Here is a 72,089-nt window from a genome sequence, read left to right on the forward strand (position 1 = left end):
CACTCCAAATCGTTTGGGAAAAAAAATTTCGCGAGCGGAGGATGGGTGTAACTTCCTTATATTACCCCCTGTGACTGATTTCGTTCACTAAATACTACGGCCTGGCACGTCACAAAGTAAATTTGACAAAATACTAGAATTAGCATAACTGTATTTGTTTTCATATCCTCCGTTTATCGTTAAGCCTAAATAAAGAGTAGACTAGATGTGATAACATGGCATCAACTGGTGCGCCCATTTTTTTCCGCGGTGAATGAATATATCTATGGATCATTCTGCCCTGCCACTTGACAGCTCCAGCAGCCGAGACAAAGTATTCTCTCAAAGTGTCATGAACTGACATGGCTTCTGCTGTAGGTCTAGTACAGATGTGGGCAAACTACGGTCCGCAGGCCGCTTGCGGCCCGACAAATATTAATAAATTTGAAATAGCAAGTTAATAAACAACGCCAAATAGTATTGTGAGCATTTAATTTTTTCCCTCAAGTGTGCACATGCGTGTGAGTGGCTTTTTCTTTAGAAGCCTTTAATTTTGTATTTTAAATATTAATGGTTTTGAGTTAATATAGTATGCGGCCCTTTAAGATTGTGATTTTTTTTAATGTGACGCTAGCACCGAAAAGTTAGCCCATCCCTGGCCTAGTACTTCTTCTTGGTGACAAGCAACATCTTAAATTATTCTATGGTTGTCCTAAAGAAATGCTAAAGCCTCTCCTGATTATTGAACAAATCTGGGAACAAATGTCCAAAAATATATGATCCTAGTGATCCTGTGCACCAAAATCATGTACATGTATTGTACTGAACCATAGAAGGAATTGCTGTAGCCAACGAATTATTAAACAACAGTATTCTGCATATTCTGGAAACAAATGGCAACAGAAGCATTATGGATATGCTTACATATTTTTTATGTGGCAACTGTAGAGTGTATCGTCTACTTTTGAAATGTGTGACATAACGTAACCATCAGTCATCCAGGCACCAGACAGAGTGGGTGAGGGGTGTAAACTTCCTGCTACTAACCCCTGTGCCTCTGATTTCGTTCACTAAATACTATGATATGCCACGTCACAAAGTAAAAGTTAATATGACAAAATGCTAAAATTAGTATAGCTATAATTGTTTTGATATCCTCTTAATATCTTCCGTACACCGTTAAGCCTAAATAAAGAGTAGATGTGATAATATGGTATCAACTATAGTAAAACTAAGTTGTACTGACCCGGAGGGCTAGGCCTATAATCCGTGCGACCTGCCATATCTCTCATTACTTCAAGGAAAACGGAATAACTGTTCTTTATTTATTTTAATGCATGACTTCGCTAAAAAAAAATATATAAGTGATGGACAAGACATGAAGATGCCATAGGTAAATTAAATATAGTTAAAGTGCTGGTTATAAAAGTGAAAATGAGGCTGATAATTTACCAAATATTTACTATTATGTCCTCTCGAGATACCCAGTGCAATATAATGAGTGTGGAAAATAAGCGCTGATAAGGTTGTGATGCTGTGTGGTGTATATCTTGTTTGCACTGGGACAAATCCTCTTCACTGTGCCTTCAGATATACCAGCTGCACCCGCTGTCCTCTTCCTCACTTGATTTATTGGTAAAAGTGGTCTTTGCAAGCTTTATTTATTAATTCTGTAGACAAACTTCTTGGTTTGGCTGTACAACACACAGACGAGGATGCGTTAGTGTATCCTTCCATAATGGCGACCAGATGAAAAGTGAATCGATTTGCACCTGCGTGGTGACCTGACTCCTCCCCCTTCCCCCAGGGGAAATCCCGCCTCAGGTCGAATGGCAACGACGCCAGTCCTGACATGCCACATCGTCATACATGTTCATGAAATACCTTCATTTGACTTGGTATATAACACTTATTTGAATCACCTGCTATTTAATGAAATAGTCAGAATATTCTTAGAACGCCGTTTGTTGATAATACTATGATTAAAGAACCATGAGTAGTATAGGTTGAATGTTTTGGTTGGAAATATGGCAGAATGGCAAACAACACCCTACGGGTCAGTACAATTTAGTTTTACTATAGCGCGCCGATTTCTTCCCTGGTGAATGGATGTACAGTGAATAATTATGTCCTGCCACTCGACTGCTCCACCTGGTGAGACAAAGTATTCTCTCAGAGTGTTACAAATTGACATGGCTTGTGTTGTAGGCTTAGCACTTCTTATTGGTGACAGGCTCCACTGACATCTTAAATTATCCTGTGGTTATCCTTAAAAAAAAATGAAAAAAAAAAAAAACTTCTCCCGATTATTGACCAAATCTGGCAACAACTGTACAAAGGTCCCAAATTGAGGCCTTCTAGAATTAATTGCATGCAACAATATTCGTTGCTGACACCTGTGCCTATGCTTCCTCAGCTACTGTAGCACTGCTATTTCTGCAAAAGCTAATGCGCTCATACTTTCCGAAGGCTACCTTACTACCTTGGTCCTGAATTACCTGAATGATGTGAACCAGATGTGTTGTGACTTAGTCGTTTAGAAATATGCAGATTCAAAATTATTCTATTAAAATTATTCTTCATGAATTGATTCGATTCAATTCGCTTGGTGTAAACACACCACAAGAGAATAACGTGCTATGCACGGTCCAGATTTACAAGGTCTTCCATCCGCGCATCCACGGTCACATGTCTATGACTCATGTGGGCCCCGGGTCGGTGTGATGCAAGGATTCTATATTCTATAAGGATATACGGGTTCAATGAGCGGGCTGGAGGAATTGATTAGGGAGCTTAGCTTCTAACAGATGGCGCGCGGGTCGCATGTAGTAAGAGGGTGAGGGATGGGAGGTTCCATCAGTGGGGGAGGATGAGCGCCGTTACAAGATTCAAACAGTCAGTCAGTCACGGGAAGGAGCGCAAGGCACATCAACCATCGCCCGTCCCCGCCTGGGCCACACAACGCTCAGTGCTCACTTGCACCGTCTACGTTTGTTTCGTGGCCCCTTCTGCCCTTGGTGTAGGACTACCCTTGAGGCCATGGAACATTTCCCGCTTCAATGCCCACGCCTCCACTCTCAACATACTGCATTACGCTCCCGGCTCTCCGCTCTGGCCATCACAACACTCGACCTGCCCACCCTCCTGGCAACCTGCTGTCCTTCACATTACTTGTGCCTTCTTGAGGAAGACCAGCCAGCTACCACGCCTGTGATACCCACACAGGACTACTTCAGGGGTCATAAGGATCCAAAAGAGGCCACGAAGATCTACTATGGATCCTTATGAGCCTCAGGGTAGTCCTGTGTGGGTATCACAGGCGTGGTAGTTGGCCGGTCTTCCTCAGGAAGGCACAAGTAAGGCGAAGGACAGCAGGATGCCAGGAGGGGTGGATGCCTGAGGCCGCCAGAAGGGTGGGTGGGCATGTCCAGTGTTATGATGGCCAGGGCGGAGAGCCAGGAGCGTAGTGCAGTATGTTGAGAGTGGAAGCGTGGGCATTGAAGCAGGAAATGTTCCATGGCATCAGGGGTAGTCCTATACCAAGGGCAAAATGGGTCACAAGACAGACATAGGAAGTACAAGTGAGGAGTATGGTGTGGTCCAGGCGGAGGCGGGCAGAAAACGCATTTATATATATATATATATATATATATATATATATATATATATATATATATATATATATATATATATTTATATATTTATTTATAAACATGTTTTATTTGCCTTATAAGTTCATAACCACGAAAGAATGCAAGGAAAAATAGGGGGTGGGGAGGAAGCATGGGAGAAATCTTCTTGTTACTCCTGAAAACGTTTTCTATGAGTACTCGCTTCTAACAGATGGCAGCACCGTCGCTATCCTCCAAACTTTAACCCACCACAACTTCCTCTCTGTATATTCCTTGGTGTGATCCAGCCAGTCAGACCCTGACCATGCCCGTGTTACACGCGCCCAAGGAATATACAGAGAGGAAGTTTTGGTGGGTTAAAGTTTGAGGACAGCGATGGTGCTACCATCTGTTGGAAGCGAGTACTTTCATAGAAAACGTTGTTAGAGTAACCTAAAATTTCTCCCATGCTTCCTCCCCACCCCTATTTTTCCTGCATTCTCGTGGTTATGAACTTATATGACATATATATATATATATATATATATATATATATATATATATATATATATATATATATATATATATATATATATATATATATATATATATATGTATGCGTTTTCTGTCCGCTTCCACCTGGGCCACACCATACTCCTTGCTTGCATCGCATACGTCGACTGTCTCGTGACCACTTCTGCCCTTGGTGTAGGACTACCCTGAGGCCATGGAACATTTCCTGCTTTAATGCCCATTTCTCCTCTCTCAACATAATGCATCACGCTCCCGGCTCTCCACCCTGGCCATCACAACACTCGACCTGCCTACCCTCTTGGCGGCCTCAGGCGTCCACCCCTGCTGGCAACCTGCTGTCCTTCGCCTTACTTGTGCCTTCTTGAGGAAGACCGGCCAGCTACCACGCCTGTGATACCCACACAGGACTACCCCAGGGCTCATAAGGATTCAAAAGAGGCCACGAAAATCTATGGATCCTTATGAGCCCTGGGGTAGTCCTGTGTGAGTATCACAGGCGTGGTAGCTGGCCGGTCTTCCTCAAGAAGGCACAAGTAAGGCGAAGGACAGCAGGTTGCCAAGAGGGGTGGACGCCTGAGGCCGCCAAGAGGGTGGGCAGGTCGAGTGTTGTGATGACCAGGGCGGAGAGCCGGGAACTTAATGCAGTATGTTGATAGAGGAGGCGTGGGCATTGAAGCAGGAAATGTTCCATGGCCGCAGGGGTAGTCTTACACCAGGGCAGAAGTGGTCACGAGACAGTCGACGTATGCGATGCAGAAGAGTATGGTGTGGCCCAGGCGGAGGCGGGCAGAAAACGCATATATATATATATATATATATATATATATATATATATATATATATATATATATATATATATATATATATATATATATATATATATATATATATATATATATATATATATATATATATATATATATATATATATATATGCGTATTCTGCCTGCCTCCGCCTGGGCCACACCATACTCCTTACTTGCATCGCATACGTCGACTGTCCGTGACCACTTCTGCCCTTGGTGTAGGACTACCCTGCGGCCATGGAATATTTCCTGCTTCAATGCCCACGGTTCTCTCTCAACATACTGCATTACGCTCCAGTCTCCGCCCTGGCACACTCGACCTGCTCACCCTTCTGGCGGCCTCAGGCGTCCACCCCCCCTTGGCAACCTGTTGTCCTTCGCCTTACTTGCGCCTTCTTGAGGAAGACCGGCCAGCTACCACGCCTGTAACACCCACACAGGACTATCCAGGGTTCATAAGGATTCAAAAGAGGCCACGAAAATCTATGGACCCTTATTAGCCCTGGGGTAGTCCTGTGTGGGTATGACAGGCGTGGTAGCTGGCCGGTCTTCCTCAAGAAAGCACAAGTAAGGCGAAGGACAGCAGGTTGCCAGGAGCGGTGGACGCCTGAGGCTGCCAGAAGGGTGGGCAGGTCGAGTGTTGTGATGACCAGGGCAGAGAGCCGGGAACGTAATGCAGTATGTTGAGAGAGGAGGCGTGGGCATTGAAGCAGGAAATGTTCCATGGCCTCAGGGGTAGTCCTACACCAAGGGCAGAAGGGGTCACAAGACAGACATAGGCGATGCAAGTGAGCACTGAGCGTGGTGTGGCCCCGGCGGAGGCGGGTGATGGCTGACGTGTCTTGTGCTCCTTCACGTGGCTGACTGACTGTTTGAATCTTGTAACGGCGCTCATCCTCCCCCGCTGATGGACGCCCCCATCCCTCACACCCTTAGTACCTGCGATCCGCGCGCCATCTGTTAGAAACGAGATTCCCTAATCAATTCCTCCAGCCCATCCATTGAACCCGTATATCCTTCCTAGAATCCCTGCCCCCTAACGGTCATACAGGCCAGTGTTTTCTGCGATTGTATACGACTGTTGTAACGATTGGGAGCATTTGAGTGCAAGAAGGACATGCAAAACGAAGGACGTATGACATCGGATCCTAGACGTACGATGATGTCAGACGATGTCAAACGATGTCGAAATAGACACATTTGACAAAACTGCGATGACGCTCTGTATTCACTTGACAACGCAAGAATGAGCTCCTGAAGGTATATACAGGGGTCCAAAGCGTTTTCCCATGTCACATCATCCCAGAGCATCGACATCTACATATCTCAGCATGAATTTCCTTAAGGCGGCGTCACACTAGCACTTTTCCGTCTTCTTTTTCTGTCAATTTTCTGACGACTGTCAACTTTTGCAGACGGTGGCCGTCACACACAAGCTTGCTTCCGCCTTTGCCGCGCTTGTCGATTGTAAACAAACATGGCTCCTCATTCACCCCAGCAAGCCGCGGCTTTTTTGCACCTTATAATGTAATCAGCTGTTCTGTGATCCCAAAGGCAACGGTGACCTCTAATGCTCTCTATGAGAAATTCGTCAGAGTGTTTTGTCCACTGACAGAAAACATAACTGCTCATCTTGGCCAGCTACTTGGAAGTTGCTTTGGAAATATACAAAAGCGTCGCACATTCGCACTCCCCAGGAAATGTACACAAACAACTGAGGAACTTTTCATTGCTAGGCTAGAAGAAAAAAAATATGTATACAAATATATATTCAACTTATTTGAATTTCTTCTGTCATGATAATAGCATTCTTCCGTTTAACAAAAAAATATTTTTTTTAATAAAAGTGTTGATTAGAAACCATAGTTCTTATTTTGACTAAAAATTGGCGCTAGACGAAAACGATGCATTCCATCTGACTCAAGACGACGGAAAGAGTTGACAGAAGAGTAAAAAGACGACAGAAATCGCCTGAGACGACGGAAAAAGTGCTAGTGTGACGGCGCCTTTAAGTACATCCCTGTTTTCGCTGACACACGGAGCCGCATCTCGCCAGGGATATCTTGAGGATGAAGTCTACATACATCAGAAGACTTTGTAAATACTGGATGATCATGATAATACCACCGATAAAGCTTGTTTCGCTCTTCTCTCTCTCTCTCTCTCTCTCTCTCTCTCTCTCTCTCTCTCTCTCTCTCTCAAAGGATGGTGTATTATCTTCATCACCTGCGAATTTATTTATTTCGAGTGCGTTAACGAAAGCCTTTCGCTACTACCACCAACGCCGCCACTACCACCGCGCACACTCCTTACAGAAATACGCCGCTTGGCAACTTGAAGAAAACAGCTGTCCTCTCGTCCTGGTGTTGCTGCTGGTGCTGATGGAGGCTGGAGCTGATGCTGCTCCTCCAGTTGCTCCTGCTGACCTTGTGGCACAGGGTATACGTCCACTTTCGTGGGAGTCTGAAGGTGGATGCTCACTACTGGAGGCGGCCGCTCCATACTCATGTCTAATGCACCTGCGATGTCCAGGGATGTCCTAAAGAGATGTTGCGACGACGATGGGACATCATACCCATACATGCCCTTCCTCTGTCCCATCGTCCTCGGTGGGTAAACCATCTTGAGAGCACGGTGTGAACTGGGGTTAGTTTTTTTAAACTGGCGAAAACGCACGAGCAGTCACACTGGTCAATATGATTCTATCGACAACGTTTTCGTGCGTTGCTGCCAAACGTTTGTTCAAAGACCAGTCGTAACTCAGTATTTTAATGATATTTGACTCGTTTGATGTCGAACGATGCCGTTAGACCCACGTACGACATCGTATCTCTATATAACGTCATCGTTCGCTCGATGAAAAGGCTTTGCTTGTCGTAACTCTCTTCCTGACAGTCGAATGCAGCGCTCGATTGTCGTAATGCTTCTACGTTTGACAACAAGGACATCTTACGACATCGTACGATATCGTCACGTTAATGTACGACTTGATTTAAGACACCTTACGACAGGCCAAAAACCGTTAAAATGACGCCATTGCTGCCGGTGAAGCGTGCAAAATTTTCCCTCCATGCAGAAATATCCCCTGGGTTCCACACCCCTCTGTTATCTTTGCTCAAACTCGTAAATAGAAGGATCTATGGGACTGATATCCTAGCCAGCGTAAGCACAATCATCAATTGTCATTATGAGCGTATACAACACATCATCATTAGTCTCATAATGCATTATTTATCGAATGTCTGAAACCTCCAAATAGCTCCAACAGGCACAGTTCCGCACGACACCGACATTCCATCACGCACTTTTACTTTTTTAAATAAATACAGCGAGTTTGACATTTCTTTTGGTAGGGTAGAAAAAAGGATGAATCATGCTGCTCCAGGCAAATTTTCAGTGAGAAATGTTCACTGTTTACTAGTTTATTGGTCAAAATCGGTCAGCCCTTCACCTCCGAGGGGACGATGCTCATGTCCGCTCCGAAAGTCTCACTTAAATGTCGTGTTTCTTAATTATTCCATGACACATAGTGATCATGGTAGCACACATCAGTAGAATTAGGTATCCTACAACTTTGGCTGGAAGGAAAACATAGACTTACCCCAAATAAACATGCAATAATGCAGAATATGAGGCGCAGTCGATCCGAGCAAAGCGGTTTAAACATCCTCGAGTTATAAGGCCCCTCGCACTTCCATATTTTATAAAACCTAGGCTACAAAACACATTTCTTGGGGAATATTTCGACAGAAGAATGAATGTATCATATTGACACAAAATTTCTACTTTCTTGGTGCAGTAGTATTAACATGTGAAGGGAAAATTGATGCCTTTCTTCGTTGCAATCTTGAGAACCGTCCCTCTTATGAGATTGGCCAATTTTAGGTCTGTCATTGTCAGATGATAACTAGTTTTACTTTTGAGTCTGTAACCAACTGATACTGCAGGATTAGTTATGAAACATGATATATCTGGATGTTCATGTTACTTTTCTTGCTGTCTTCAAGGTTTATGCTGTGGTTGTCTACAGATCTTCATAGCTAATAATGCTAGTCTTATTCACTTCATCATTTATTTTGGAAATGATAGGGAAGTAATATTCCTTGGTGATTTTAACCTTCATACTATTAACTGGGGACCTGATGATATATAATTAGTGATACACCTCTGCTCTATTGCTTCACTTTTCTTACACTATCCCAATGTATTAAGGAACCTACATTCATACCAACACATAATGTACACATTGCTTTAGTAAATGTTTTCTTACTTTTTCCTCAGTGTCATATATATTATCGCCTGCCTGGCAGAGAGAGAGAGAGAGAGAGAGAGAGAGAGAGAGAGAGAGAGAGAGAGAGATGAAGGGAGTTGTTTACAAGGTAGAAAGTGCTGAGTCCTGTCCCATAGATAAGGAACTCCTGGATCAGCGGTGAGGTCAGCGGGTGAGGTCACTGCCTCATGCCGTGCCACACCAAAGCTCAGTCCACAGCAAGCCACCACAGAGTACACATTAACATCGTCATCTCTTCTGTAACGTGCCGTAGACCCCCAACACGTAAGTTCATCATCCTTCAGACGTACTTATCTCGCACGCCATTCTATGATTGTATTTGATAGTATTTTAGTCGTCTCATATAATGTAGCATGTACGTACCTGTATCACAGCCGTTCCCATTTGGTGGGAATGTGGGTGGAATACAGAAGGATACGACCCGTCGAGGGGTCCTAATTATTTCACCTGCAACCCTGCCAAAGGGAAACGCGCGTATTGCATTGTTTTTTATAGTGGTGTTTCTTGTCAACAGGTTTTGACCGAAATATATACGTATACATTATCGCGTCAACGTGAGGGTCTCACTATCCCACAACCACCTGATGGGCGGTAACAGTCAAAACGTATAGTCCACGACGACACGACAGTGACGACAACGGTGAAACAAGATACATGCATGCATCCAGTGACTCAGTGGCACGCAGTGATGAACATTATTTACGTGCACTCAGTAACACTCTACGGGATTTACTTGTCATACTTGTCATACTCAACAACCAGTTTGTACACTAGTGATTGTTACTTGTGTGTGTATGTGTCTATAACGGAATGACGGCAAGCAGTTACAAGCATATTTACTTGCATACTGTGAAACTCTACGGAATTTACTTAGCGTATTTCATAGCCAGTTGTACATTGGAGATTGTTACTTCGTGTTTATGTGCGTGTAAGGAAATAGTGGCAACTATTGTTAAACATACTCATGTACCCACTGAAACTCTACGGGATTTACCTCTCAGATTTCACAGCCAGTGTGAACATTAGAGATTGTTAATTTGTGTTTATTTGCGTTAAAGAGGGCAAGCACACTGAAGGACACCAGAGACAAAGGATTAACTCGTGAAACTGGGCTCCTCTCTCTCTCTCTCTCTCTATATATATATATATATATATATATATATATATATATATATATATATATATATATATATATATATATATATATATATATATATATATATATATATATATTTTTTTTTTTTTTTTTTTTTACGGTAAGGCCTATAGCGCCTGTAGGCACACTTGAAGAGTGTATAGGAAGCGCTGTTCAGCTTCCGCCCATTAGTGATGCAGGCAATTTTATTTATAGTGGTACCCATATTAGGGCCCATATCACCGCCCAAGCTCATCTTAAGTGTAACCACCTAGAAACTGGGTATCATGGTGATATGTAGGTAACTTTTAAACCACTCAACAAATGGCAAAGTGTTTTAAGGCTGTACGTGGTGAGATTTGAACCTACGCGTGGACGTCTGCCCGATCCCACACTCACCACCTTATCCACTATGTACTGCGTTACGAAGAGTTATGGCAGGTGAGTGTGGTGTGTAACCTCTGCTGACACACATATGGTGTGTAACCTTTTGTTGACACACGTATGGTGTGTAACATCTACTGACACACGTTGGTGCGTAACCTTTTGCGGACACACATATGGTGTGTAACCTTCTGCTGACACAGGTATGGTGTGTAACCTTTTGCTGACACACGTATGGTGTGTAACCTTCTGCTGACACACGTATGGTGTGTAACCTTTTGCTGACACACGTATGGTGTGTAACCTTCTGCTGACACACATATGGTGTGTAACCTTTTGCTGACACATGTATGGTGTGTATCCTTCTGCTGACACACGTATGGTGTGTAACCTTCTGCTGACACACGTATGGTGTGTATCCTCTGCTGACACACGTATGGTGTGTAAATCTTGACAACACTCATAGTAAGCATGAAGGAAGCCTATAGACGCCATCGTTATCACCTAGCGACAGCACTACCTTCCAAATAGTCATTGAAGAAAACAAATCTGAGAAGGACAGCTCACTTGAGCTGGAGCCAACAGCTATCATTGCCGATGACATACGCCTGCAGCCAGTGATGGAGGAAGGCCTGGAGTCAACAGAGGGCAGAGTTGAAAGACTGCCACATACAGTCACGCAACCATGGCAGAATCAAACAAACTCGAATGCCACGATGATGCCTGAGAATCTGGACATCACGCAGCAGCTGTTTGAACACAGTCAACAAATACAGCAAATGTTTACACACATGTTGACCGTGGTAAGAAACTTCACCGAAAGTGTAAATCAGCTACGTGCAGTAAAGAGCACAGGAGATGGTAGAGTGATGTCGACTTTGGCTGCTAAAGGAATCTCTCTTATTACTGCATCAGAAATGACTTCTGGGCGTGGAGGAAACTTTTCCGTCTCTTCAGTGTCTAAACCGGGACAGTATGAGAATACTGCCCAAGTCCGTACGACCTGTCAAGTGATATCATCTTTGGCTGCTGCTACTCAAGAAACCCCTCCTTCTACTAGCTCAACAATTACTCTTTGACATACAGAAAGCTTGTCAGTCGATTCAGTGTCAGATCCAGAATTGTCTCACCAGGGGGAGCATGAGAATACTGCCCTAGTCTGTACGTGCCTGACCAACCTGACTACACACTCAGCAAGCAGACAGGCTGGGGGCAATAATAACTCAACCAAGTTGTCGAAACCATCTGGAAACCAGGAACTGTCACATCCAGGAACATGGTATGGGTGAAGGAGTTACTAATCACCTTCAAACTCTCTCAGAAGCCACTGTCCACGTTCAACGAGGGCTCGTGTGCAGACTATTGGGCATTCAAACGTGCATTCCAAAGTCACGTTCGAGAGGATGGTATATCGGAATGCCAGAAGTTGGGATATCTGATCGCAGCAAAACAAGAGTTGTGCGGCTGTCAGGAACTAGAGGATTCCAAGGAAGGATATAAGGAAGCCTGGGACCTGCTGGAAGTCAGACATGGTAACAAACGTACATACATTCAGCACTTGATCAAAAGAGTCTGTGGGAGACCAAGCGTGAGAATGAATGATATCAAAGGCCTGCGCCTTTTCACGGATGCCTTGAGCACCTGCGCGAGGAATTTGAAGATTATGGGGGAACTAAAACAAATTGAAACATATGAATCCTCATAACAGGGAGGTTTAAAGGGAAACTGAGAGATGTCTACATGGATGAATCATATAGACATGAGGAACTGAACAGTGGCACCTCTTGTGATGCCGAGTGGTTGTTAACATTCACAAAAAACATGCTCAGAAAAGCAGAGAAGGACGGAGAACAGATAGAAGATACAAGTGGACAACATGCTAACCCACCATATAAGCCCCTACCAAGTAAGAAGACTATGGGATTGATGACTGCAACGTCAAAGGTGACGAACCGAAGTTAGACACAGTGCTTGTTGTGTCAGGAACACCATCCCATGGAGACTTGTAGGTGCTTCATTGAGATGAACACAAATGACCGCCTCTCACTATTGCTCTCACTATTGTTTGTCATGCTACGATCAGAATCACTGGATCACGACATGTCTCCGAAAGGTGCTGTGGTATTGATGGCTGCCTAGAATTTCATTCCCGCCTATTACATTCACAGGAAATACATTAAATAGACATATCCAAGTCAGATCAACGAAGCCCTCAGGTGCTCCTCAAGGACTAAAAAGAACTCACCTTGGAGACACCTCACCATCCCTTAATAAGAGGTTAAGACAGACACCGCTACGGGCCATTATGCCACCAAACCAATCCACTAGTGATGCCCCATGAACATGATTTCTAGATCCAAGTGCCTTGACAGGGGGAGTGTTATCGCCTGCCTGGCAGAGAGAGAGAGAGAGAGAGAGAGAGAGAGAGAGAGAGAGAGAGAGAGTTGTTTACAAGGTAGAAAGTGCTGAGTCCTGTCCCATAGATAAGGAATTCCTGCGTCAGCGGTGAGGTCAGCGGGTGAGGTCACTGCCTCATGCCGTGCCACATCAAAGCTCAGTCCACAGCAAGCCACCACAGAGTACACATTAACATCGTCATCTCTTCTGTAACGTGCCGTAGACCCCCAACACGTAAGTTAATCGTCCTTCAGACGTATTTATCTCGCACACCATCCTAAGATTGTATTTGATCGTATTTTAGTCGTCTCACATAATGTAGCATGTACGTACCTATATCACAGCCGTTCCCATTTGGTGGGAATGTGGGTGGAATACAGAAGGATACGGCCCGTCGAGGAGTCCTAATTATTTCACCTGCAACCCTGCCAAAGGAAAACGCGCGTATTGCATTGTTTTTTTTTTTTTTGTTTTTTTTTCGTGGTGTTTCTTGTCAACAGGTTTTGACGGAAATATATATACCATCGCGTCAACGTGAGGGTCTCACTGTCCTACAAACACTTGATGGGCGGTAACAATATCATTCTACAGTATTTTTCCAGTGTGTCTAGCTTCTAGTTTATTTCGTCTTCCCCAAGATATGGTCAGAAGCTGATGAATTCCCCATATTGATATCTTGGCATTGAGGGAAATACACAAAGATGAAGGGACATCTTTCTTATGTGGACTGGAATTTTGAATTAGCTTATCTTTGTTAATGATATGTACTTAAATGTTTTCAATAACCTAATTCCTCTTGCTAGCAGGTTTGTGCCTCTCAATCATATTGGCTCCCCACCTCCATGGCATACCAAACCTCCTTCATCCTTCATGGATACAAGGAAAGAGATTTGGTTATCATAAAAATAACACAGTGATGGGTTGCAGACTCTCCTTAAACCATCAGTGCTCTTGCTCACTATAAGAATCTAGATTACTAATGCTAAAACTAGTATATCTTAGTCTCAATATGAATTGCCCTTAATTTACTCCTTCAGTATCAACTCTAAGCTATTCTGACGCAATCTGATAGTCCTCTTCTGACTAAGCAAGAAATAATGACTAATGATCACAAAGTTATGACTGACCTTTTTGTTAAGGCTTTTACCTCAGTGTATCAATTAAAGTTAACACTTGAGATAGAGTTGTTTTGTGACAACTCTATCTCTGATATTGAATTTTATTTGTCTACAGTCAGGCATTACCTCAAGTCTCCCAATATCTTCTCTAGCATGGGACCTGACCACATTTAGCCTCACTTACTTCAATCTTGTGTCAGTCAACTTCCTTATCCTTATATCTTTCCATTTGGTTGCTAACTTGCCACCAGAAGATCTCTGGTAGTGTAATTAATAATCATAACTATACTGAAATCAAAGCTGCTGTGGTTGCTTTCCATGAGAGAAATAAGCCTGATCTGTTTTCTAAGCTGATCACTAAAACTTCCATGACTGGTAGGCCTTCAAATTATATGCAGGAGCGTAACTCCATTGCTGACAAAGTTGGTGTAGATGAGGGTCTTGTTAGACAGACACCAATTCATACAGGGATTACCTCCTATCATATCTCCAGTTCTTGCTTCTCAGAAGGATTTAACTTTAACACAGTTGGAAAACTTGGCCGATGAACTTACTCCTTTCTTTCATCAACCCTTACGGGTCAAGTCTAAGTTACAGTCACTTCACAAACAGGCATCCTCAACTTATCCTGATAACAGTATAATTCTTATAGGACAACGTCCTTTCAATGAGCAGCAAAGACCAAGGGTATGTAGGGGTCATATTTATTAGGCTGATAAGTCCCGTAAATGTTAAACCATGGTGCGGGTACCTTAATAAGACCAATTGTACTATTCAACCCAATGCTAGAGCATCCTCTCCTGTTCCGCCCTCGGGAAACTAGTTGGACGGATCTTACCTGCCACCCTTTGAGGTTGTTACCCAGATAGATGGCACTCAGTTGAATCAGTGTCAATCCTTTCACACAAGTACAGTGCAGGTCTAAACTTGAGTCAAGCTCCTACCCAGTGATGAATCAATTACCTGTTACGGTGAAATAAGGGTAGACTTTTTTTTTCCTTTTTCTTGTAGGAGAGAAGGCCAGCCAAGGGCAACACAATGCTAAAAAAAAAAGGCCCACTTGACGCTACAGCTATCCGCCAAGATATTTTCCTCCAATGACGATGCTGAAGAGGTGATTGCTCTTCTTTTGGTTTACCAGAAGAGTCAACAATAAAGAAAATGCTTGTGGATACGTCCCTGGCTAAGAAAATGGAAAGAAAGGAATGTCTACCACACTCTAAATTAGCCTACATTTCTCATAACAAAATTATTAATCTTAAGAAGATTGCGATCAAATTAAATCCTAACAAGTCTTCAATCCTCACCTCCAAAAACACCCTGCATTGAGGGAAACAGTTCTTGTAGAGTGGCAGCTATTACGTCGAATGATAATTTGCGCAATTTCTTTTTAATGTATAATTCATTTCTGGGGTCCCAGATGTGTCTTTTTTCCCTCTTCTCTATAAAAAGACCACATTTTCAAAGCTTAATCCTTGACGTCACGACGTCATCGACTACCAAGACCAACATGTTGGTCATGTTTTGCGACTGCTTTCTCCAGTCGCTAGGTACCGATTTTGAGTCAGAAACTCTACGTACATAAAATTTCAGTCGCAAGTTGGCACGTGTGAACCCGCCTTTACAGTCATGCCTATCTCAGGAACTAATTACATTGTTTCAGATCTCAGGACTTTACATGAATTAATTCAAGTAAAAATAAGTTCACCTACGAAACTCTCTGCCACTACAGAACAAGCCCAGAAACATCCAAAGCATATATAAGGCGTTTTCAGTAGCACTTGCAAAAGGCGAACGGTCCTAAAAGCGTTCGCCCCAAAGGCGAACGCTTTTCAAGATATGTTCGCTCAAGATGTATACATCTTAGACGTTTTCAGTAGCACTTTGCAAAAGGCGAACGGTCCTCAAAGCGTTCGCCTTTGGCGCCCCAAAGGCGAACGCCTTTCAAGATATGTTCGCTTGTATTAGCTCTCAGAGTCACGTGAGAGCGAACACTTACGCTGATTGGCTGTGAGACGAGTTGCCAACTTTGTAAGTTATAAATCAATAAAATATACTATTATGAGGAGCATGAAGATATGATAAGTATTAACATGTAAAGGAAATACATTTAGTAACTGTTTACTGATATTGAAATTCATAAGAATTCTCCTTGCAGTTTGAATGAAATGAAAACAGAGTCTTGCACTCTCGAGACATCTGGGACTACGCACTCTGGCTGGACCACGGTTCACACTTGTTCACGCTACTCATTTCAAAGCTTGTGATTCCGACTTGGATTTTCAGTTGCGTGAGAATCTCGTAGGTTACGCATTATCTAAGCATATTAATTGTAAAATATAAATATGATAGGATATTTGCACTGTTGCTTGTTAATGACATAAGGTTATAGCAATATTGCGGAAGATTTGGGTATATTTTTTAATGGTGGTGCTCTGAAAACTTTGGGCGAACGAACACACAACATCATGACCTCTTTGACAGTGCGATAATTTGAGGGAATCCACAACAAAAATGTCTCTGCCAATGTAACTACTGAATGACAAGCAGTCAATAGGAGTGTAACGGCTTATCTGGCATATTGTGTATTAATGGATACTGGGTATATTACCTGTAATACCTTATAAAATAGGAAAATGTGACAGGGGAAGTGATACCTGGGATCTTAAGGGCTCTATTCATCTCTATTATTTGGTCTCAACACCGCCATAGGCGCTCACGTATTATAAAACAATTTAGTTAATCTTTTTAAAGGTCCGTTTCACATACAAACACGAAACTCACATATGTAGAAGGCTTGGTGACCTTGCTGTAAACATAAAAAAAATAATTGAGCCGCAAGCATCTAGTTTGGCCGTCAGTTTCTAAGTCCAGTGAGCTCTGCACCAGTCAAGAGTAAATACTGAAATTATTTTCAATTGTTTATAGCAGATTTGTGGGTATAAACAGGGATTTGTGGGTAGCGGCATATAAGGATTTCATGGTATCTATAGAGCTAATCCCTCCAATCACGCGCTGTCACTCGAGAGGCATAACGTTATCATTTTTTAGGTTCCTTGTTAGCACTAGGTTAACACCTTAACGGGGGGGGGGGGGATTCACTGGGGCTGCGCTCCCCCTCCGTATAGGTTAGCTTAGGTTAGGTTATGATAGGTTAATGCCCTAGTGTGGGGAGGGGTCCAGGGGAGACGCAGCCCCTACAAATAGGTTACATTAGGTTAGGTTAGGTTAAATTAGGTTAATGCCCTAGCGGAGGGATCCAGGGGGTGGGCTAAGTTACATTAGGTTAGTTTAATGCCCTAGCAGGCGGGGTCCAGTTAGGTTACACTAGAAATTAGATTATGTTAGGTAAGATTAGGTTATGCTTGGTTAGGTTACGTCGGAAGAACTTGAAATATTATACAAAATTTCCGTATTTCTTTTTTTTTTTAATGCTCATATTGTTTTTATTTTCCTCACCAAAACCCCCAATTCCCTACAGGCCCCCAAGCTTGTTGTGGGGGGGATGGTGGGGATGGAGGGGAAGAGAGGGACAGACTTGTTATATAGAATTACCAACAGTTTTTTTTACACTTAACAGATTTACCTGTGACGTCTGTGACAAGATGTTTTTGAACAAAGTAGACGCAGATCTATGCTACAAAAATCATTTGGACATGTGCATCCAGCCTCTGCCGCGTGTACCAGGGCCGTCAGAAAATATTCCCTGCAGAAATTAAATGTGTAGTGTTTTATTTCAGCCTTGCCTTCAATTATCTCATTCCCATAATAATATCTTTATATTACGGTGGAATGAGGCTGTACGTCTCAGCTTGGCGTGATTCTGCAACTAAAGAGTACAACAGTTTTTCCGGCGAGCGACGAGGGAGATTCGTCTGGCAGTGTTACTATCGTTCTCAGTAGCAGCGTTCGCGTGTAAAAGCGAACGCTTCTGGACTGTTCGCCTTTTGCAAAGTGCTACTGAAAACGCCTCTTGCGTTCGCTTGTGTTAGCTCTCAGAGTCACGTGATAGCGAACACTTACGCTGATTGGCTGTGAGACGAGTTCCAACTTTATAAGTTATAAATCAATAAAAATACTATTATGAGGAGTATGAAGATATGATAAGTATTATCATATAAAGGAAATACATTTAGTAACTGTTTACTGATATTGAAATTCATAAGAATTTTCCTTGCAGTTTGAATTAAATGAAAACAGTCTTGCACTCTCGAGACATCTGGGACTACGCACTCTGGCTGGACCACGGTTCACACTTGTTCACGCTACTCATTTCAAAGCTTGTGACTCTGACTTGGATTTTCAGTTACGTGAGAATCTCGTAGGTTACGCATTATCTAAGCACATTAATTGTAAAATATAAATATGATAGACTATTTGCACTGTTGCTTGATAATGACATAAGGTTATAGCAATATTGCGGAAGATTTGGGTATATTTTATAATGGTGGTGCTCTGAAAACTTTGGGCGAACGAACACACATCATGGCCTCTTTGACAGTGCAACAATTTGAGGGAATGCACAGCAAAAAATGTCTCTGCCAATGTAACTACTGAATGACAAGCAGTCACTAGTGGTGTAACGGCTTATCTGGCATATTGTGTATTAATGGATACTGGGTATATTACCTGTAATACCTTATAAAGTAGGAAAATGTGACAGGGGAAGTGATACCTGGGATCTTAAGGGCCTTATTCACCTCTACTATTTGGTCTCATCACCGCCATAGGCGCTCACGTATTATAAAACAATCTAGTTAATCTTTTTAAAGGTCCGTTTCACGTACAAACACGAAACTCACATATGTAAACATAAAAAAAATAATTGAGCCGCAAGCGTCTAGTTTGGCTGTCAGTTTCAAAGTCCGGCTTCCAACCATCAGCTGGACTGTGTCACACCACACGCCGCACACCTCCTGACACGATTATCAAGCGTGACATGACTCTCTAGCTAGCCAGCGTGCTGACCAGATGTCGATTCCGTGCAGCTCCGTGCCGACAACCAATAACATTCCCTCACCCACAGAGCTACAGCATCGCCACCACCAGAGCAGACAGTACCAACTACGGACAAGCTGGATGACGCTGTGGAGGTGATGCCTCTGGTGAAAACAGCGGTCCAGCCGGGCTCCAACCCCGTATGCGCCGGCTCCACCTCCCCAGGTGACCACATGGATGACTCCACCACGGTCATCAAGCGTACCAGAACACCATCACCTGGTAAGACACACAAATCTGTCAAATCCACAAAGCCAGCTACAGATTGTGCAACCCACTCCTACGCTTGTGTGACCGCCTCTACCCCTCCTCGCACTGCTGAGTCTGCTGGGCCCCCACACCCGCCCCCCACTCGTAAGCAGGTGGTACTCATTCGCTCTCTTGATGGCAGTAGGTGCTTCATCCACCCATCCAAGGTCTCCAGGGCTGTGTGTGGCTCAATTTTTGCCAAAAAAAATACATAGAGCAAACCTTGGCCATCACTGGAGGTGGCCGAGGAATTAAGTTTGAGGTGGCCAACCTCGATCACCTGGAACAGGCCCCAGAGTCAGTAGCCCGACTGGGGAAGTGGCCTGTTAAGTGCTGGGTGGCCACTGACAATGACCCTACCTATGACTTTGGTAGAATTTACCCTGTTTCCCCCGGCATGACTAAACATGACATCACGACCCAGATAACCATCCTAGACGGCAGCCCCACTCAGATTGTTGACGTTTTACGACTCCCAGACCATGACAAGGACGGACAGACAGTCCCGAACCTGGCCATTCACCTGAAATTCCGTGGGCCCCTCCCTGAGAGGGTGGCTCTAGGAAACATGGTTTACCATGTTAGGCCCCACACCCTCCCAGTCCTGCGCTGCACCCGCTGCCTCCTATTTGGCCACGGCAACTTTTCCTGCAATGGGCGTGCCCGATGCAAGAAATGACATTGACGGGTGTGTCAGGGAGGACCACTGTTTGTTTTGTGGTCCGGGCCACCGCCCCATCTCCAAACAGTGCCCGGCTTGCCTCCAGGCAGTGCAGCTGGAAGAACTGCAGCATGACGGGGCCCACTCTCTCCTAGATGTGAAACGAAAAATGAGAGGTATCCTCCCGGGCATTTTTCGCCCACCAAACCCTGCTCCAAAACACTCACCCCCCCAAACCAGGCAATCCTCAACCTCCTCCCCTACACCTCACTTGCCCTCACACACCTGAAGCCCCCACCTCTGCCCCCACCCTTGCTCCTCACCCTACACCCATCCCCGCTCCCACTCCTGATCCTACTCCTGCTCCCATCCAGCCCCTGAGCCCCATTATTAATGTGGTACCACTAACCGCCCAGCCTCCCTCACCCAAGGCCCAACGGAGCTGCCACCACCACAAACCACACCACAAAGTCACACCACGACACACCACCAGACCCTCCTTCATCCCTGAGGGCCCCTACCGAACTGACTTGCCAGATGCTGGGGAATTTGTACCCCAACCCCTCTACACCAATGCCACCCACCAAAGGTTCCCCAGCCAAAAGCCCCACAGCCAGCAGCCCAGCAGTCCTTGCCCTCACTTGGTAGTGCAGGCTTTGTACCATCCTCTTCCTCGCTTCCGGCCCAGCATGCTTCGGGTTTTGCATGGCCTGCTTTTATTAAGGGATTAGCACCAATAGCACTCCATTTCTTTAACTTCCTGCTTTCAGGGCTTAGCTTCAGCGAGAGCCTCCTTCGGTGCCTGCCAGGACTCCTCTCCTTCATCACATCACTCACGCAGTGAGTGATCCACTTGTCTCCAACTTCATTTTCTGGAATGCCCGGTCTTTGTACAGGAAACTTCCAACTTTTAAAACCACGCTCTCCTCATACTCTCCTCTCGTTGTCGGTGTCTGTGAGACGTGGCTCACAGACCCATTCTCCCCCTCCTTTCCAAACTATACTTCCTACAGGAAGGACAGGGAGACCGGCGAAGTAGGAGGCGGCCTACTTCTACTGATCCACCAGTCCCTTCCCTCTAGCCCTCTCTCAATCCCTTCTTTCATAGGTGGTGGATTAGAGCATCTGGGAGTGACTGTCACCTTTGAGTCAGGCCCACTAAACATTCTGCTAATCTACAATCCCTGTCTTGATATATCACTTCAGGAATTTCAACATTTGTTTCATCAACTTCCCTCCCCAGCATTAATTATGGGTGACTTTAATGCCCATCATGACTTCTGGGAACCGGCCCTCCCCAGGAGCCGGAGAAACCGTTCAGGTGCGTCACTCTCGAGTTTTCTGGCAGATAGTGATTCCCTCTCCCTTCTCACGCCTCCTGGCCTCCCTACCAGGATTGACCCAGTTTCAGGAAACCTTTCCACCCTAGACCTGTGCCTGGGGAATGGCCCACTCCTCCTCACCACTATAACTACTGGCCCTTACATGGGGAGTGACCATCTCCCTGTGATTATTGCTTTCCCATCAGTGCCACCACCCCCTCCCACTTCACGCAGACCACGTTGGTCATTCAACAAGGGAGACCTGGTATCTTTTCAGACCGAGTTAAAATCAATCGTCCCACCCACGACCCTCCTGTCAGATGACAAAATTAACTTCCTTACAGAAGTCTTGGTGACTGTGGGATCCCACCACTTTCACCTTGTCACTTCCTCCCTCCCGTTCATTTCGAGTCCCCTGGTGGTCTCGGAAGTGTGCGGCCCTTCAGGCCAAGCGTCATGCCTTTGCAGCGTGGCGAAGGAACCCTACCCCTCCACTCCGCCAACGTTTTCATTACCTAGAGGCCCAGTGCAAGAGTGTTATTCTTGATGAGAAACGCTCAGCGTGGGCCTCCTTTGTGCTTCCCTGTCCTTTTCCACCTCAGTCTCCCGAGCCTGGTCTTTCTTCAGGAAGATGGTCCACCCACAACCCCCTCTAACCTTCCCGTTAACTAGTAACGGTGTCCTCCTCACCACTGATGCCCAAAAAGCCGAGTGTCTTGCCACCCACATCCACACAACACTCGGCTCTCCAGATCCTGTGCCCCACCTGTGCTACCCTCTTCCTCACACTCCAGCCATGAAATTAGCACCGCTATAACTCCCCAGGAACTCACCTCAACCTTACTTTCACTGTCTGCTAAGAAGGCCACGGGACCAGATGATGTGCCAAACGAGTTTCTTCGATGCCTCCCAGATGCTCTGCTGCAACTCCTTCTGGACGTCCTCAACAACAGCTGGTTGTCGGGGACGTTCCTTCAGCGTGGCGTCTTGCCACCACTATTCCTATTCCTAAGCCTGGCAAGGACCCGACAGCTCCTCTTATAGACCTATTAGCCTCCTGTCTAACATTAGCAAGGTTTTCGAGCATGTCATTCAAAATAGACTAACCTGGTGGTTGGAACGCAAACACCTTCTGCCACCCAACATGTTCGGTTTTCGCCCTCACCGGGGCACCCTTGATGCCCTGTTGTTGCTGGAGCATCACATTCAGGAAGGATTTAACCACAAAAATTCACTTTAGTAGCTTTTTAGATCTTAAGGGTGCTTTTGACTCCGCCTCACACAACTCAATTCTAGAGAAACTTGCCCGCCTTGGACTCTTTGGTCCACCACTAAGTTGGGTTCAGTCCTTCCTGACAAATAGATCCTTCTCCTGGCGATTGGTAACACCTACTCTAGGTCATATCCAATCACTAGGGTGTTCCTCAAGGTTCTCCACTTAGCCCTCTACTCTTCAATGTCTTACTTTCTGACTTTCCCTCCTCTCCTGGCACACATGCACTTATCTATGCTGATGACATTTCCTCCTTTGTTCTGCTTCCACTATCCAAGAGGCTCAACTTTCACTTCAGCGTGGGCTTGACCTTGTCCACTCTTGGACTGCCCGTTGGGGCCTGACAGTGAGTGCCCAGAAGTCTAGCCTAACGTTCCAGTGGTCACCATCAATGGTTCCCCGATCCCTTTCAAATCAAATCACAAATTCCTTGGCCTACTGTTGATAGCCCCTGCCTAACCTGGGGCTGCCACATACAGTACCTGGTGACCTCATGCCTTAAAAGGCTAAACTTAATGAAATCCCTGGCTGGTGTCAAGTGGGTGCGGACAGGCGTACTCTCCTCCATTTTTATTGTACTTATATCCGAGTCGCTTGGACTACGGATGTGAGGTTTATGGAGCGGCCTCACAATCACTTCTCCATAAATTGGATATCATACAAAATTCAGCCCTTCGTATTGCACTGGGAGCCTTTAAGTCCTCCCAGTCTGTGCCCTTCAGGCAGAGGCTTCCTCCCTCCCTGTCACACAGACGCTCCACCTTCCTTGTCCGGACCTACACCAAGCTTGCCTCCTCCCTAGATGTCATGCCCTCCACTCCCTCCTCCTGCGGCACGGCAGGAGCCACTTCATGGCCCCTTGCCCTATCAAGCCCACACACCCTTTGTAGATAGAGCCTCTCCTTCTTTGCAACTCTCCGGGTGACTCCCCACCTTTCCTCATCCTCGAAAAACTTCTCCTCTGGGCCCTTGGTACCCTCTCTTCCTCAGTCTCACTGTCCTTCATACACCAACACAATGGTTCAAAACCGGCTGCCCAGTGCAGGGCAGAACCCTATTCATCTCACTCCTCCACTCTCGGTACCACACCCACTTCCACATCTACACCGACGGCTCCCGCCTCACTACCCCTCCATCCGTCGGTGCAGCCATATTCATCCCTCCAGGTCCCTTGCCACTGCCTGGAGGTTACCGGCCACTGCCTCCATCACCACGGCAGAACTGTTTGCCATAAAGAGGGCCTTCAATTTGCCACCACCCTTGCTGCCCCTGCTCAATAGCCCTCTTCTCTGACTCACTCTCTGCCCTCCAGATTGTTAAATCACACCGCCCACACTCCCACCACCACCTCACCCTTATAATTCACCACCTCATCCTCCACCTGACCTCCCTGGGACACACCATCCACCTTCAGTGGGTGCCTCCCATGTTGGTGTCATAGGTAACACCGTGGCCGACAGGGCAGCAGCAGAGGCACACACCCACCCTCCCTATTGACTTAGCTACTGACCAGACAGACTTCCTGACTGACCTCAAGACAGCCTGCTGGCGACACTGGGACACAACATTGACTGACGCTTTACAGTACACCTCACTGGGACACATTAGACAGGACACAAGACACCACTGGTGGACCTACTCCCCAACCGGGCACTGGACACGGCCATCACTAGACTCAGAATCGGCCACACCGCCTCAATGCCCACCTACACAGGCTGGGCATGACTGACTCTCCCACTGCCCCTGGTGCCCTACCCAGCCTGACACCCCAGAACACCTGCTGCTGCACTGCCCTCGGCACCATTCACACCGTGTGGCCCTCCTCCACTCACTGTCTGCCATTCACCCACACAGGCCAACACTGACTGACCTCCTGGGTGGCTGCACAAATTCCTGTCAGGCTTTCAAGACACTCAACCTCACCAGGACCTTCCTACACAAAACAAATCAACTTCACCGCATATAGCCTGACCACATCACCTCCGCATCCCGGACCTTTGGGGCACTAGAGGCTGTGACACACAGCCTGCACGGCCCAACAAATCCCCAAGAAGAAGAAGAAAGGTTAGCTTAGGTTAGATTATGATAGGTTAATGCCCTAGCGGGGAGGGGGGTTCCAGGGAGATGCAGCCCCACAATTAGGTTACATTAGGTTAGGTTAGGTTAAATTAGGTTAATGGCCTAGCGGAGGGTTCCAGGAGGGGGATCTAAGTTACATTAGGTTAGTTTAATGCCCTAGCAGGCGGGGTCCAGTTAGGTTACATTAGAAATTAGGTTATGCTTGGTTAGGTTAGGTTGGAAAAACTTGAAATGTTATGGAAAATTTCCGTAATTTTTTTTTTTATTTTTTTATTTAATATTGCGTTTATTTTCCCCATCAAAACCCCCGATTCCCCACAAGCCCCCAAGCTTGTTTGGGGGGGATGGAGGGGAAGGGAGGGACAGACATGTTATAATGAATTACCAACAGTTTTTTTTACACTTAACAGATTTACCTGTGACGTCTGTGACAAGATGTTTTTGAACAAGGTAGACGCAGATCTGTGCTACAAAAATCATTTGGACATGTGCATCCAGCCTCTGCCGCGTGTACCAGGGCCATCAGAAAATATTCCCTGCAGAAATTAAATGTGTAGTGTTTTATTTCAGCCTTGCCCTCAATTATCCCATTCCCATAATAATATCTCTATATTACGGTGGAATGAGGCTATACGTCACAGCTTGGCGTGATCCTGCGACTAAAGAGTACAGTAGTTTTTTCGGCGATCGACGAGGGAGATTCGTCTGGCAGTATTACTATCGTTTGCAGTAGCAGCGTTCGGCGTGTAACAGCGAACGCTTCTGGACCGTTCGCCTTTTGCAACGTGCTACTGAAAACATCTATAATGTTTTTAAGCTAAGGTTTAAGAGGAGAGTTCAGCTTTAGAAACAGTTGAGATGGCAATGATGCCATCAGGTTGAAATAAAGGATCGAGAGATGGATGAAGTTATCAAACATGTTTCTTTCAGATGCCAGCAGTCTCTCGAGAGGAGTTGGATCTCGAAAATTTTTTACCTTTCTATTAATGAAGAAGATTTTGGCAAATTGTAGGACAGACTTGGCATGATTCCGAGTAGACTATTGAGGACACTTACAGTAGAAGGTGTGAAAAGGTATAGTCAAAAGTTATTGAGAGCGCTCGTACAAGCAAACTTAGCAGAGTAGCTTTTACACTATGATTGTATGATAAAAATAATAGTGATCTATCTTATTTTAATTGTTCAATTTCTTAAGAGTGAAGAGCTAATTTGACAAGTGTTGCATCATTGAGCCCACTTCCGTGGCGGGCAGTTTGATTTCCTGAGACGAATGACAAATGTACAGCATTACCCATTATTTTGTGGGTAATGCTGTGCATTGCGTCATTCGTCTCAGGAAATCAAACTGCCCGCCACGGAAGTGGGCTCAATGATGCAACACTTGTCAAATTAGCTCTTCACTCTTATGAAATTGAACAATTAAAATAAGATAGATCACTATTATTTTTATCATACAATCATAGTGTAGCAGAATAGGGGTCATCTAGAGTATGACTGAAGAAATCAAGTAAATGTACCTACGAAATAAATTTCTATTAACTTACCGTACGGTAGATATTACGTAGTACCTACATAGCAGTAAATAAGAATGATAATATGAAATATGAGAGGTATCCATATTTGTTAATAAACAAATAAGAACATGACAGAAAGAACTCTAGAAAATAAAAGGGCAAGGAAATTCATTGCTTGTTATAAATAAGTAACTAAATTCAACTTTAATATTAGTGAAATAATAATTTAGATAATCTAAGTTACTGTTTTCATAATTGAAACTTTAATATCTATCATATTGATTATTACAAGAATGAAATACGAAAAAAAATCGATTTGCTATCATCCCTCGTTTGACTATTGTATCCGTCTGTCCGCCATTCTTCTACAGCATATTGAGCCGGACGGGAGCTGCCTCCATACACAATGCTGATGAACAGACTTGCCGTGGCTTCCAGGGGCCTTATGACCTCAGCCATCAGGAGGGGAGGTGACGGGGGAGTGCCTGGCGCGGTGAGTACTGGCGGGGCATGGGAAGAGTGATTAGTGAAAGGACAGTGAGGGTGAGAGGCGGCGATCAGCTGATGGAGGTATGAGGCCCGGCCCGTCTTGGCCGGCCTGCTCCACCTGGCTTTCAAACCAGACGCATACATTTTTTAAGCTGCCTCATACAACTACGATTCTCTTTTTGGTGTTAATGGAGAATGCCGTCATCGTCACTGGTATGAAAGAAGAATAGATGTTTCTTGAGAAAGCCGTCAGTCTCGTACGAAAGAGTGCACTAATGGAAATTAGGTATTTAAGACACTTTTCTTCCATACACTTTCCCTCGTAAATAACTCAGGGTTCATGCTAATTCAAAAGTTTTGCGTAGAACACGAAAATCCCTACATTGTTAGGTTAGGTTATAGCCTAAGTGAGTAAAGGATTAGGTTTAGTTAGAATGCAGCAATGATTTTATATGTGTAGAACACAAAAATTTGTGCATTTTGAATATATTATCGAAATTTAGGAGTTTTTTGGAAATTAGAATTTTTTCGGACGGTCAGGAATGCTCATTTCGTGTACAAGGCATCAATATGTAACCATTGATGCCTCATATTTACCCATTCTTCTTTCATGCACTTTCTATCACAAATTACTCATTTAGTATTTGTGTGGAATTTTGCAAGGAACATGAAAATTCCTGCATTGTTAGGATAGGTTTAGTTATAATGCATCAATGGTTTCATTTGTTTAAAACACGAAAATCTGTGTCTTTAGAAAACAATTCCATAAATGCAGGTATTTTTCCAAGATCTAGGGATTTTTTTCCGATGGTCAGTATTGTCCATGTGTTGTGGGTAACAAAATACTGTAAATCTTACCAATAGGACTTCCTAATGAAGCAGTGAAATACTGACATTTAGTGATGAAGTAGTTTATGCCCAACACATTTTTTTTGTTGTATTTGGCAGTCAGCCTTAGTGTGTCTTACTAAGTCCAGCGAACTGTATTCCACAGTGTTTTCCTCTTCTTCATGTGTTTGTTTACATTAGTAGGGCATTCTGGGCCCTGTGGGGTTTGTGGTATGTATAAGTCTCATTTCACAGGCATCCAACGAGAGCCCGCCATGCCAGTAATTAGTTAAAAGCACGTATCAGGGCAAAACCAATCACAGACCTCCGTCTATAGGACGTCTAATGAGAGCCTGTCATGATAAGAGTTACTTGTATGTTATTGCATTTGTTTCTTATGAAAGAGGGTGAAACACATCATCTTCTACCAGTTCATAAGTTACTTTCACCATGGACCCGTACTACTTGGATTGTAAGTTCAGGATTTTTATTTTTATTTATTTATTTATTTTATTTTATTATTTTTTTTTTTTTTTCATCATTGCTACATTGAAAAACACAAAAGTTTGACTGTGTGTGCATCACAAGTTGATTTTGCTTCCAGAATTGTGAGTAATATCACATACTACCTGACATTTTTGTGATTCCTTTGAAGGGGTGCAGCACTCAGCATTCAGTTAGCTGCTAGAAGGGAGCAGCTGTGGTTAGCCTATGTGCTGTTATTGGTGAGCAGCATTGCCAATGCTTTACCACATTTTGTATATAGGTTAAAATTAGCTTGGGTTAGGTTTTGTTTAGGGTTTGATTAGTAACCAGGGAGGCAGTCTGGGAGGGCACAGTCCCCTCCCACAACTGGCTAGTCTGGAGGGCGGGCTCCAGTGAGGCTGTGGCTCTCCAGCTAGTTTAGAGTGGGGATCCAGGGGGGCATAGTCCCTCAGCTAGTTTAGGCTAAAGGGGGTATGTAGACTTTTTTGGGAGGAAAATTTTGCTAAATTTGTCTCCCCTCCCCAAATCCCCCAATTCCCCACATGCCCCCAAGCTTACTGACGGGGAAGGGGGGAGAATATTTTAAAGATACTTAACGAGGTGCTATTGGTAAATTTTACCCAAAATACAAACATTGATGTATTCCTTATTACTAAATGTCAGACTGATGCCTTTTTCCACATTTATCTTTCTTTATGCCTTGGAAGACACTGAAGATGATATTTAAGTATATATTATAGTTTCCATTCAAGGATGGGGTATTTTTATTTGGTGGTTTGGGTTACATTTGGTCATTGCAAAATATTTAGAAAGGCATCAGTCAAACATTATCTAATGAGGAGTGCATCAATGGTTTTATTTTGATGCCTAGAACACAAAATTTGCATTCCTGACCATCAGAAAATCCTTAGTTTCAGGTTTAGGGATCTCTTGGGAAGGCTGGGGTTTTGGATGGCGTAAGCCAAAATAAACCAAATTTAGTATTATTGGAGAAAGTAGTTAGTATCACTGACAAAAAAAAGGAGTGTACACCACTGGAAAGTAGACATTTTTCTAAGACACTTTCCTTCTGTACACTTTCCCTCACAAATTATTAATAGCTATAGCATTAACACTATTAGATAAATTTTGTATAGAACATGAATATCTCGCTCACTCAAATGCCACCCTGGGATTCAGGAAAAATTCATTTATTTTACATTGATTCTTATGGGGAAAATGGTTTTGGTTTGCAAACATTTGAGTTTGTGAATGGCTTTCAGGAATGAATAAAGTTTGTAAATTGAAGTTCCACTGAAGTATAAAAAATGGCACATCATAACAGCAGTAGCAATGAGTAACTTCCACTTATTTTTTGTGGTAAGAATTGATATTTGACCATATGTTAATTTTCCTCATCCACAAACTGCTTGTCCACCAGATCCCCAAGTTTGTTGGGATTGAAGAACCAAAAGCATTGATATATAGAGTTGTGTGCCTTGTCTTAATATTTATCCATTTCCAAATTAATCTAACATAACAATGAAATCTCTCATCTGAGACATCCATTAAAATTGTATTCGACATAAGAGATTCTCTTGCTTCATTTGCAGCTACTGGGGACTGAGGTTTGATTTTATCCTATCTTGACACACAAATCCCTCACAACATTAGAGATACATAATTTATTTTACATTAGTAAAGAGAAACAATGTAAAGGAGTGGTAAGACTGAGATTGTTATTTTTTTCTAAAGTTATTTATGAACACTATGACTTACAGTGGATGAAGCAAGCATTCAAAATACTAGTCCAGATAGTGACAGCTGCAACAGTAGGACAGTCATATCTGTATGTTGTAGGCATTGTACAAAGCTGCTGCACTATAGGGACTTGATTGACCTTATATTCTAATACAATGAATACTGGACAGATCAGTGCTGGAAAAATAGGAATTAAGGAGCAAGGCTGATGAACATTTAAACCTATTTTCATTAATACTTGAGAGGTGTGGTAGTACTTTTTTGTCGCACTTATCTCCTTCAAGGTGATGCGTCTCTTCTAACACACTGATGATAAAGGTTTGAGCTTGAATATTTGCAGTTTTTAGAGAAGTGTATGTATGGCAAGAGGTGGTGATTCCTTAGACACAAATTAATGCTGACTTTTTTATTTCAGAACCTGCCTTTCCAGATCAAGAACAGATTTAAGCTCACTGTTGTGTTTGTCGCTTTCTTCGGCTCTGGCATGGCCCTTCCCTTCGTTCTTGTGCGCCATCAGCTGCTCAAGCAGTGAGAGGGAGAAACTGTCTTTCCCTCAAATATGTATATATACATATGTACGTATGTCCAAGGTAAGCATACTTCACTGTAAGGCATAGGAAAACACTGAGCAGGAATAAAGTAATTATAAGATTAAGCAAATACTTACCAAGGATGAAGGTTGATCTTAATTTCATGATCATTTGACTGCATCACTTTTAGGCATTCATTGAGATGCTCCCCAACCGTCTCCCTGCTCAGCCTTCAGAGTGTAGTTTTGAGAGAACCAGATCAACAGTTGAGCTCTGACGTATATAATGCTTAACCCTTAAAGTACGGGGGGTTGATTTACTTTCCATCTGTTACAATGGGGAAAAATCACACCTGTCAAAAATGCTAAAAATATTTTTTCCTTATAAAAACATATTTTTGTGTTATTCTGAGTACAACGATGTCGTTTTTAACATATTGTGACCTCTGAGAGCAAAGTTATTGCATATCAAAAAATTCATGGCAGAACCCGCCGCTAAGAAATACACCCAAGCTCCGATAACACTGCGTGCTCTCTCTCTCTCTCTCTCTCTCTCTCCTTTTTGGGCATTTGAATTTGACATAAAAGTAGGAACTTTTGCACTTTCATGTCAAGAAAATGCGAAATCAGATATATGAAATGATGTGTAAAACAGGAAAAGAAAAAGGAGCCACATATTACAGGTATTGTGGATTTCTATAATAATTGGAATCTGGCAACTCTTATTAACAATGGTATTCACGTGACTTGGCCGACAAGCACAGTCTTGTAGAGGCAACCATAGGTGACACACACCAGCGCATTGCTCGAGGGGAATAGGCTACGTGAGGAAGTTTATGAACGTCGCTGTGAGGGTTGGTCTCTGTCTCCCAGATCACTGTCAGAAACACTACTGGAGTCTTCACTTTCTTCTGTCTCAATAAAAAATTCACTCTTCATTTTCATCACTCCCCAATGTCATTACCGAATAACACTGACATAACATCACACGGAGTACTGTTTCCTCCTTCCCGGTCACGGGGGTCGCCAGATGTCGCCTTGAAATGGTAAAAGATGACCTATTGTGAGGGAACATATGTCTCAAGGCTCAAGCAGGTGAGTGAGAAAAGATGTCAGATACCTCCACTTGCCCCAGGACCAATAGTGAGGGGGAGAGATTCAAACGTTTGGTGCAGAAAAATTGTGATTACCGGTACGATTCATGCCTCTCTGCATGTGACGTTACAATCATACCGATACGATCACCGTATTTTCAGGGTTAAGGGTTGGGTATGGGTGGGCATTGAATGTCTAAGTAACACAGTCAAATGCATGTGAAATTAAGATCAACCTTCATACTTGGTAAGTATTCGCTTAATCTTATAATTTCACTTTGCTCATTTGATTGCGTACTAAGGCACCCAATGAGAGCTTCAGAGGGGTTGCTCAAAACTACACATACATAATACAACAGAGTAAAATAATACACCTAACCCTCTTTTATCGCGTGAAATTGGTGCCTAAAAAAAAAACGCGATAACGGAAGTGAAGAATAAAAAGGTAGTAAATAAATTGGTGCCTCAACCCAAAAATGTTCTTAAAAAATTTTCCTGTTACCCTAAATTTACTACAATTAATACTGGAGTTGCTTATTAACATTTGACAATCTGAAATGAATGAAAACCACCTCTGAACAACAGAATACCACATGCGAGACTGAGGGGTGGTGGTGGTGGTGAGCAGTGTGACTGGAACCAATCAGCTCCCTTATTCAAATCACGTGACGTGAATACTCAGCGATGATTGGCTGCTGGCTCCTCTTCCTCCTCCTCCTCATGATCATCATCCTTCTCCCCCTCCACCTCTTCCTTTTCCTCCTCCTCCTCCCCCCATCTAAACATTCGTCGGTGTGTGGTTGGGATACGGGTACTACTACTACTACTACTACTACTACTATGGGTGTGCGATAACGACTTTCCAGATACGCTAAAACTGAATTTTGCAGATTTTCATAAATGCGCGATAACGCCTAAACGCGATAACAGAAGGGCGCGATAACGGAGGGTTAGATGTATACTCAAGGGAACTAAACATTTCATTCCCTTTTCTTTACAATGTAACATGTACACTACTATAACAAAAATCCAAATTGTCTTCAATTATAGAATTCCAAAAAGTTTCTATATTAAGCTAATACAGCATCTCCAAAGTGCAACTCTAACAGGCTTATGATAAGTAGAGAAGGTAGATGTCCTGGACCATCCTATTGCTTTCACAATGGTTGACAATGGTAGATAAATCGCTGCCTTGCTGGATGAAGCTGGTCTGATAGAGTGAGGAGAAAAAATAGATAGATTAATCCCAGCATATTTCATAACGTCCTTCGTCCAGTGCCTTAACCCTTACAATCCCGCATTAATTCTGGTTATGCCTTCCCCCCAGCCCGCATTTGCGAGGGAAAAAATTGTTTTTTCTAAACATTAATTAGTCTTAAAATATGAAAATTTAAGACAAAAATATATTTGAAAAGACAGCAAGAAGAAAATATTTCAACACTTACAGCTTGAGAAGCGATGTTAAAGTCAAGATGTTGACAATGATCCCCTACAAAGTCGCACCACCAGAGATGTGATAATACAGTGTAAATTTGATATACAGGTGATCCTCGGGTTAGGGCAGTTTTTCATCGGTCGAATCAGCGTTTATTCAAATCATGAAGCAATTTTTTCCATAAGATACTTAAGAATTGGGGATAAGGACTAGACCCCACAAAACAACACTATAACCTCAAAAAAACACTAACTTAGACTAAATCAGTACTATTAAAGGCTTAATTTATATCTAACTTTTTTTTATTAAACATATAAGGGTTCTGTACAGTATATTTTTGGAAATAAAAACACTTGCAGTGGTCTCGTGGTACTTGTCCCTTTTCTTCCAAATTGTTGATACTATTGATCTAGGGACACCCATTTGTCCTGCAACGACACTGAGCTATACCTGCCTCACACTTTCTTATAAGCTCAAGCTTATCTTTGAAAGGCAGGAAATTGTGCCTCTTAGGGCTGGGGGTGGCTTTCCGTCGTCTTGAGTCAGACAAAACGCAGTTTTCCTCTAGCGTCAATTTTTAGTCAAGTTAAGATTATGGTTTGTAATTAACACTTTTATAATAAAGTTAATTCTCTTGTTAATTGGGATGATGCTATAATCTCAAATCAATAGAATCTTGATAAATAGATAAATATATATTTGTACATATATATTTTTTTCCTAGCCTAACAGTGAAAAGTAGTTCAGTTATTTGTTTACATTTCTCTGGGAGTGCAACATTCCAAGGCAGAACTTCCAAGGAACAACTGGCCAAGATGAGCAGCACTGTTGTTTATGAGTGAACAAAGCTGTCTGAAGAGTTTCTCATAGGGAGCATTAACCCTTGTGCGGTGGTGATCGTTCATGAACGATCGCATCGGTACGTTTCGTGCGGCGGTGATCATTCATGTAATCATGATTTTTCGCACCACTTTAAACTTCCCGTTTTCTTACTCAAGTCGGAGGGTGAGTGTATGTATCAGGTAACACTGTCCAACGAGTTGAGTTGCCAGTTTTGCTATTTCATCTCAGTCTAGTCTCACATCTTTCCATCTTGGAGGAGACATCTGGCAACCCCCATGGCACTGCGGGTGGAACGTCCCCTCCGCATGAGGCGAGATATCACAGCAATGAGATGGATAGTGATATATACGTGTCATTTGGGAGTGATGTGGATTTTAGTGAAAGTGAAGACAAGAATGAATGAAAGAAAGAAAAATGAATAGAGAAAGAGAGAGAGATTAGAGTAGGTAAAGGCCTAGAGTCAAAACAAGCTGACACATATTCTCTCTCTCTCTCATTGGAAGTACAATTTCTTCACCCAAAAGATATGCCCAGAGAGAGAGAGAGAGAGAGCAAGCGAGAGAGAACTGGCGCGCTGGTATCCACGGTGGGTTACATCGTGGCTATCAGGAGGAATATTTGATAAGCAATAACTTTGCTGTCAGAGATCGTAGCAAGCTGCAAAGTACATTAATGTATTCAGAATTTCAAAAAGAAATGTATTTTCATGAGTAAAACTATCTCCTGTGATTTTTTTTTTAGTTTACCATTTTACCTGCAGATGGGAATGATTAATTTATAATTACCCCGTCGCACAAGGGTTAAAGGCCAAAAATAGCAACGAAAGAATAGCAATGGCTTGCTGGGGGTGAAGGGGCCGCCATGTTTGTTTACAGTTGACAAACGTGACCAAGGCGGAAGCGAGCTTGTGTGTGACGACCAGCGTCGACGAAAGTTGACAGTCTTCAGAGAGTTGACAGAAAAGTGCTAGTGTGATGCCATCTTAAGCGATGCACAGGGTAGCGTCGGGTTACACTTCCACCTGACAGGCTGGCGGCAAATTTGGGGTGGCGATGGATTTGGCTGGTTGGGTGGCACTCAAGATATGAATGTCGAATTGTCGAGTCAGTCGGTCGAACCTTGAGGATTGGGTATTAATTAACTGAGTTTGAATTGGCAATAATTTGAACTGTGAACAGTTAAATCAGGAGGATCCCCTGTATTATGTTAGTTTTTCTTCACTTTTCAGTTATTTTGTAATTTAGATGCATTTCCATTACTTTATCAAACTTGTTTTACACAATTTTTCCAATTTACAGCAAAATGTCAGCATAAAACAATGCATGCGACTGCCTCCTTTCATGACTGCAAAGCTCTGAGGGGATGTACCACGCGTCCTTGACTCATAACTCGAAGATAATTGGTGGCTAGTGAAATGGCAACAGTAACATGCTTTTTTCAATATGAAATGAGGCGGGAAAACTTGCGCCGTAAATATATGTGAACGGATATTTGTCCACAAACGTACATATACAGGCAAACCCCGTTTAACGAAGGTTCACACAACGAAATTTCGCTACAACAAAGGTTTAATTTTACTACCATCTGCTCGTTTAACGAACACCAAACTCGCTTTAATGAAGTTTTATCCAGGTAATTTTTTTCAAATTTGAAAGCCCCACCATATCACGCAAGCTGACAGGCTTTTGAATACACCAGGAGCTGCTGGTACTAAGGCCTGCCTCAGGAAAAATCCAGGGACCCCTATAGAATAAAGATCAAGATCAAGATCAAGCCTCTCGTGGACAACACGCGCAACATTCACTCCCCAGTCAAAACGTAACAGCGTCAGCAGCAGCTTGTCTTCCCTAGCTCAACTTACCACCAAAATGCCCTGCAATTGGCCTAGTGTTCGTAAGAAGACCAGGAAGTCTCTTACTCTCCAAATGAAGCTAGATATTATTCACAGACACGATAGAGGCCAGAAAACTATAGCAGTGCTGGCCACTATCTTGACTCCATATTATACTGTCTCTATTTTCAAGTCAGCAGACTCTATTAAGAAGGCTGGTGAGACCGTATCTTCCTTGCAAGCTAAAAGAACCGCCTGAACTCGTGACTCTACAATGGATAAAATGGAAAGCCTTGTGGAAATGTGGTACATAAGTTTTGTATGCAGTACAATGATGCGCACTTTGTTTATATTCCACAGGTTGCCGGTTAGTGTCTTTCCGTTTCACTCTTCCTCCCTTCATAAAGTTAAGATCATCAACATTATAAAGTTACATACATACATACATTAGTGTACATTATAATGACTTAAATTAAACTACCTAAATGTTTAACTTCATAATTTTTACTTTCATTAAACCTTTTACTGTACTATGATGCACTCTCGCTTTGCTTACTCTCAATGGAAGTTCAAATCAGGGGTTAAACTTGTTATAATCGGTTCGCTTAACAAGTTTTGCTTAATGAAGGGTTTTTAGGAACGTAACCCTTCGTTAAACGGGGGTTGCCTGTACGTGTACGGGACGGTAAGGGTTAAGGTGTCCCTAGTTGCTGGTTTATCATAAGATTTTGTGGTTATGAACAATGAGGTTACTTTCCCCCTTTTTTTTAAAGTCTTCTCCAAATAATTTCTGAGTGCTGTGTGCACACACAACCTCCTATCAGGTGCGTAAGCCTTAAAACTTATTTGTGATAAATGGCTCCTTGGTCCTGATGTCTTAAGAAGATCTATTGCAAATACTACCTTAGATGAAGTAATAGTCATATATCCTTATGTCTAGCATATGTAATGTCTTATAACGTTGTCCAGATAAGATCAACATTAACATGATTAATTTCTTGGATAATTGAGTTATCATAAGATACTTGTTTGATCCTAAACTCTTTATATGCTCAAGCACTACCTCAGGGTCCCATGTGACATTATACCATGGGAGAGCAGGGTCTCTCTTGAAACACTGCTTTCATGAATCTAGACACCAATAAGTGCTGATCTGTTGGTTTGCCGTCAATATTTGCAATTGCAGAAATGGAAGATCTTAATGTATTTACGGAACTTTACTTTCTCCCTTTCCTATATTCATTAAGAAGAAATTCTAAGAGCAAATTTACGGATGGATTAATTTTCCCCTTGATACAAAATAACAACCATCTCTTAATACAGGCAAACCCCGCATAACGAATGGGTTAGGTTCCAAAAAGTGTTCATTATGCAAAAATTTGTTGTACGGGGTCCTAGGATGAGTAAAAAAAAATAAAAAAATAAATAAATTTTAAATGCGTTGAATTCGGACACGGCAGTGGATGGTAGTGATGGTGATTTGGCGGTGTTTTCAAACTCGGCCAAAATTTCCCCAATAAAAATTTTGTTATAGCGGGGTTTGGTGTTCGTTATGTGACTTAAGGGTAATAAAACAAATTATTCGTTGTGGCGAAAATTCGTTTTGAAAACATTCGTTATGCGGGGTTATACTGTCATTTTGTTGCATTTCACCATGACCCAAGTAAAAACGTTACAACTTCTGATGAAATACCTTGACTCTCGAAAGATTTCCTGATACCACCATTGCTGTGAGTCTCAATGTTGCAGCTCAAGGATGTTTGTGAGATGGATCCTGCAGAAGAGTGAGGCATTTTTGTGGTAATAACACTGGATCCTCCACTAACAATAATAGTGCTTTTGGGAACCAGACCTGCGTTGGCCAAAGAGGAAGAATTACCAATATTGTCGCTCTGTCCTCCTGTATTTTTTGGAGCTTTTTCCCAATGAGACTGAAAGGCAGAAAAGCATAATTTAGTCCTTGTAACCAGGGAATGGTGAAGGCATTCGTATGATAAGCATCAGGATCTGGTTTCCAAGATACAAATTTATCAAACTGAGCATTTATCCTAGTAGCAAATCTAAATCAGGTATAAAAATATTTTGCATAATTTATCAAATAGGTTGTGATCAAGCATCCATTCTGTGTCAATGTTCGTAATTCTTGACTCCTGGTCTATTTCGATATTCTCAGTACCTCTAATATTCTCAGCTGAAAAGGTGATGTTCCTCACATTGGCCCACTCAAAAATCTGCTCAACAATTGTCAATGTCAATAATTTAGTACTTGCGCTGCGATCTATACAAGCTATGACTGTTGTATTATCTGATTTCAACCTAACATGAGTGTCTCTATGATCTCTACATAAAGATTTTAGTCCCAACAACCAGGGGTGTGGAGTCGAGGAGTCGAGGAATTGGCTACTTTTGGCCGGAATTGGAGTCAGAGTCAGAGTCGGAGTCGGAGTCGGTAAAAATATGAGCGACTCCGACTCCTTTACGTGATAAATTTTTTAGTAAAGATTCCACTTCAAGGAGTTTGCTACAAATTGGGAGAAATTGACTTTGTGGAGGATGTGTCCAATCAAAACAGTCTGCAGGAATATTGGTATTTTTAATATTTTCCATGCTTTTTATTTTGTTAAGGAAGGAGGGCGGTACATGTCGCAACAACCACCCAGACAGCAGATAATACGGGTATCCCCTTTTGCCATATTTTATGGTATTTTGCATGAACTAATGCTATATTTATCATAGAGGTTAATTGCTAAGTGATATCCAACGATGGTAAAATGAGTGTGGTACTATGCTCGTTTTTCAGTAAAACGACAGAACCCCCCAAAATAAGCCACTCCCACACCTTTTCCTGATTGGCAGGTCAGTAAATGAGGTCTAATCTCACCCCTTCCTCCTCTTCTGTCTGACACACACGCACACACACATGTTGCTTGTGGCACATCACGTTATACAATATATGTATGAAACATAACGACGGTAAATATGTGTGTGTGTGTGTGTATTTACCTAGTTGTAGTTTTACAGGGCCTGGGCTTTATGCTCGTGTGGTCCCGTCTCCATATCTACACTTATCCAATTTTTCTTTAAAACTATGTACACTCTTTGCTGACACCATTTCCTCACTCAAACTGTTCCAAGTCTCAACACATCTTTGCGGAAACTAAATTTTTAACATCTCTCAGACATCTTCCTTCCTCAGTTTCTTACTATGCGATCTTGTGTTTCTAATGTCATATTCTTCTCTCAGGATTAGTTTCTCATTATCCACTTGATCAATTCCGTTAATCAATTTATAAACTTGTATCAGATCCTCTCTCTCTTCTCTGTTCCAGGGTTGGTAGATCCATAGCTTTTAGTCTCTCCTCATATGTCATCCCTTTAAATTCTGGAACCATTCTTGTAGCCATTTTTGTAGTCTCTCCAATTTTCTTATATGTTTCTTTTTTTATGGGGTCCACACAACTCCTGCATATTCCAATCTAGGTCTTATTTTAGTACTTATCAATTTCTTCATCATTTCTTTGTCCATATAGTGAAATGCTAATCCAATATTCCTTAGCAAATTATCGTCTCTGAAAATTCTATCAATATGGCTTACCAGTTGATTGTTTTCTTCCATTGTCACTCCCAAGTCCTTTTCCTTTTTACTTTTTCTAGTTCTACTCCATCTCCCATCTTATAGATTCCCAATGGTTGTCTTTCACTTTTCCCATTTCCATGACATGGCTTTTGTCCACATTGAATTCCATCTCCCATTTTTACTCCATTTCCAGATCTTGTTTAAGTCTTCCTGTAGTATTTCACAATCCTCTTTTGTTTAATGACTCTGCACAGTTTTGCATCGTCCGCAAACAGATTTATGTAACTGTTCACTCCCTCTGGCATGTCATTTATATATGAGAAAAATTATTGGCGCCAATACTGACCCTGTGGCACTCCGCTGTCTACTGTTCTCCACTTGGACTTCATATCTTTAACTATCGTCCTTATTTGTCTCCCCTTCAAGTAATTTTTCATCCATCTCAATGTGCTTCCTTTTAAGCCACCCTTGTCCTCTAACTTCCATAGTAATCTTTCATGTGGCACTTTATCAAAAGCCTTTTTAAATCTAAATAAATACAGTCAATCCATCCTCTCTCTCTTGTACTTTATCAACTATTCTAGAGTAGAAACTCAATAAATTTGTTACACATGACTGAACTTTTCTAAAATGAAATTGGCTATTTGATAATAATTTGTTGTCTTCAAGGAACTCGATCCATTGTTTCTTTATTATTCTTTCACACATCTTGCATATTACACTAGTTAGTGATACCGGTCTGTAATTTAAAGGTTCTTCCTTCCTTCCGCTCTTATATATGGGAACCACCTCAGCTCTTTTCCACTCCACTGGTACTGTTCCATTTTCTATTGAGCATTTTATGATGATGTATATAGGACTTGCTAGTTCTTCCCTACATTCTTTCAGTATTCTACCTGAGACTTCATCCGGTCCCATTGCCTTTTCCTCATCCAGTTCCGTCATCAACTTTTTTTATTTCAAGTTTGGTTACTTTAATCTCTTTTATATGGACAGTCTCTCTATTACCCTGTGGTCTTTCAAATTTGGATTCCTTAGTAAAGACCTCATGAAATTTACTATTTAACAGTTCTGCCATACTTTTTGGGTCTTCCACCATTCCGTTCTCCCCTTTTAACCTTTCTATTGTTTCTTTGTCTTATTTTTCCATTTATGAATCGGTAGAACAATTTTGGTTTCTTACATTTTTCAACAATGTTCTTTTCATAGTTCCTTTTTTCTTCCTTTCTCACCTTAGCATATTCATTTGTTGCTGTTTTGAAGTTTTCCTTATTTTCTGGATTTCTGTTTCTTCACCTTTTCCATGCTCCATCTTGTTTCTCCTTTGCCCTAGCATACCTTGCATTAAACCAATCTTTCTTTCCTTCTTCTTTAGGTCTATATTTCGGGACATATTCCTTGACTCCTGTTTTGTATATTTCCAAAAATAAGTTATATTTCTCTTGAACCGTTTCTGAGTTTTCCATCTCCCAGTTTACGTTTTTAAAATATCTCTTGAGGTTCTCAATATCAGCCTTTCTGTAATTTAATCGGTCTCCTTTGTATGATTCATCTCTATCTTCCTTTCCTTCTTCTATATCCATTTCTAATATTATATGGTCACTCTTTCCCAATGGGCACTTATATCTTATGTCATCGTTAATTTGTATATCCCTTGTAAAAACTAGGTCCAATCTCACCGGCTCATCGTTTCCTCTGAATCTTGTGTTTTCCTTTACTCTTTGGACCATCAAATTATCTATCATTAGGTTCAGGAATCTATCTCCCCAGGCTTCTTCCCCCATACCACTTTCATAATTTTCCCAGTCCACCTCCTTACAGTTGAAATCTTCTACTAATATCACTTTTCTTCTTTTTTTAATGATTCTTGTAAGACTCCTTATTGTGTCATTTATCATGTCTTTATATTCTTGATTAGTCCATGAATTTGTTTTTGGTGGCACATATGTTCCAATGATTGTGTGTGTGTGTGTGTGTGTGTGTGTGTGTGTGTGTGTGTGTATTTACCTAATTGTATTTACCTAATTGTAACATACGGAAAAGAGCTATGCTCGTGTTGTCCCGTCTCCATATCTATTAATGTCCAGCTTTTCTTAAAATCATGAATATTCCTTGCGTTGACCACTTCCACGTCTAAACTATTCCATGCTTCCACCCTTCTATGAGGAAGCTATATTTTTCACATCTCTCCTATAAGTGGCCATTTTAGTTTTTCCCATGCCCTCTCGACATTCTTTCATTCCACATACACAGATCTTCCCTATCCATTTTTCCATGCCAATCATCACTCTGTATATTGCTATCAGGTCTCCCCTTTCTCTTCTGTTTTCCAGGGTCGGAAGTTGCATTCTTTTCAGTCTGTCTTCATAAGTCAAATCTCTTAAGTCAGGCACCATTTTTGTTGCAGCCCTCTGTACTTTCTCTAGTTTCCTTATGTGTTTCTTTAAGTTCGGAGCCCACTGTATTGTTGCATATTCAAGCCTCGGTCTTATCATTGCAGTAATTATTTTCTTCATCATTTCTTCATCTAAATATCTGACGCCACTCTTATGTTCCTCAATAAGTTCAATACTTCTCCAATTATTTTGTTTATATGTCTCTCTGGCGATAGGTCATTGGTAATTGTCACCCCAAGGTCTTTTTCTTCATGACTGGTTTTATGTCTTCATTTCCTATCTTGTACATACTCCTGATTCTTCTTTCACTCTTGCCAAACTCTATTTTCTTGCATTTTGTCGTGTTGAACTCCATTTGCCATGTACAGCTCCATTTCCATATTCTGTCCAAGTCTTCCTGGAGTAGTTCGCAATCTTTGTCACATCTCACTTTTCTTAACAATTTTGCATCGTCTGCAAATAGGCTCACATAACTGGACACCCCATCCACCATGTCATTTATGTAGACCGCGAACATTACTGGTGCCAACACTGATCCCTGTGGAACTCCACTCTCCACCAAGCCCCATTCTGATGGTCTGTCCTTAATTATTGTTCTCATTTCTCTTCCTACCAAAAGTCTTCCATCCATTTTAGTAAACTGCCATGCACTCCTCCTACCATTTCAAGTTTCCAGATCAGTCTCCGTGTGGTACCTTATCAAAGGCCTTTTTAAATCCAGATATATTCCATCAGCCCAACCATCTCTTTCCTGTATTACATCTATCACCCTCGAATAGTAACATATCAGGTTTGTCGTGCATGAACGCCCTTTTCTAAAACCAAATTGACACTCACAAAGTATGTCATTTTCTCCAAGAAGTCTGTCCATCTATTCTTCACCACCCTCTCACACATCTTAGCTACCACACTTGTAAGTGACACTGGTCTATAGTTCAATGGGTCTCTCTTGTTACCTGATTTATAGATTGGGACAATGTTAGCTCTTTTCCAGTCTTGGGGCACTACACCTTCCCTTAATGAGGCATCAATTACTTCACAAACTTTTTCTGCCAGTTGCTCCTGCATTCTCTTAAAATCCATCCTGATACCCCATCAGGTCCCACAGCTTTTCTCACTTCTAAACTCCCCATCATATTCTTGATCTCCTCCACAGTTACTTGAAACTCCTTCATAATCCCTTTCTGTTCCATTACCAGTGGTTTGTCAAAAGCAGTCTCCTTTGTGAATACCTTCCGAAAGCATCCATTCATAGCCTCTGCCATTTCCTGGGATCTTCACTGCATACTCCATTTACTTCTAAACTTTCAATACTTTCTCTATTTTTGATGTTGTTGTTCACATGTCTGTAAAAAGCCTTGGTTGGTCTTTACATTTATCAATTATATCCTTTTCTTGTTTCTTTCTTTCTTCTCTTCTAATCAACACATATTCATTTCTTGCTCTTTTGTAACTTTCCCACTGCTTAATCCGTCTTTTCCTTCTCCACCTCTTCCATGCATCCTCTTTTCTTGTTCTAGCCTTTTCACATCTATCGTTAAACCAGTCCTGCTTTCCAACTTCTCTATGTTGTCTTATTGGTACAAATTTTTTCTCACCTTTGTATATTTTTATAAATTCCTTCCACTTTTCATTTGCTCCCTTAGCACTCTTGAATTTCATCCAATTTGTCTCTTGAAAGAATTTCTTTAGGTTTCCAAAATCTGTCTTGGCATAATTCCATCTTCCCACTTTATATTCTTCATTTCTTCTAGATTTCTCTTCATCTATCACCTTGAACTCCAAAACTGCATGATCACTCTTTGCTAAAGGGCACTCCACCCTCATCTCCTCAATGACCATTGGCTCTGTACTAAAGACCAAGTCCAGTCTTGACGATGCTCCCTCTCCTCCAAACCTAGTATCTTCTTTGACCCACTGAGTTAACACATTTTCCATTGCCAGTGTCAATAGTGTATTTCCCATGTTGTCTCTGATCCTTCCATTGACCAGTCCTCCCAACACACCTCTTTACAATTAAAATCTCCCATCATTATAGTTCGTTCACAGCCACCCAACATTTCTTCCAGACATGTTCCTGTATCACTTATCATTTCTTCATATTCCTGTACTGACCATGCATTTGTCTTAGGTGGTACGTACACCACTATGTAGTGCCTCTTTTTCCTTCATTAGTTTCTGCTCTGATCTTTAGCACTTCTGCCTTTCCCATACCTTCTTTCACTTGATCCACCTTTATATCTTTTTAACCAGCAACATCACTCCTCCTCCCATCTTACCTACTCTATTTCTTTTCCAAACATTATATTTCCTTCTCCAACCATCATCAGGTCTTCTCCCTCTCTCAGTTTTGTTTCAGTAAGACCCACAATATCTGGGTTCTTGTCCCTCAAGTAATCGTTGAGTTCTAAAATCCCGATATCACTCCATTTATGTTGGAATACATTACATTCCGCTCATACGTGTGTGTGTGTGTGTGTGTGTAATTCACTGTTTGATCTGCTGCAGTCTCTGACGAGACAGCCAGGCGTTACCCTATGGAGCGAGCTCAGAGCTCATTATTTCCGATCTTCGGATAGGCCTGAGACCAGGCACACACCACACACCAGGACAACAAGGTCACAACTCCTCGATTCGTCCCATAGCTACTCACTGCTAGGTGAACAGGGCTACGTGAAAGGAGAGACACCCAAATATCTCCACCCGGCCGGGGAATCGAACCCCGGTCCTCTGGCTTGTGAAGCCAGCGCTCTAACCACTGTAATAATAATGATAATAAACGGTTTATTAATTAGGCAATGTAAAAAAAAAAAATACACTGAAAATGTACAGGGGGGTGGTGGGACATTACCACAATGAACTAAAAATGCTTAACTTAACTATGGATAAACTTAACCTAGAAATTCACTTATTTATTTAAAGCTCGCACAATAGTGGGCACCGCGCTGAGCCGGTACCGATCCGTGCGCGGTGCTCTCAAAGGCACTGTACTGTGCGTACGTATGTGTGTGCGTGTGTTTGTGATATGAAGATTCAATTACATCCTCACATAAAGAAAGGATACAAATTTATAATATATATATATATATATAGTACATGGTTTATGAAGAAACATTGCACGAATTATAATTTTTTTAATATTCATTTTGTTGGGAATAAGGAGTGGTGAGTAACCTGACACGGTGAAATGTCCTGAGACACCTAAGCTGAGACAACTTCGCTCTCTCTCTTTCCTTGTGTGAGTGTGTGTGTGTGTGTGAGAGAGAGAGAGAGAGAGAGAGATTACATTCTCATATAAGGAAAGGATATAATATAAATTAATCATAGATATATGTATGTACAGTACATGGTTTATGAAGAAATGTTACAAAAAGTTTTTTTTTATTTTCAATATTCATTTAGTTGGGAATAAGGAGTGGTGAGTGACCTGACACGAAATCCACTGAGACATCTTGGCTACGACAATGCTCTCTCTCTCTCTCTCTCTCTCTCTCTCTCTCTCTCTCTCTCTCTCTCTCTCTCTCTCTCTCTCTCTCTCTCTCTCTCTCTCTCTCTCTCTCTCTCTCTCTCTCTCTCTCTCTCTCTCTCTCTCTCTCTCTCTCTCTCTCTGTGTGTGTGTGTGTGTGTGTGTGTGTATTTACCTATTTGTATTTACTTATTTGTGTATTACAGGGCCCGAGCTAAGCTCTCTGTGTCCTGTCTCCTTGTCCATTCCTGTCATATCTCTCTTTCATCTGATTGACACACACTGCGTCAACGACATCACTGCTCAGTTTATTCCACTTATCAATGCTACGATGCAGGAAACTGTATTTTCTCACGTCATTTAGACAGATGTCTTTTATTAGCTTTTTTCCATGTCAACTCTCTGTCCAGTATGTCAATCTTGTTCACCAATTTATACATAGTTATCATGTCTCCTCTTGTTCTTCTCTCTTCTAATGTGGTCAGCCCCAGCTTCCTCGGTCTTTCCTCATAGTCTAACTCCCTGAGTTCTGGTATCATCCTTGTTGTCAGCCTCTGTACCCTTTCTACTTTCTTCACATTTTTCTTCATATGCAGTAACCAGACACAAGCTGCATATTCTAACTGGGGTCTTATTAAGGTACATAATATCTTCCTCATCATTCCTTCATCTAGGTAGTGGAATGCAAGGCCAATATTTTGAAGCATGTTATATGTTTTCCCAAAAATCTTGTTAATGTGTTTCTCCGGTGACAAAGTGTTTTGCACGGTTACTCCTAAGTCTTTCTCCTCATTGGTCTCTTTAATTTTCTCATCACCCGGCCCGTAATCCCAGTTTGGTCTGTATCTACTTCCCATTTTCATAACGTGTGTGTGTGTGTGTGTGTGTGTGTGTGTGTGTGTGTGTTTGTTTGTTTGAGAGAGAGAGAGAGAGAGAGAGTTAGTGCATTCTCATTTAAGGAAAGGATATAATATAAATTTATCATAGATATATGTACATTTATAATAGATATATGTATGTACAGTACATGGTTTATGAAGAAATGTTAGTTTTTTTTTTTTTTTTTTTTTAATATTAATTTTGGGGAAAGAGTGGTGAGTGACCTTTCACGGCGAAATCCCGAGACATCTTGGCTCTGACTCTCTCTCTCTCTCTCTCTCTCTCTCTCTCTCTCTCTCTCTCTCTCTCTCTCTCTCTCTCTCTCTCTCTCTCTCTCTCTCTCTCTCTCTCTCTCTCTCTCTCTCTCTCTCTCTCTCTCTCTCTCTCTGTGGATTATGTCAGAGAGAGAGAGAGAGAATCAGGTCACTCACCACTCCTTATTCCCAATAAAATGAATATTAAAAAATAATGATAATTGTTCAACGTTTCTTCATAAACCATGTATTGTATATACATATGTCTATTATATATTTGTATCCTTTCCTTATGTGAGGATGTAATTGAATCTTCATATCACAGACACACGCGTGCACACACACACACACACACACACACACACACACACACACACACACACACACACACACACACACACACACACACACACACACACACACACACCGTCGTTACGTTTCAATATCATACGATATTGTATATCGTGATGTGCCACAAGCAGCATATGTGTGTGTGTGTGTCAGAGAGAAGAGGAGGAAGGGGTGAGAGTAGATCTCATTTACTGACCTGCCAATCAGGAAAAAGTGTGGGAGGGGCTTATTTTAGGGGGTTCTGTCGTCTTACTGATAAACGAATATAGTACATCGTGTGATCCTGTATTATACGCGTTGCGTACGCGTCTCCATTCTCCCCCTTGCTGAGCTAGGCTGACAACGCTCTTTAGCAGATGCCAAGAAGGCCTCATCAGCGAGAGAAAAAAAAAAACGGAGTCAGAGTCGCAACCTTCAAATTTTTTGGAATCAGAGTCGGAGTCGGTGTCGCAACATTTAAATTTACTGGAGTCGGAGTCAGACTTTTGAAAATCCGACTCCACACCCCTGCCAACAACACAGCCTTCAATTCCAGATTGTTAATATGATCAAACTCCTGAAATTTCCAATTACCACCAGTTACCATTGAGCCCAATTTTGCTCCCCAGCCTGTTAGTGAAGCATCTGTTTGGAGTTCTGATTCAGGAGGAAGAGCTACTATAGATATAGTCAGAAGTAATGTTGACCCACCAACGAATTAAATCACGAGAGTGGTCATACAAGTTGATTATCGCCTTATAATCTCCTTTGCTTTTAATAAGGGCCATATTTCGAACGATCTCGAAAAATTTGTATCTTAAGGATGCCTGAGGAACAGCAACACCTGCAAACACTGCCAGACCAATAAATGATGACAACTCATGCAAAGTATTTGTTTTCTTAGTCAATAATGAACGACCTACACAGCGAATCTGTTTAATATTGTCATCAGGTTATGTTACAGTAATAACAGAGTCCAGAATAACATCAAGAAATTTCACTCTTTGAGTAGGTACCAGTATAGACTTCTTGATGTGAATTGTCAGTCCTAGTGAGTCAAAAAATTGCATTGCGTAATTCACATTACATAAAAGTTCCTCCTTTGATGACGCTACAAAAATGCAATCATCAATATAACAGGAAACTAATATTCCTAGTTTTTAGAGATGTGTTAGAGCCGGCATTAAAAACTTGGTAAACAATCTAGGAGCAGATGACAAGCTCTGAGGAAGGGATGTGAACTGGTAATGATAATTTTTCCATAGAAAATGCAACCACTTCTTGTGATCTGGATTAACATAAACAGAAATAGGCATGTTTGAAATCTGTTGTCATAAAAAAGCAATTTGGTGATAACAATGGAAGAATATCTGTAATGGTCTCCATCTCAAAGTGAGCCAAAGCAATGTTCTAATTTAATTCTTTCAAATTTAATATAGCTCTAGCAGTAGCATCTTTTTGGGTTGTGGGAAAAGTCTTGTTCTGGAAAAGTACTACTACACTCTTCTATAGCACAATTGATAAATTCCAACATAGCTAAATCTAAAGCTTGCTGGTCCTTAGAAGACAATACAAGTGGATTTGGAAATTTGGTTTGAATAGGCAACTGATCAAAAGAAATAACATTACCTACAAGTATATCATAAATTAATTTATCTCAAGTCATAGCTTTCCATTGATCTCTATATAAAAAGGTCTTTCCTCTTGAAAAATTGTCAGGGGTGTTAAGTGGTTCATACACGTGTATGTGCTCACCAGAGGAGGTATTACTGAGGGTACTTGATGTAGGTTTTCCTCCCCTGAGGCTGTTTTTGGCTTAGAAAAGGCTTTGTGTTGTACCTAGAATGGGCATATTGCTTGTCTACCTGTCACTTGTTGTAGTAAGGCTTATATATCCTGTGTTGTCCATGTAAGTTTGCTTTCTGTATGTTGTATGGCTTCCCCAGCTTCTTTGTCTTGTGAATCTTGTCACATTTTTTAGTGACATCAAAGGGGAAGAGTTCATTTGTCCCCACTTCACATTCCCATCTACTGAGTTTGACTAAAGCGGAGTCATTCACATGGATACAAGCGACTTCTTTCCTTATGTGATTCAGGTAATTAAATGCAGCGGCCAAAAATCTTAAGCTGTCATCTAAGCTAACCAAATAATAAGTTTGTTGGACGATTTTTCTGTTCTCCTAAGTCACTTATCAGCTTAGCAACAGGCACGATAGCTTTGGAGATGAGGCAATTTGTCTGTGTTAGCCGGGCATGTAGAAATTTCCCACCAGTATTCCTAACCTGGGAAATATCATTATTAGTTACCGGTGCTTTCAAGTTTCCAACATTAGCTGGTAGTTTAATCTTGGCAGACATGGCTTTCACAGAGTCATCACTCGGTCTTTGTTGTAAACTTATGTTTAAAATATTGGCCAATTTATCTGATAAGACCTCGCCTTTTTCTTTCTCCCCGTGAAAAGACCCAGCTAAGTCATTTAGTGCCTTCTGAAAATCATCATGGTGATCAGAAGTGCCAGGTTGGGGCTGGACCTGGCTGAAGATGTCATCCAAACAATCCAAAGGATTGTTTCCAACGTAATCTTTTATCCAACTTGTTACTTGTTGAAGGCTCGCAAACTACCATAGCCGCGCTTGTTGACTCGTTGAGGCAGCCGGCTGTACTGTACGAGCGTGTGGCACTTAGTAGAGTCCTCTTTCTTTACTAATAATTTAGAACTATGTTCCTTGGAACCGTTCTTATCACTTCTCGCCTGATGAACGCCTTGGCGATTCGTGTTTATTATTGTCTCTCAGACATGCCACCACCCCTGTAAAATAAATAGGAATGACGCACAAAATTAAACCGAATACACAAACAGCTTACTGTTGTGCACAAAGAATTGATGGCTTACCAGTCAATTCTAGAGAAAAACCAAAGTCCAGATATGTCCTGCACAGAAAGTAAAGAAGGGGAAAAGGCAGAGCTTCAGCCAGTGTGTTGACTGGGCAGGGTCAAGTGGTGAACTGAGCAGGGAGATAGTCAGGGAGCATCTCATTGGGTGCCTTATTATGCAGTCAAATGAATGAAGTGAAATTGGTTGTTTATTTCATGTGAAAGTATTATTGAACACCACATTATTGAAAAATTTTCAAAATACTTAATATACATAAGAAAAATATTTGTTGGTTATTTTTATATAGTGATAATTAGTGATATGTTATGCAGTCATTTGCTCCTTGCCTGTATCAAATATCATTGTACTTTAGTTATTCAGTTCCTGCCCCTTATAGAAACTGCAGTTGTTTGTGTTCATATAACAATTGTTACAGAATTTACCTTCAATTTCTTGCATAGGTTTTCAGACAATACATATTCTCCCAATGGTAAAGTCAATATTTTATGTGGCTGAAAGCATTCTTAAAGATGGCCTGGCATTGTATTGTTAGTTGCAGGAGTGTCTTGTGGATGGGAGATGAACAGATGACAGTGGAATTTATTGTGGATGAAAATTTGTAACAGGACTGGAATAGAGAATTGTCGGTTTGTACAGTAATATCTTGAGATACAAGCCACAATTTGGTCCAATATTTTTTTGTGTTTTGAAATGTGAGTTGTCATTCAAGAAGCTGCCACAAGTTGGTGCATCAGTCCAGTCTCAGCTGAGCTAGTAACTACACGTTTCTGCTTATCTCATGCACTGATTGTTTTTTCCTCATTTTCACACTATTCACTGACCATATTTTTTGTTTAAAGAAAGTGGAATTTTAGTTTGTTTAAAGTTTACATGTAAATTGTGCCTGCATCCCTTCCTCCCTCCCTCTTCCTCCGGCATCCATCTCTGTTAGCCGTAAACATCTATCTCCAAGGTGATAACACTTAATAAAACATTTCTTTTATATATATATATATATATATATATATATATATATATATATATATAATAATGTAGAACAGATTGGTGGATGGGTGGTGAAAAGAAACTCAGAAGTAGCAGGAGTACTTTATTTCCCTAACATTTTGCCCATAGGGCTTCCTCAGAGAGAATGATACAGGCAGGCAGGCAGAGCAGTATATATACAAGACAGGTGGATCACGTCGCGGCGTGCTGGAAAATGGAGCGTGCTGACTGGTCCTTTCCAGGCGGCCTCCCAGTCACCTCTATGGTGAGCTGCGCCACTGCGCGTGACAGGCATACAAATCTCTCTCTGTGGTTGGTAGTTTTCTCCGTTGTAATATATGCTGCCTCAACTGTTTTTCTTTCCTTCTTTTGTAGTCCTTTTCGCAGGGTCGTCACTTCTTTCCAGTCTGGCAGGTGTCCTTTGTCCCTGGCATGCACCACTAGTGAGATGGACGTTCTGTGGTGGCGCATGTCATTTTTGTGCTCGTAGATCCTTTTCTTTAATCTCCATCCTGTTTCTCCAATATATGCTGATGAGCATCCACTGCACGGTATTTTATAGATGATGCTGTTCTCGTTTCTCATCTGTTGTTGATTGTTGGCAACGATGTCTTTCATCTTTTTCCCCGCACAATGGATTATCCTTAAGCCAGTCCTCATGAGTAAACGGGCTATCGGTGCCGTTCTCTTGTTTTCTTTTCTTTTCCAAATTTCTTTCTCTCTTCTTTTTAGTTTCAGTAGCATGCCTGTTGGGTACAATAATCTTTGGAATGCTTCCATAATGTACGCGCACTCGTTGTGCAGAAATTCTTCACTGCACACTCTGAGGGCACGTAAGAAGAAACCAATCACTGTGCTCGATTTTGTTTTCATGTCGTGCCGTGAAAAGAAATGAACAAAATCGTCTTTATTAGTTGGTTTTCTGTATACGAAGAATCTTGCTTTATAATTTTTTCAGTCAATCACTGTATCTAAAAACGGTAACACACCATTTACTTCTTCCTCCACTGTAAATTGTACGTGTTCATTTACTTTGTTGAGCTGAATGAGCTTGTCGTTAATGTTGGTATCCGTGGGCATTATCACTAATATATCATCCACGTAACGAAACCATAGTGAGGTTTAGCCATGGGTTCCCCCGTCAGTGCAGTTATGGCTTCCCTCTACATGGAGTTACTGGAAAGTGAAAGTTTAGGGCACAGTGATTGGTTTCTTCTTACGTGCCCTCAGTGTGCAGTGAAGAATTTCTGCACGACGAGTGCGCGTACATCATGGAAGCATTCAAAAGATTAATGTACCCAACAGGCATGCTACTGAAACTAAAAAGAAGAGCGGAAGAAATTTGGAAAATAAAAGAAAAGAGAATAGCACCGATATCCCGTTTACTCACGAGGACTGGCTTAAGGATAATCCACTGTGCGGGGAAAAAGATGAAAGACATCGTTGCCAACAATCAACAACAGACGAGAAATGAGAACAGCATCATCTATAAAATACTGTGCAGTGGATGCTCATCAGCATATATTGGCGAAACAGGACGGGATTAAAGGGATCTCTGACACAAATGACATGCGCCACCACAGAACCTCCAACTCACTAGTGGTGCATGCCAGGGACAAAGGACACCTGCCAGACTGGAAGGAAGTGATGACCCTGCAAAAAGGACTACAAAAGAAGAAAAGAAAAACAGTTGAGGCAGCATATATTACAATGGAGAAAACTACCAACCACAGAGAGGGATTTGTATGCCTGTCATGCACAGCGGTGCAGCTCACCATAGAGGTGACTGGGAGGCCGCTTGGAAAGGACCAGTCAGTGTGCTCCATTTCCCAGCACACTGCGACGTGATCCACCTGTCTTGTATATATACTGCTCTGCCTGCCTGCCTGTATCATTCTCTCTGAGGAAGCCCTATGGGTGAAACGTTAGGGAAACAAAGTACTCCTGCTACTCTGAGTTTCTTTCACCACCATCCTATATATATATATATATATATATATATATATATATATATATATATATATATACATATACATATACATACAGGCAACCCCTGATTAACGAAGGGTTACGTTCCTAAAAAACACTTCTTTAAGCGAAACTTTGTTAAGCGAACCAATTATAACAGGGTTAACCCTGACTTGAACTTCCATTGAGAGTAAGCAAAGCGAGAGTGCATCCTAGTACAGAAGCTTCCCAACTTACGAACATAATGGGGACTGAGAGGCTGTTAGTAACTCCATTTGTTCGTATATCCAAAGTCGGGTCTTCATTGCCTTTTTTCCCATTGTTTTAAAGTTTTGTTTACATTAAGAATACCTGTACATAAATCCCAATAAGTACGACATACCTTATACAGTACCTGTAATATGTAATGCTTTTAATATTATTTGATGGTGATTCATACAACTTTAATGTAGAAACATATAAAAAGAAAATATATTGTAGTGGTGACTGGCTGGCGAACCGATCGATAAGATGGCGTTTGGTCAGCTGGGCAGGAAAACACAACCAGGGCTGTCACACAACATGAAGCCTATCCGTTAGACCGGGGGATGACACCATACCATACTGAGAAAGATCGATAAACATGGATAGAATAACATGGCGTCGATCAATGGGGGTTGAACAGGTGTCTAAATCTGGGATGATTAAGCGTCTGTATATTGGGGTCAAACAGCTGACATGGTTACCGCTAAGTTAGAGACTCGCATTTAGGTTACACATTTTAACGTTAGGGCTATGTCAGTTACATACATGAAAGCATTTCACATGAAATGTAAAACAGAAAACATTGCATGCTTGAAATAAAAATGAGGGAACTCGTAAGATTTACCTTGTTCACTTGGATTTATTGGGGGAAGTGGTGGGCGAGGAAGGGGTTGACGAGATGGAGGAGGTCGTCAGCATCGCTGTCAGCGTCAGGCGTGTGGGTAGAGAATGAAGATGGCACTGGCTCAGGGGTAGATGGCACTGAATGAGGAGTGGGTGGTACTGTTGCCACTTGCCTGCAGGTGATAGGTCATGGTGTGCTGGTGCATTGTGCTGAGAAAGACCATGAGCTCACCTCAGGTGTGAGACTCAAACTGCACCCCTTGGTTGGTGATGACTATAAATACCACTATAAATAAGATTGACTGTGCCACTAATGGGTGGAAGCTGAACAGCACTTCTCATACTCTTCAAGTACTCCTACAGGTGCTGACTGTGCCACTAATGGGTGGAAGCTGAACAGCACTTCTCATACTCTTCAAGTACTCCTACAGGCGCTATAGGCCATAACATAAAAAAAAGGGGAAAAAAAATGAATGGTGTTAGCAGCCCCTGCCTGCCTCATTTCTCTAGTGGAGCCAAGCAGATGGCAGTCAGCAATTGTGCACCCTGTCTCCTAAACACCTGTGGTAAAAACAGACCTCTGCATCTGTTGGGGCAGGAGAGGGAGTAAGGGTAGCCTCCAGGTGCTGCAGGGAGGCTTCTAGTGAAGCAAGGCAGGCCTCAGTGGAGTGGGACACTGGAGCCAGAGGTAGGTCATGTTAAGCCACAGTGCCCACCACCACCTGTTGTTGGAGGACATGGAGCATTTGGGAGTCAGCGTAGGGGGTGTGGGTGTTCTATTGGGGCTGTAGCACTGACGCTGCACAGGCAGACCAGGGGGGAGAACTGCTGGGTGGAGGGGTGGGGGCACTCTGTCCACGAAAGCCCCATATTCCTTCATGTAGTCGGCCTGTGGGGCTACTGCCAGCTGGAAACAGACAGGGTGCAGCAGGAGAGGTGAGTTTGTGGTGCATCACCTTCTCCGAGAGCGGAAAATATGCCGCGCAGGGCAGAGAATCTGGCCAGGAGCGCTTGGGGTGGCTGCCGTCATACCAAGCTGAGTCCAGTGTGGAGAAACAGGCCTTGTGAGACCACCCAAAAGCCCCCATGATGGCAGACTTGATGGCAACATACCTGTCTGCCTCCTGGAGGGGCAGCCAGGACACTGTATAGACAGGTGGCAACCTCGGAGGAGAGTGCCCATACAACCGCTTGGTATTGCTGCAGGTTGGGGAGGTCCATGCCAGCCCAAACAGCCTCGAGGTGCAGGAACCATGCCTCAACATTGTAGGTGAAGGGTGGCACATGCAATAAGTCACTGAGTACACTGTCACTAGCACTGCACTGTATTGTATTATTCTCTGTAGCCAAGTTGTCGTAGTGTACTGTTTATTAAAGTACACGTCCGGTAGCAGCAACAGGACAAGCTGATATGCAGGTGGTTGTGAGTTGTGGGCAAGCTCAGTGCTGACTGAGTCACTGACCCACATGGTCTTGGGATTCAGACAGTGACCTTATCTACGAGTAGATAGGGTAGCATCAGGTCAAACTCTGCACCTGCATTGGATTAGTGGAGTGAGTGTGCTAATTTTGTCCGGGGAGGTCACTACAGGGTCAAGATGATATATACAGTAAAGACTCAATACTCAAACTTTGTTAATTCCAGATGGCTGTTCGAGTAAAGCAATACTCTACTTAACGAACAGGATAGGGGATGTCAAAGCTATTTGTAGAGCGAAAATTTGTTAAGCGGACGTAATTTTCTCATAGGAAATAATGGAAATAGGGGGAATGCTTTCTGGGCTGGTCCCCAACATACTACATAGGTTAAAAGAAAATTATATACAAGTTTCGCAGTGTATTGGGCCACTGGTGTACCACTACTTTATGATGTCATATGAGTCATTGGAAGTTAGAGGAGCTATGTACAAATTCTCTCACTGATAGCTCCAATGTAATTTGTGCAGGAGTGGATCAAAGTTCGCTGCGGTGAGGTAGAGTCTAGCATATTGCACTAACGTGGGTAACGTGTTAAATGGCGAAAAGACATTGAGCGGAGCAGAAATATGGTCAACCTCTTCGTACTGCGGAGCGGGAGAGAGTGAGACAGGCAGCCAATACCAGCACCAGGAGCGCTAGAGACAAGTGGGGAGCCAGCCAATCACAGCGAACCTGCCGCGTTTGGTCCCTTACCCGGCAAATTCAAACCCAGAAAATTTGTTTAATGTTTAGGGGGTAACTTTATATAGTACGTTAAACCGGAAATTTGTTAGACGAACGTTCATTAGGCAGAGCATTACTGTATTATATAGACTGCCTCAAGTGAGACATACTGCCTTAGGAAGGATTTTGTTGCAAAATAGAAATAGAAGAGGTACTATTGTGATAAAAAAAAAAAAAAATAGTAGGAGAGGAAAACTACTTAAATGGTAAATGGAATACTACAAATAGCTTGTTTATTATAGGATTTGTTCTGAACCTTACTTTTAATGTTTTACACATACCTATATAGTATGTGGATATTGATTTAATTTTCATATTTTCTTTCTTTTCAGGTCTTAGTGGAGTGGCTGATGATGTAAAAAGGAAATTGTAATTTAAAAATAAAGAGGAATACATTTGTTTTAATTATTTTGGACCTTCTGTAAAGCTGTTTGCTTACAAATCTACTACTCTTGGTCTTCTATGATCTCCTATTGCAGGAAAGGAAGCTGAATGATTGTGGTAGAAATCACTACCAACATCCTGCAAAAAGGAAACAAAACAAACTAGAGCAAATATAATGAAAGATGTCCTAGGCTAGAAAAAAAAAAATAATAATAAATATGAGATGATTACTGGTCTTGCACTTATTTTAATAATCTCACTCATCACACTTTGTGTTTTCATCACATATTAAGTGTGACCATAAAATTAATTCTTTAAATGCACCTATATGAAAAACTTCACAACCCAAAAATTACCTCAAGATATTCTTGCAGTGATTAACAACATATGCATCAACTTTAACATGAGCTACAGCACATGTTTATGGTAAAGTTAGAGCTATCCAGTGCTTCCTTTGCTTGCCAAGTATGAAAAGACCTGCAAGGCATTGATTAAAACAAGTACAGTAATACCTTTTTTTTATATACGACTAAAATTTAATATTTCCGCCTCGAAATATGAAGATCGCTCGGCCACCCGAACTGAATGAATATTCAGCCCACGTTGTGTATCATTGTTCATCCTTTGTGCATGTATGTGTCTGTGCTCCTCGTTAGTGTGTATTTTTTCTTAAGTTTTGTGAACTCAAGACCCAAAAGTCCCAAAAGTAATAGCTTGGTGAGAAACACAAAATAGCCTGTATTCACGTACAGGTAACTCGGTTTACACGATAGATGCATTCCAAGAGGCATCGCGTACATCAAAATTCGCGTAAAACAAACGTAATTTTCATAAACAATATATAATAAGGGGGATGCGGGATGTGGTCCAAAAAAATTTGTACAAAATACTCTTATTTATTTGGCTAAATTAACATGTTTTTATTATGTACCATTCTAAATACTATAAGTGTATTTAAAGTAAAAGGAAAAACAAGAAATAAAAGAAAGCAACAAAAAGAATACATAAATACAACACTCACTGCGTCACTGCCTTCACCACTCACACCACAGTCAGTCACCATCTTCCTCTGAACTTTACCGTAAAACTTATAAAAAATCCACTTATCTAAAACAACCCCACGTGCAGAAGATGAAAGACGTTTTGGGGCCATCTTGGTGAATTATAGGCAGATTGAAGAGATTCTGTCTATATTTAGTGATGGCAGACTGCAAATGAGGCACAAGAAGAGCAGAGCTCCCACCTATTGGCCAGTTGCGGAACTTTCTGGTGTGGTTTGAAATTGTGTCTGGCGCTCAGTTTGAAAATGCGGTTGGGCTAAATCGCGTATAAGCAAACCGATCGCGCAAATTAAATTGTAATATTTTTTCGGTCGCTTCAACAAAAACGCGTAAATCAAACACGCGTAAATCGAGAGCTACCTATACTGATTACACTTGGAAATTCAACAAAACAAGTGAGTACAAATGGTGTTCTGCCCACAAGCAACTCTTCCTCTCTGCAATGCAAAAAAAAAAAAAGCAGAAGTCTCTAGATGCTATGGTTACCAAAATATCACAGGTTGAATGAAATTGCATCTGTGTACGTGGCCTTGCGTCCGATCGGGTTCAGCGGCCTTGGCTAGAGAGATAGAAAACGGGCCACTGGTATATTCTCTCTCTCTCTCTCTCTCTCTCTCTCTCTCTCTCTCTCTCTCTCTCTCTCTCTCTCTCTCTCTCTCTCTCTCTCTCTCTCTGCGCGGGAGAGGTGGCAGAATTGGACACCGTCAAATCACTGTCGCTCCCACCATCCATCGTGGGAATTGGTGACACAGTGACGTATAGCATATGTGTACTCCTGATGAGTGTTGCCAGCTCAAAAGCAAAGAAAACGGGAAGAAAATAGCCAAATTTAGCCGTAAAAAGCCTAAACGTCTATCGATCTACCCCGAGTGTTGCATGATGAACGTCTATCGACATGTCCCGAGTTTTGTGGGTTGTTATTTTGGGCAATATAGTACATTTATATCATGGATACAATAAACATTGCATTTATCTTATATTAAATCTATACATAACTATAGCCACTAAGGCAGGAGACCTCACTAGATGAGACATGATTATACCATTATGCCATCCTTCCCGTCTCACACATCCACACCGGTGGCACGGTCTAGGTAGTAAGGTCTTCCAACCGGGTGGCTTATTTTGGTCTCGGCGGCGCATACACGTCACGTGAGCCCGAGTTGCTCGCTTCGCTCTGGGAGTGACAGTCTTCAATGGGCATCGTAGAGGTGAGCATTTCCCAACGCGCTCCTCACAGTAGACATCCTAGCGAGTGGCGACCATGATAACCTCATTCTTCCATCATCATCATTCCATCCCGCCCCAAAAGGCTTCCCAATTTATCCATTTTGTTTGAATTTTTAAGGGAATCTATTTAGATTTGAAACATATTCAATCAGCAGTAGAATCATACAGCTAAGACTACAGACTAAGGGAGGCGGTGGCATAGTGAATAAGGCAAGGAAATTATTGAAGGATACGCCGCACCCTATCCCACTGTACTAAAAAAGTGATGGCAGTGGGTGGAGCTGTGGGCTGATCTTACGATCGCATCTTAAACCCAAAACAGCCCCCTCCTGTGTTACGCAATGGAAAATTGCTACTTTCTTTTTCATCACTGGAGGAAAACTAAGAGAACTGATAATTTAACTTACGCATACCATATTATAGTTTCCTAAATATGTTATGTAAACCTGTTATTAATGGTGTCAATACAAAATAACTACAATATTGAAAGAAATACAGCAGGACGTTTCAGGAGAAATTATGGCAAAAAAATCTTTTTGCCATAATTTCTCCTTGTTTATTGCATAACAAGGAACAAAATAAAAAGTAAAAATTCGGTGATTGATGCTTTTCCAACCCACAGTGACATGAAATCACACCTTATTCTAAATAAAAAGTAGAGAGAGAGAGAGACAAAGTATTTTGACGTGTTAAGTAATTGCTATACCAAGAAAAATCAACCTTCAGGCCAACTTTCACCTGATATACAGTTTATTTATCCTTCATTTAAATGCATATATGTATATGTACGTTTACATCTACATGCACATGTATATTCACATGTGTACATGACCTTGTTCAGTCATACGTTTGCCCCAAAGACAGCTTCCCACCTCTCACTCAAGTCAACCAAAGCTGGAAAACACTGTATTATCTCATTTGTATGTATGATTTACCGTCTAAATTTTCATGGCACGGTATGCCACGACTATTTAGAGTCTATTAAGGTTACATATATGTTAGGCAGCCTTGAAACATGGACATAACACCTATGTTAATTACTGTGGTTAGAGAGATTGATTGATTGATTGATTGATGATATATTTATTGTTGTATTAATAATTAAATACAACAAAGGAGGAAGATGGACTTTGCCATCCACTCCCTGGACAAAGACATAAAGGTAGAGTATAAGAAATATGAAAATGTATAGTATACCTTACTGGAATATAAGTAAATAAACAAACAGATATTGCACACCTTATTGCATAAGTATCCAACAGTTTGGGAGCAAACGTAGGATATTCCTTGAGTATATATATATATATATATATATATATATATATATATATATATATATATATATATATATATATATATATATATATATATATATATATATATATATATATATATATATATATATATATATATATATATATATCCCTGAGAGTGGCTGAGTCTAGATGTTCAATGAGAGTATACAAATTATGTTGACCTTGGGGCCGAAATTTAGCAATGAGAGAACATTCCGTGACATAATGACGCAGATTGTGTCCTCGTGCTGCAGCACACAGAACAAACCAGGAGGGGCATAGGGAGGCGGTGGCGTAGTGGATAAGGTGGTGCACGTGGGATCAGGCAGACATTCACGCGTAGATTCGAATCCCACCACATACCACTTTGAAGCTATGCCATTTGTCGAGTGGTTTAAAGTTACCTACATGTCACCATGATACCCAGTTTCTAGGTGGTTACACCAAAGATGTGCTTGGGTGGTGATATTGGTCCTGATATGGGTACCGCTACGAATAAAATTGCCTTCGCCACTAATGAGCAGAAGCTAAACAGCAGTTCCTACATACACTCTTCAAGTTTGCCTACAGGTGCTATAGGTAATAATGTAAAGAGAGAGAAAAAAAGAAAGAGAAACACTGACTTCCCAAAAGTATTTATAGCCTAATCTGAACCTTATTGCCACCGTGTCCTGGTTTTTTTTTTTTTTTTTCTACGTTATGGCCTATAGCGCCTATAGGTATATATGAAGAGTATGTATAGGAAGCGCTGTTAAGCTTCCACTCATTCGTGGCGCAGGCAATTTTATTTACTGTGGTACCCATATTAGGGCCCATAGCACATCTTTGGTGTAACCACCTAGAACCTGGGTATCATGGTGACATGTAGGTAATTTTGAAACACTTGACAAATGGCATAGCTTCAAAGCAGGATGTGGTGGGATTCGAACCTATACTTGGACTGCCTGATTCCACGCTCACCACCTTTTCCACTACGCCACCGTCTCCCATAGGAGTAAGCACAGCTCTGGGAGACACATGCATAGTGGAGACTAGTGCCACTGCCTCTATGGCAACAAAGCTCCAACTGATCACTAATGCTACTATGTACAAAGTCCTTGATGCTACTCTTAACATAGCCCAGAGTATACTTAATGCCAGAGTCCACTGTGTCGTCTTGAAGGGCACACCGAGCAAAGTGGTCTGCCTATTCATTTAGCAGGATACCAACATGAGAGGGTATCCAGGTGAAATGGAGCGTGGCACTAGCACCTTCTAGAGCGTGGATGAGATCAAGACATTTATTAACTAGATCATAGTCCATTGGGGAGGTAGATTGAAGAACATACAATGCAGCCTGATTGTCAACAAAGAAATAAACATTCATATGGAGAGGCGCCACAATATCAAGCGCCTCCAGAACAGCATACTGTTCTACCCTAATGGATGACATGTGTGCAGGGATCCACCTGAAAACCTTAGTGTCAGTGTATTCATGGATGAACAGTCCACATCTGGACCTGCTGCCATTGACTGACCCATCACAATAAACGTGAATAGCCTGAACGTGGGGTTACTTGGACAATTTAATCATGAACATGTCTTGCAGCACATGAGGGAGCCAGTCCCTCTTGGGCTGATGCACTGAATGAATATCAACACTGACACGGTGAAGGTTACAGATAGGTTGGAGCAGTGACATTAACAACGTTAATGCAGGCCTTGGCTATACCTACACTTGTCAATACTCCCAAGATCTTCCTGAGATATGGAGTTGTAGAAGACCGACGATCATGATACAGGCGGGGAGAGGGGGGGGGGTGTCGGTGATCGCTTTAGAAAGTCAGTGCCCATGCATAGCATCTGATCAACGGTACAAGTAATTTCCTGTATCCTACACATAATACTTGGCAGATGCAGTTCAGCTCAGAGGACCTCAATCCGTGTAGTCCTGGGGCATCCCAGAATTATCCTCATGGCTTCATTCTGAACAAGCTCTAGGGGACGGTGCTGGGTGGCACTAAACTGTATTAAAACAGGGGCTGTGTAGTCAATGAGAGACCATACGACATTATATAGAACATACTTAGTACTGGAATGCCAGACCCCAGGTCCCTGTTTGCTAACAGCTGAAGTGGTGCTAGCCGTGGCAGACAGAGGTCTCGAACATAGTGGATGGCTTGGAGAGACTTCCTGAAGCTCATCTGAACACCCAATTACTTGTGTATATGAACTCTAGGGATAGGAACATTATTTACAGTGGGCAGTCGAGAGACCTTCCCTTTAGCTTGCAATTATATTTTACATTCAATAATCACAAGTCCCATTTGGACACAATGCTGCTAATTGTGATAGAGTTAACTGAACAATCCTGGGTGTGAGGCATTGGAGGAGTATGTCATCAACATAGATGAAAATCTGGATGTCCTGCAGGAAGGAACAACGCGCTGTTTGTCCACTAAAACAATGAAAAGCATTGGACTAAGGACTCCACCTTGTGGTGTTCCAAGCTCAAAGACTTTCTCAGAGGAAACTGCACCTTGAAGCCAAACCTGTGTTGTTCTATTGTACAAATAGTCCCTGATCCATCCTAATAATCTACCTTTGACATCTTTGAGAATGAGTTCCTCCATAATTACATCTTTGTTGGCCCTATCAAAGGCACCCATGAGATCAACGAAAGCTTTGCAGGTAGAGCATCCTTACTTATAAGGCACCCAACAAAACAATGACTTGTAGAATGACTTTTTAGGAAGCCATGTACATTACGAGAGAGTACATGGCCCACCTTATGTATAAGCCTGTTCAATATTACCCGTTCCATCATAAACAGATAGATGGTGAGAGAAATAGGGCGAAAGGTGCCATCACCTTTGGGGATTGGGATGATAATGGCTGTTTTCCAGGGGTGGGGAAGCTTGCCTGCGGTGAGAGACATGTTAAATAATTCCAAGATAGGGTTGTCTACCTTTACCACCAGGAGGGCATTGAGGATATCATAGATGATGCCATCCTTGCCAGGAGCTGTTGGCTTGCCCAATTTGACTGCTGAGAGGAGTTCGTCATATGTGATAGGTACACAGGTGTCATCCAGCAGAGAAACACTGTGGCGAATCAACTCTATCCTTTGTGGTCTTTGCTGATCGAGCACCTCCTGGTGTTCCTCAGGAAGGCCGGAGAAGGATGAGGCTTCCTTCGACCGCAAAACAAGCTCTCGTGCCCTGCCTGCAGGATGAGGGTCACACACCTGCTGCCTGGACTTTCCCCAGACGCTGTTGATGAGTTGCCACACCTCCCGCAGGGACTGGGTTCTGCGCACCCGATCCAAGAAGCAGACCCAGTACTTCTTCCTTTCCTACTGGCTGTCGAGCCACAGTAACCATAGCATCCCGTGACTCTATGTTTGCTGGGTTAAGCTGCCAATGTCTCTGGTAGGCAGCGAGCGTCTCTTGGCAGTTCAGAATCACAGGTTGGTAGCATAAGTCCAGCGATGTGGAGTGTGGGTCCTTGCCAGAACCCTTGGAATTGCGATGAATGCCTTGATGGTGTGCAGCAGTCCATCATACAGTGCCTCTGCGTCAGCAAAGGAGCTCTTCACGATAGAATACCACATGGACGACGAGGCCCGCCATCCTAGATGGTGGCACCTTGGCACTGCCGGGGAAGACTACACCAGGAGGGTCGTCTCCAGGGTGAAGTGGTCACTCAGCAAGGAGCTGACAAGAAGGATTTCGGCAGTGTGTGTTGGCATATTAATAAAAGCTACATAGTCAAGTCTGTCTCCTTGTACATGTGGGTACATGTTCCACAGTGAGCACGGCAGTATCTGTGGTGTCAAGGAAAGCCTTCCAGTGAACACCATTAGCATTGGTGGTGAGGTGGCTTCTTAATTCCTTATGCCTGGCATTAAGGTTACCCATGATAATACTTTGCTCCTCATGGACATATTCAAGAAAATTTGCAACAGGAAAGTACATGTTTACCAAGTAAATAACTTCACGCAAAGTGTGCAAGCAAACAGTAATAAATTCAATACCCTCGGTGACCCCCATTTCCATGAAAGTAATGTCTAATGTAAGTGGCCATTTCCTGACTACTGCCATCACCACAACTGAAAGTGTGGGAGGCATAACCCCACAGCTCAGGAACCCATGGCCCTATCTCTTGTAAGGCAATAAAGTCAGGGTTATGGATAAGTACATTAAAGCGTAAGTCAATGAAACAGGCACGTAGACCATTGACATTCCATGTTAGGTTGCGGAAAGTCTTACCGTTCATTGTGATGGTGTTTCATCTGGGTCTTTAGGCAGTCCACGTCCTGTGTAAGGCGAGACATATACTTCATCAGGATCTGCAGGACTGACATCATTATATCCCTGGTCTGGCTTAGGGCTGGCAAGCTGGGATGGAGCAGCGCCTCTTCCTGCGGATAACCAATGTTCATTCATTGGCGGCATCCCCATCACGGTCTGCCTCAGGTGACTTGTCCTCTGAGGCAGGGGAAGCAAGAGCTATCCCCGAGGGGCCCCGGGATTGTTGCGCTTGGTAGGGAGGCTCTCCTCGGAGAGGTGCAGCAGCACCTGTACACACACACACACACACACACACACACACACACACACACACACACACACACACACACACACATATATATATATATATATATATATATATATATATATATATATATATATATATATATATATATATATATATATATATATATATATACATATATCTATCTATCTATATATATATATATATATATATATATATATATAACATAATAGTGTGTTTTGCCTGCATTTCTGAGTTTTGGTTACATAAAACGCTGGAATACACCAAAATAACCCCTTTTGACATATTTCACTTCCTTAGACAAATAGTGTGTTTTGCCTGCAATTCTGAGTTTTGTTACATAAAACGCTGGAATACACCAAAATAAACCCTTTTTCACATATTTCACTTCCTTAGACAAATAGTGTGTTTTGCCTGCAATTCTGAGTTTTGTTGCATAAAACGCTGGAATACACCAAAATAACCCATTTTTACATATTTCAGTTCCTTAGACAAATAGTGTGTTTTCGTAGCATTTCTGTGTTTTGGTGGAAAACAGCTAAAAACTGATTAAATTACACGTTTTTCTTAATTTTACTTTGGATTCTCTATACTAGCTTGTTTTCATCAATTTTATCGTTTTGAAGCAAAATAATGTAAAATGACGAATAAGCACAATTTTCAATCGAGATAGTTTTTTTTTTTTCATAAAACACCTTGCATAAAACACATAAAATAAGAAGTTTTAACAAATATAGTGTTTTGCCTGCATTTCTGAGTTTTGGTTCATAAAACGCTGGAATACACTAAAATAACCCACTTTTGACATATTTCACTTCCTTAGACATATAGTGTGTTTTGCCTGCATTTCTGAGTTTTGGTTCATAAAACGCTGGAATACACCAAAATAACCCCTTTTTGACATATTTCACTTCCTTAGACAAATAGTGTGTTTTGCCTGCAATTCTGAGTTTTGTTACATAAAACGCTGGAATACACCAAAATAACCCCTTTTGACATATTTCACTTCCTTAGACAAATAGTGTGTTTTGCCTGCAATTCTGAGTTTTGTTGCATAAAACGCTGGAATACACCAAAATAACCCATTTTTACATATTTCAGTTCCTTAGACAAATAGTGTGTTTTCGTAGCATTTCTGTGTTTTGGTGGAAAACAGCTAAAACTGATTAAATTACACGTTTTCTTAATTTTACTTTGGATTCTCTATACTAGCTTGTTTTCATCAATTTTATCGTTTTGAAGCAAAATAATGTAAAATGACGAATAAGCACAATTTTCAATCGAGATAGTTTTTTTCATAAAACACCTTAAAACACATGAATAAGACGTTTTAACAAATATAGTGTTTTGCCTGCATTTATGAGTTTGGTGCATAAAACGCTAGAATACACTAAAATAACCCACTTTTGACATATTTCACTTCCTTAGACATATATTGTGTTTTGCCTGCATTTCTGAGTTTTGGTTCATAAAACGCTGGAATACATCAAAATAACCCCTTTTGACATATTTCACTTCCTTAAACAAATAGTGTGTTTTCCCTGCAATTCTGAGTTTTGTTACATAAAACGCTGGAATACACCAAAATAACCCCTTTTTGACATATTTCACTTCCTTAGACAAATAGTGTGTTTTGCCTGCAATTCTGAGTTTTGTTGCATAAAACGCTGGAATACACCAAAATAACCCATTTTTACATATTTCAGTTCCTTAGACAAATAGTGTGTTTTCGTAGCATTTCTGTGTTTTGGTGGAAAACAGCTAAAACTGATTAAATTACACGTTTTCTTAATTTTACTTTGGATTCTCTATACTAGCTTGTTTTCATCAATTTTATCGTTTTGAAGCAAAATAATGTAAAATGACGAATAAGCACAATTTTCAATCGAGATAGTTTTTTTCATAAAACACCTTAAAACACATGAATAAGACGTTTTAACAAATATAGTGTTTTGCCTGCATTTATGAGTTTGGTGCATAAAACGCTAGAATACACTAAAATAACCCACTTTTGACATATTTCACTTCCTTAGACATATATTGTGTTTTGCCTGCATTTCTGAGTTTTGGTTCATAAAACGCTGGAATACATCAAAATAACCCTTTTGACATATTTCACTTCCTTAAACAAATAGTGTGTTTTCCTGCAATTCTGAGTTTTGTTACATAAAACGCTGGAATACACCAAAATAACCCTTTTGACATATTTCACTTCCTTAGACAAATAGTGTGTTTTGCCTGCAATTCTGAGTTTTGTTGCATAAAACGCTGGAATACACCAAAATAACCCATTTTTACATATTTCAGTTCCTTAGACAAATAGTGTGTTTTCGTAGCATTTCTGTGTTTTGGTGGAAAACAGCTAAAACTGATTAAATTACACGTTTTCTTAATTTTACTTTGGATTCTCTATACTAGCTTGTTTTCATCAATTTTATCGTTTTGAAGCAAAATAATGTAAAATGACGAATAAGCACAATTTTCAATCGAGATAGTTTTTTTCATAAAACACCTTAAAACACATGAATAAGACGTTTAACAAATATAGTGTTTTGCCTGCATTTATGAGTTTGGTGCATAAAACGCTAGAATACACTAAAATAACCCACTTTTGACATATTTCACTTCCTTAGACATATATTGTGTTTTGCCTGCATTTCTGAGTTTTGGTTCATAAAACGCTGGAATACATCAAAATAACCCTTTTGACATATTTCACTTCCTTAAACAAATAGTGTGTTTTCCTGCAATTCTGAGTTTTGTTACATAAAACGCTGGAATACACCAAAATAACCCCTTTTGACATATTTCACTACCTTAGACAAATAGTGTGTTTTGCCTGCAATTCTGAGTTTTGTTACATAAAACGCTGGAATACACCAAAATAACCTTTTGACATTTTCACATATTTCACTTCCTTAGACAAATAGTGTGTTTTGCCTGCAATTCTGAGTTTTGTTGCATAAAACGCTGGAATACACCAAAATAACCCATTTTTACATATTTCAGTTCCTTAGACAAATAGTGTGTTTTCGTAGCATTTCTGTGTTTTGGTGGAAAACAGCTAAAACTGATTAAATTACACGTTTTTCTTAATTTTACTTTGGATTCTCTATACTAGCTTGTTTTCATCAATTTTATCGTTTTGAAGCAAAATAATGTAAAATGACGAATAAGCACAATTTTCAATCGAGATAGTTTTTTTCATAAAACACCTTAAAACACATGAATAAGACGTTTTAACAAATATAGTGTTTTGCCTGCATTTATGAGTTTGGTGCATAAAACGCTAGAATACACTAAAATAACCCACTTTTGACATATTTCACTTCCTTAGACATATATTGTGTTTTGCCTGCATTTCTGAGTTTTGGTTCATAAAACGCTGGAATACATCAAAATAACCCTTTTGACATATTTCACTTCCTTAGACAAATAGTGTGTTTTGCCTGCAATTCTGAGTTTTGTTACATAAAACGCTGGAATACACCAAAATAACCCCTTTTCACATATTTCACTTCCTTAGACAAATAGTGTGTTTTGCCTGCAATTCTGAGTTTTGTTGCATAAAACGCTGGAATACACCAAAATAACCCATTTTTACATATTTCAGTTCCTTAGACAAATAGTGTGTTTTCGTAGCATTTCTGTGTTTTGGTGGAAAACAGCTAAAACTGATTAAATTACACGTTTTCTTAATTTTACTTTGGATTCTCTATACTAGCTTGTTTTCATCAATTTTATCGTTTTGAAGCAAAATAATGTAAAATGACGAATAAGCACAATTTTCAATCGAGATAGTTTTTTTCATAAAACACCTTAAAACACATGAATAAGACGTTTTAACAAATATAGTGTTTTGCCTGCATTTATGAGTTTGGTGCATAAAACGCTAGAATACACTAAAATAACCCACTTTTGACATATTTCACTTCCTTAGACATATATTGTGTTTTGCCTGCATTTCTGAGTTTTGGTTCATAAAACGCTGGAATACATCAAAATAACCCTTTTGACATATTTCACTTCCTTAAACAAATAGTGTGTTTTCCTGCAATTCTGAGTTTTGTTACATAAAACGCTGGAATACACCAAAATAACCCCTTTTGACATATTTCACTACCTTAGACAAATAGTGTGTTTTGCCTGCAATTCTGAGTTTTGTTACATAAAACGCTGGAATACACCAAAATAACCCATTTTTACATATTTCACTTCCTTAGACAAATAGTGTGTTTTCTGTAGCATTTCTGTGTTTTGTTCCTTAGGAAAACAGCTAAACAGCTAAAAATTAAATTACACGTTTTCTTAATTTTACTTTGGATTCTCTATACTAGCTTGTTTTCATCAATTTTATCGTTTTGAAGCAAAATAATGTAAAATGACGAATAAGCACAATTTTCAATCGAGATAGTTTTTTTCATAAAACACCTTAAAACACATGAATAAGACGTTTTAACAAATATAGTGTTTTGCCTGCATTTATGAGTTTGGTGCATAAAACGCTAGAATACACTAAAATAACCCACTTTTGACATATTTCACTTCCTTAGACATATATTGTGTTTTGCCTGCATTTCTGAGTTTTGGTTCATAAAACGCTGGAATACATCAAAATAACCCTTTTGACATATTTCACTTCCTTAAACAAATAGTGTGTTTTCCTGCAATTCTGAGTTTTGTTACATAAAACGCTGGAATACACCAAAATAACCCTTTTGACATATTTCACTACCTTAGACCAAAATAACCCTTTTCACATATTTCACTTCCTTAGACAAATAGTGTGTTTTGCCTGCAATTCTGAGTTTTGTTGCATAAAACGCTGGAATACACCAAAATAACCCATTTTTACATATTTCAGTTCCTTAGACAAATAGTGTGTTTTCGTAGCATTTCTGTGTTTTGGTGGAAAACAGCTAAAACTGATTAAATTACACGTTTTTCTTAATTTTACTTTGGATTCTCTATACTAGCTTGTTTTCATCAATTTTATCGTTTTGAAGCAAAATAATGTAAAATGACGAATAAGCACAATTTTCAATCGAGATAGTTTTTTTCATAAAACACCTTAAAACACATGAATAAGACGTTTTAACAAATATAGTGTTTTGCCTGCATTTATGAGTTTGGTGCATAAAACGCTAGAATACACTAAAATAACCCACTTTTGACATATTTCACTTCCTTAGACATATATTGTGTTTTGCCTGCATTTCTGAGTTTTGGTTCATAAAACGCTGGAATACATCAAAATAACCCTTTTGACATATTTCACTTCCTTAAACAAATAGTGTGTTTTCCTGCAATTCTGAGTTTTGTTACATAAAACGCTGGAATACACCAAAATAACCCTGAGTTTTGTTTTGGAATACACCAAAACATATTTCACTTCCTTAGACAAATAGTGTGTTTTGCCTGCAATTCTGAGTTTTGTTGCATAAAACGCTGGAATACACCAAAATAACCCATTTTTACATATTTCAGTTCCTTAGACAAATAGTGTGTTTTCGTAGCATTTCTGTGTTTTGGTGGAAAACAGCTAAAACTGATTAAATTACACGTTTTCTTAATTTTACTTTGGATTCTCTATACTAGCTTGTTTTCATCAATTTTATCGTTTTGAAGCAAAATAATGTAAAATGACGAATAAGCACAATTTTCAATCGAGATAGTTTTTTTCATAAAACACCTTAAAACACATGAATAAGACGTTTTAACAAATATAGTGTTTTGCCTGCATTTATGAGTTTGGTGCATAAAACGCTAGAATACACTAAAATAACCCACTTTTGACATATTTCACTTCCTTAGACATATATTGTGTTTTGCCTGCATTTCTGAGTTTTGGTTCATAAAACGCTGGAATACATCAAAATAACCCTTTTGACATATTTCACTTCCTTAAACAAATAGTGTGTTTTCCTGCAATTCTGAGTTTTGTTACATAAAACGCTGGAATACACCAAAATAACCTTAGACAAATAGTGTGTTTTTGCAATTCTGATATTTCACATATTTCACTTCCTTAGACAAATAGTGTGTTTTGCCTGCAATTCTGAGTTTTGTTGCATAAAACGCTGGAATACACCAAAATAACCCATTTTTACATATTTCAGTTCCTTAGACAAATAGTGTGTTTTCGTAGCATTTCTGTGTTTTGGTGGAAAACAGCTAAAACTGATTAAATTACACGTTTTCTTAATTTTACTTTGGATTCTCTATACTAGCTTGTTTTCATCAATTTTATCGTTTTGAAGCAAAATAATGTAAAATGACGAATAAGCACAATTTTCAATCGAGATAGTTTTTTTCATAAAACACCTTAAAACACATGAATAAGACGTTTAACAAATATAGTGTTTTGCCTGCATTTATGAGTTTGGTGCATAAAACGCTAGAATACACTAAAATAACCCACTTTTGACATATTTCACTTCCTTAGACATATATTGTGTTTTGCCTGCATTTCTGAGTTTTGGTTCATAAAACGCTGGAATACATCAAAATAACCCTTTTGACATATTTCACTTCCTTAAACAAATAGTGTGTTTTCCTGCAATTCTGAGTTTTGTTACATAAAACGCTGGAATACACCAAAATAAAATATCAACCCAAATAGTGTGTTTTGCCTGCAATTCTGAGTTTTGTTATTTCACATATTTCACTTCCTTAGACAAATAGTGTGTTTTGCCTGCAATTCTGAGTTTTGTTGCATAAAACGCTGGAATACACCAAAATAACCCATTTTTACATATTTCAGTTCCTTAGACAAATAGTGTGTTTTCGTAGCATTTCTGTGTTTTGGTGGAAAACAGCTAAAACTGATTAAATTACACGTTTTTCTTAATTTTACTTTGGATTCTCTATACTAGCTTGTTTTCATCAATTTTATCGTTTTGAAGCAAAATAATGTAAAATGACGAATAAGCACAATTTTCAATCGAGATAGTTTTTTTCATAAAACACCTTAAAACACATGAATAAGACGTTTTAACAAATATAGTGTTTTGCCTGCATTTATGAGTTTGGTGCATAAAACGCTAGAATACACTAAAATAACCCACTTTTGACATATTTCACTTCCTTAGACATATATTGTGTTTTGCCTGCATTTCTGAGTTTTGGTTCATAAAACGCTGGAATACATCAAAATAACCCTTTTGACATATTTCACTTCCTTAAACAAATAGTGTGTTTTCCTGCAATTCTGAGTTTTGTTACATAAAACGCTGGAATACACCAAAATAACCCTTTTGACATATTTCACTTCCTTAGACAAATAGTGTGTTTTGCCTGCAATTCTGAGTTTTGTTACATAAAACGCTGGAATACACCAAAATAACCCTTTTTCACATATTTCACTTCCTTAGACAAATAGTGTGTTTTCCTGCAATTCTGAGTTTTGTTGCATAAAACGCTGGAATACACCAAAATAACCCATTTTTACATATTTCAGTTCCTTAGACAAATAGTGTGTTTTCGTAGCATTTCTGTGTTTTGGTGGAAAACAGCTAAAACTGATTAAATTACACGTTTTCTTAATTTTACTTTGGATTCTCTATACTAGCTTGTTTTCATCAATTTTATCGTTTTGAAGCAAAATAATGTAAAATGACGAATAAGCACAATTTTCAATCGAGATAGTTTTTTTCATAAAACACCTTAAAACACATGAATAAGACGTTTTAACAAATATAGTGTTTTGCCTGCATTTATGAGTTTGGTGCATAAAACGCTAGAATACACTAAAATAACCCACTTTTGACATATTTCACTTCCTTAGACATATATTGTGTTTTGCCTGCATTTCTGAGTTTTGGTTCATAAAACGCTGGAATACATCAAAATAACCCTTTTGACATATTTCACTTCCTTAAACAAATAGTGTGTTTTCCTGCAATTCTGAGTTTTGTTACATAAAACGCTGGAATACACCAAAATAACCCCTTTTGACATATTTCACTTCCTTAGACAAATAGTGTGTTTTGCCTGCAATTCTGAGTTTTGTTGCATAAAACGCTGGAATACACCAAAATAACCCATTTTTACATATTTCAGTTCCTTAGACAAATAGTGTGTTTTCGTAGCATTTCTGTGTTTTGGTGGAAAACAG

General features: G+C 41.0%; 1 long non-coding RNA gene across 1 annotated transcript; it reads left to right on the forward strand.

Moving 5' to 3' along the window:
* The first annotated feature begins 30,423 nt into the window (after nt 1-30,423).
* Nucleotides 30,424-55,843, forward strand: LOC123513159. The gene is made up of 3 exons (XR_006677281.1): nt 30,424-30,484; nt 38,427-38,482; nt 55,779-55,843. It is a non-coding gene; the product is annotated as an uncharacterized LOC123513159 (long non-coding RNA).
* Nucleotides 55,844-72,089: the final 16,246 nt, after the last annotated feature.

This window comes from Portunus trituberculatus, chromosome 35 (assembly GCF_017591435.1).
Source record: "Portunus trituberculatus isolate SZX2019 chromosome 35, ASM1759143v1, whole genome shotgun sequence".
Lineage (NCBI taxonomy): Eukaryota > Metazoa > Arthropoda > Malacostraca > Decapoda > Portunidae > Portunus > Portunus trituberculatus.